Source organism: Monodelphis domestica, chromosome 3, assembly GCF_027887165.1.
Source record: "Monodelphis domestica isolate mMonDom1 chromosome 3, mMonDom1.pri, whole genome shotgun sequence".
Taxonomy (NCBI): Eukaryota; Metazoa; Chordata; class Mammalia; order Didelphimorphia; family Didelphidae; genus Monodelphis; species Monodelphis domestica.
This window is the reverse complement of record NC_077229.1, coordinates 478,747,509-478,808,456: the sequence shown is the minus strand read 5'-3', so window position 1 is coordinate 478,808,456 and position 60,948 is coordinate 478,747,509. Positions and strand designations below refer to the sequence as shown.

General features: G+C 37.8%; 1 protein-coding gene across 2 annotated transcripts; it reads left to right on the top strand.

Moving 5' to 3' along the window:
- Positions 1–2,246: 2,246 nt before the first annotated feature.
- On the top strand, positions 2,247–18,583 carry PHAX (phosphorylated adaptor for RNA export). 2 transcript variants are annotated; one of them, XM_003340584.4, is made up of 5 exons: positions 2,247–2,441; positions 3,613–4,223; positions 6,829–6,949; positions 14,642–14,725; positions 18,090–18,583. In XM_003340584.4, the coding sequence occupies exons 1-5, from the start codon at positions 2,334–2,336 to the stop codon at positions 18,357–18,359; spliced, it is 1,194 nt and encodes a 397-aa protein (XP_003340632.2). In that variant the 5' UTR covers positions 2,247–2,333; the 3' UTR covers positions 18,360–18,583. The 2 variants fall into 2 exon arrangements, with proteins under 2 accessions (XP_003340632.2, XP_056680668.1); XM_056824690.1 differs by having other exon boundaries at positions 2,261–2,402.
- The last annotated feature ends 42,365 nt before the right edge of the window (positions 18,584–60,948 follow it).

Below are 60,948 nucleotides of genomic sequence, written 5' to 3'. Positions count from 1 at the left end.
AAAAATTATTAAGCAAAACCATTTAACAAATTGGCCCTACCTGATAGTACATGCAATAATATTCTGTATCCATATTCCCTCACCTCTTTATTGCTAAGTATAGTGAAAAAAGCAATGACTCTGGAGTCCAGAGATTCACTTTACACTTACTTTAGGGTGACAGAGATGTCATCATTACTTTTAGATGTCATAGTACCCTTATCAATCCATTACTACCTATGTGACATTGGGCAGGTCACTTAACCTCTCTGAGCCTCAGTTTCTTTATCTGTAAAATGAAAGTCTTAGACTAGATGAACACTCAGTCAGAACTCTATCTACTGTCTTATGTGTCTGCCCAATATTGGTATAATAAAAGTCAATTTTTCTTTTTTTCCTTTTTTTGAGCTTCCTTTTTTCTTAAATTTATTTAATTAATTAATTTAAAATATTTTTCCATGGTTACATGATTCATGTTTTTTCCCTCCCCTCCTTCCACCTCCCTCCCATAGTCAAGGAACAATTCCACTGGGTTTTACATGTGTCATTGATCAAGACCTATTTCCATATTATTAATATTTGCACTAGGGTGATTGTTTAGAGTCTACATCCCCAATCATATCCCTATCGAATCATGTGATCAAGCAGTTGTTTTTCTTCTGTGTTTTACTCCCACAGTCCTTGCTCTGGATATGGATAGTGTTCTTTTTCATAAGTCCTTCAGAATTGTCCTGGATCATTGCATTGCTGCTAGTAGAGAAGTACATTACATTGGATTGTGCCACAGTATATCAGTCTCTTTGTATAATGGTTCAGCTCCTTTCCCTCTGCATCAAATCCTGGAGGTTGTTCAAGTTCACATGGAACTCCCATCACCAACAGATACCACAATTTGTTCAGCCATTCCCCAATCGATGAATACTCCCTCATTTTCCAATTTTTTGCCACCACAAAGAGTGCAGCTATAAATATTTTTGTACAAGTCTTTTTCCTTATTATCTCTTTGAGGTATAAACCCAGCAGTGCTATGGCTGGAGTCTTTTAAAACCCTTTGGGTATAGTTCCAAATTGCCTTCCAGAATAGTTGAATGAATTCACAACTCCCCTCCAACATTTATTACTTTCCTTTGCTGTCATATTAGCCAAGGTGTGAAGTGGTACCTCAGAGTTGTTTTGATTTGCATTTCTCTAATTATAAGAGATTTAGAACATTTTTTTATGTGCTTATTGATAGTTTTGATTTCTTTATCTGAAAATTGCCTATTCATGACAATTTTTCTAATAGAAGACTGATAATGTCATTGTTTGTATACCCTGACAAAAAGACTGCTGGTATTCATAGTCTTTATAATAATTGTAGATATAACTTAGAACAAAGGAAGAGATCTAAGCTAAAGCTTTGATGCTTTCAGTGAGGTACATTTGGTACATTTCACATGAAGCACTACAATCCCTCTATGCAAAACCTCTGATTTCTGGGCTAACAGGCACAAAAAATTTCTATTATTATGTATTACATGTTCATCCTAGTCCCCGTATTATTGCCTTGGTCCTTAGGATTCAATAGCAGGACAGAAGGAAAAACACAATAATCCTTAGGATCACACTGCAGGGCAGCCAGTGGTTTCCTTCCTTTAAAAACTGCCTGTTCAAATCCACTTATCTTGAGGAATGGCTTTTTTTATAAATCTGAATCAGTTCTCCACCTACCTTAGAAATTAGATTCTCCCTTTCCCCCCTCCCCCACCCCAAGGTGGCTCAGTGGATAGAAAGCCAGGGCTAGAGACAAGAGAAGCTGAATTCAAATTTGGCTTGGGACACAAGTCATTTAACCCCAAATGCCCTTACAGTTCTGGTATATTGCAATCCATACGCGATTCTAATTCAGAAGGTAAGGGGAAAAAAATAAATGAGAGCCCTATTAGAGAAACTTGCCGCAAAAACTCCTTCCATTTACCTGCTTTCCTTCTAATTTTATCTGAATTGGTTTTGTATGTACAAAAAAGAGGTAGGGTGGATCTTCTGTAAGGGACAATGTACTCTAAAGTCTCCTTTATTCCTTTTTGAGATGCCTAATTTCCCTCAGCAGTAAAATGAGTATGATCGTGAGAAATTATGAGAAGAAACAGTGTTAGCTAAAATGTCCAATGCTCGGAGCTTTGGCTCAGGACAATTAAACTTGCAGCATGCAGGGGAGGAGAGGTGGATGGGGGGGTGGGACGGAGGAAGAATAGGCGCGAAATAGGCCCTTCGCTCCGCCCCAGACGGGCTGGGAGAAGGAAAAGGAACTAGACTTAGCGGAGCCACTTCCTGCCGGAAGTGCCTGCTGCTACGGTTTCTCCGAAGAGCCGAAAATGGCGCTCGATGTTCGGGGGATGGAAGATGGTGAACTCTCCGAGTCGGATTCTGACATGACGGACACGGTAACAAATAGCGACCAGCCCTTGCAGTCCCCGCAGACGGTGAGGAATGCGTCACTGTCATTCGCCTCTCTCCCAGGCCTGGGGAAGGGAAGAACTGGGCCCTTGCAGATAGGTAGCAGAACCTGCACGCCAGTCAATCAACAAGCATTTACCAAACACATTCTAGGAGACAAGCACTGTTATGTAATAATGACTAGAGAGGCAGCCTTTAAGTCAGGAATATATTTTTTTCAAGTTCCAGCATACTTGGCTAGATGGGAATTCACTTAGTATTATAGACAACTCAGGCTTATAGTTTGCAGAAAAGGTACCAAACTGCATGGTAAAGTGTGGCTTTTCCCATTTGGGAGTTACCTACACCGTCGAAATCACATTCACTTTCTAACCTTATATCCTTTCAGGAGCTTGTTGAGCAGGATTGGTTTGGCCACACCACGCATTTTAGCCTTTAATTTGTAATGTTTGATGTCTTAATTCCTGTCCTAAATATTGAAAGGTTCTTGAGAGTGGAGAGTGCTTGCTGTGTACTTCAGCAGCTCAAACAAGTGATTAGAGTGAAGAATATTTTATGTGCTAGCCGTTTCTTATTAAATGATGCATTTAAATACAAAATCCAACTCATGCATCTTTTCAGGCGTTTTACCTATGAGGAGCTAGATAACTTAAAAAATAATAAAGTTTTCATATTTGTTTATTTTTAAGGCTATCCTAGGTAAGTTAAACCTAACCAGTGATTATTTAAAACCGATGCTCTTTCACAGATGCCATAGCATTAAATGTAACATATAAGAGGAAACAACCACTGACCAGTATAAAAAGAACCTTTATAAAAACATAAGAATTTCAAAGGGAAAGATTAGTTCAAATGGTCATTGTTTAGCCTTTCACTTTCAAATAATACCAGCAGTAACTTTTTAAAATCTATAGCCAGAATTCCTTTTTGCTAATGAAGAAATATTAACAAAGCATATTGCTTTAGCAGTACTATTTTATATTTATTAAATTGTCAAATTCCACATGAAATTATTTTTGAAATCTAGGAACTAGTTTGGTTACAGAACTTTCTTTGAAGTCTAGTTTGGTTTAGAGTGGGCCAGGTTTAGTATAAATGTTGAATTGTGTTTTTTTTTTTTTAATGGCAAATGCTAATATGGTGGGTTTTAATTTTTTTAAACCTTTTTGAAGGTGACTGTGTTTTATTCATTTGCAGAAAATACAAGATGGCAACATTTCATTCAGGCCTTTCCAGAGCAGCATTTCAGTCTCCCCAGTATCAAATTATCGAACTATTAAGGGTGTAGAATCAAGTGAGGAAAGCTTTTCTGATTCAGATGATGACAGCTGTCTTTGGAAACGAAAGAGACAAAAATGTTTTAATCCTCTTCCCAAACCAGAGCCTTTTCAATTTGGACAGAACAATCAGAAACAGCATATTATGGGAGGGAAGAAGATCAACAACATATGGGGTGCAGTGCTACAGGAACAGAGTCAGGATGCAGTAGCTAATGAACTTTGTATACTGGGAATGGAGGGCAACATTGACAAAAGCAGACAGTCAGAGACTTATAATTATTTGCTGGCTAAGAAGTTAATGAGAGAATCACAACAACAGACTGGAAAACTAGACAAAGAATTAGATGAATATATGCATGATGACAAAAAACCAAGTACAAAAGAAGAAGAAAATGGACAAAGCCATCTCAAACGTAAACGGCCTATTAAAGACAGAATAGGAAACAGATTAGAAATGAATTATAAAGGTCGATATGAGATTACAGAAGAGGATCCTGAAGAAAAAGTAGCAGATGAAATTTCTTTCAGGTAAGTACTTAACTAGTTATCACTTACTTAGTTGCTCAAATTAGCCTCTAGTTAATTTGTCCCATACCTAAGATAAAGCAAAATGTACTCAATGTAAGTGTATTTATTTTTAAGTCCTTTGAGTTGTGTCTAACTCTTCATGACCTCATTTAGGAGATGACTGCCAAAGATACTAGAGTGGTTTGCCTTTCCTTCTCCAGCTCGTTTTACAGATGAGATAACAGGCAAACCGGGTTAAGTGATTTGCCCAGGATCATGGCTAGTATTTAAATATATGAGGCTGGATTGGACTTGAATTCAGCTCTCCCAAGACCAGCCTTCTATCCACAATGCTACCTAGCTGCCCAAGTATGTAACATTTTAGTCTAGAATTTTAAGTGACTTAGCATTTAGTAAGTTACCTCTGATTATACTTCCCTATAAGAACATGATTATGGTTTTTTTTTTTAACTTGGCGTTTAAGAAGGGCATGGCAGGAACTTAGTAGGACTCTAAAGAATAATTTGTCTGACTTTTTTTAATTCAGTAAGTTTATATGTTTGCTTATCAGTATACAAAAAAAAAAAGGTTGCAAAAATTTTAGATTCAGTGTTCTGGAGCCCCTAATTTCTTGAGCACCAATTTCCTATAACCACCTTTACATCTTGAACTGGATATCATATAGGCATTTCCTACTCAGCATGACCAAAATGGAACTTTTTATCCCATGCTCCCTTCTTTCTAATTTTCTTATTACTGTTGATAATGCCATCATTCTCCTATTCACTCAAACTCTCAGCTTCAGTGTTTTCCTTAACACTTCACTCACATTTCACATATCCAATATATTGCTATATCTTTAAATTTCTACCTCTACCACATGTTTACCATCCCCTACTTCCTCTTTACAGTCACTGCCCTAACTCAGGCCCACCTGGACTACTGCAGTAGCTTACTAAGTGGTCTCCTTGTTTCCGCTATTTAGCTGCCAGAATTATTTTCCTAATGTACAGTTTTGTGTATGTCACTTTCTAGTTACCAAATTCCAGGTTGTTCCACCTGCAGAATCACCTATAAATCCAGTCTGTTATGTAAGGTTTTTCACAACCTAGCCCCTCTCTACTTTCACAATATAGGATCCTACACTTTCCGTGTGCTTTATATTGGTCTACTTGCTATTTCTCACACATGATACTATCTCTCTGGATCTTTGTATTTGTTGTCCACCATGCCTAAAATGTACATTTTCCTCACCTTTCCCTCCTAGTTTTCCTGGCTTCCTTCTTCACTCTGCTCAACTACTATCTTCTGTAGGAGGCCTTTTCTGGTCCCAAGCTGCTAATACTCTGAGATTATCTTGTATCTTCTCTGTATATCTTATATTTATATGATATCTCCCCCCCCTGCCCCCCCCATTAGAACTTCTTACGGTCAGGGAGTGTTTTTGCCTTTATATCTCCATCTTGACCTGGATATCTTGTAGGTTTTTCAAATTCAACATGTCCAAAACAGAATTTATTCCTCAAACTCTTTCCCTCTTTATTATTTCACAGTGTCCAATACATCATAAGTATTTAACAAGTTGATTAACTAGTTTTTATATAAAAACTTTTTTTGGTTGAGCTAGCTATTAAATTTAGATGAGAAGATTTTCATTGGTTGTAAGCTGCAAAGCAAGTATGTTGGTGACACATTTTGGTATAGTAGAGTACTGAATTTGCTTTTAGAACACATGGATTCAATTCCTAGCTCTGATGCTTACTACCTGTTTGGCTTTGAGTAAGTCACTTAACCTCTTTAGGCCACAGTTTCCTCATCTGTTAAAATGTTGTTTTTACCACAATTGGTTGTGGTACAGTTTGGCATAAGAGGAGCTGGTTTTGAGGCAAAGTTTGGTCATTTATTAATTGTGGCCTTATGCAAGGCATTTGACCTCTCTGGCCCTTGGTCCCTCAAATGCAAAATGAGGAATGAAACAGGATAGCTTCAAAAGCCTCTTCCAGTTCTAAATCCTAGGATTCTAAATTTGATGGAGGATAAGAAAAAAAAATGTTGAATATGATTGCTCTATAGAAATACTTTCCTTCTGCTCAGGAGATCATCTGTCAGTTTTTCAGTGGTAGTATTAGATTAAAAAATTAGGATATTGGGAAGAAATTGTTAGTAATCCCAATATAGGGATAATAAAATTTTAGAGCTAAAGCTCATGTGATTAAACTTCATCATTTTATAACAGCTCCAGAGGTTATATTGTTTGAGAATTTTAGAAATATTTTAAATTTTTTGCATATTTGGTTTAAAAAAGAAGCTAATATTTGTGTATACTTTTAAGATAATACTCAAGATGATTCCAAAAAACTGCTGATGAAGAGTGATAGACTATAGAATGGAACATACATTGTTAGACATAGCCAACATGGGAATTTGTTTTGTTTGTTACAAGTTGGGATTGGGGGGGGGGGGGTGAAATGGGGAAGAAAGAAAAAAATAAATGCTCAATAATTGAAAAAAATTAATTGAAAAAAGATAATATGCAAAATATTTTCTGTAAATTTACATGTAGTAGAATCTTTTCAACTATTATAAAACAAACAGGTTGATATTACTTCATTTGTTCCTTTTGTAGACTTCAGGAACCAAAAAAAGATCTGATAGCACGTATAGTAAGAATAATTGGAAACAAAAAAGCAATTGAACTGCTGATGGAAACTGCGGAAGTGGAACAAAATGGTGGACTTTTAATAATGGTAAGACAAACAACCTACTTTATTTCTTTGTCTTTGTATTGCTTGGAAAAGCTTTGCCCCCAATTAATTTTTTGCCATAAACAGAGAATTCATTTTAGAATTAGCAGTAGGTAACTAGTTAGATTGTTGATCATCAACTAATTAGACCAAAAGGTAAAATTAAACTTGGTCAGTGTCTGATGTTGCAGAAGGTCAAGACAGATGCAGATTGAAAAAGATTGGATTTGCCGGGAGAGGACAGCTTCAGTTAAGTGATGAGGTCAAAAACAAGATTATAAAGGATTAAAAAAGCAGATGAAAGGAAGCAGAGACAATGAGCATTGATGGCTTTTTTTCTAGAAGTTTGGTGGTAAAAGGGAGGAAAGAAAGAACTATTTCTACCAGGCATGGCAGGGTTCAATAAAGTTTGGGTTTGGGTTTTTTTGGTAATGCCATTATAGAAGTAAAGTTATACTTAAAATATGTGTCCTCAATCTGTTTTCTAGGTCATTTATTTTTACCATGAGGCAGCTGGAATTTTCTACTGTTTTTTTAGTATTTTGACTTTCTTTAAACATTTCTTATTGTCACATAATTACTGTCTTCTTTCTGTTCCATTCTCATTTTCAGGGAGTTTTTTCCTTGAATAAAGTTTTGTGCTGCTTGTTCCAATGTATAAATTCTCTTTCCAAATCTTTCTTCCATAATCCCATTTTTCCTATTCTTTCCTTAAGAGTTCCTATTTGTTTTTATTTTTTTATATTTTTTATTCTTTTTTTTCTTTTCTTTTAAACTCTTGCTCCATCTCTTCCAGGAGTTTTATTTGGACTTGTGCCTCAGTTGTATTTTTCTTTGAGGCTTTGCTAGTAGATATTTGGAGTCATTTTCTTTGGGGGGGGGGGGGTATGTAAGTTCCTACTTATTAAGTGCCTCCTCTATGCTGAGTATTATGCTAAGTGCTTCTATAAATATTATCTCATTTAATCTTTACAACCACCCTGTGGGGTAGATGATATTATCATCCCCTTTTTACAGTTGAGGAAAACTGATACAGATTAAGTGATTTGCCCAGGGTCACATAGCTAGTAAGTGACTGAAGTCATATTTGAACTTGGGTCTTCCTAACTTTGATCTCCCTGACTATGGCAGGATTCTTTCCCTCTTTCTTCTAACACATTTCTTCATTTTGAACTTTTATGTTGAGACTTTGCCCATTTCTAGTGGGACTACATAGGTTGAACTTTTGTCTTCTTGGACTAAGCCGGGAAGCTCAGTAGATTCAGAGCAACAGAAGTCTAGGTTTTCTTTTAGTCTGGGATTCCTGCCATGGTTATTCCATTATAGGCTTCAAACTGGGCTGAAGGTTGGAACTAAGACTCTACTTTGTTCCTGGGGTCAGAGCCGCTCAGTTACTAATTGTTTCTGAACGTATTCTTCATTAAATGCATTGTTCAATATTCGAAATCACTCCTTATCCTAGAGCAATGATGGCAAACTTTTAGGGACCAAGTGCCAAACTACAAAGTTCATGCCACATGTGATTCACTCACCTCCCCCACCCCACCCCTTCCAAAACAGGGGATGGAGGAAGTGCTCCTATTTGGCTGCTGGGCAGAGGGGCAGGTGAAGTGAAAAAATGACCTCAACCTAATGTGGAGAGGGGAAAGGGAGCAGCCCACTTTGGCATGCCATAAGTTCACCAACATGACCCTAAAACACATCAACTTTAGGCACAGGTGCTCTCCTTATTCGGCCCTGAATCAATGCTACAGAACTAGACATTAAATGAAAGAGCTGTTAGTCAGCACCTATTTCCACACCTGTAGTATAATGCCCTAAGATAACTATTTCAAGAATGTTTTACTTCTGGCCAGACTCTGTGTCCAGTTTCCTCAAGATTTCCTTTCCCTAAGCCAATAGAGGCTGCAAAGAATAAGTCACACTGATTTTTTTCCTTGGATTTCTGGATCGGTATTAGGTCTGGTGTTTTTTCTAGATATTTATGGAGGGATTGTGCTGCAGGAGGTAGCTATCATACTATCTACTATCTTGACTCCCTTCTCTTTTTTTCCTTTTTTTTTCCCCCTTAAACAAAATGAGGCCCAAAATCCAAATAGTTACAGTATGAATATACAAGTTGACATCATATCAAGAATGCCCCAAGAAAAACAAAATCCATAGCACAGACACTGTGCAGGGTCAAAAAGGAAAGGGGCTGAGCTTCAAAGCTACAGGCTTAATTTTCTAGCATTAAAGGGAATTTGGGGAAGAACAATAATAGAAATGAGATGCAAGTTAAGTCCTTTGAACAAAAGAACTTGGACATGGCAGTTTCAGGTAGCCAAAGTCAAAGGGTAATAAAAGATGATGAGAAGGGGATTATTGGTGAATATCCCCTTTCATACTTTGGGACCTGGGGGGCAAGGGTCAGAGTCTTTTATGATAGGAGTCTTCCCTCCCTTACCTGACCATCTTCTCCTCCTGTCCCAGTTAAGTCTCCTGGAAGGGTGGTTTTTTTATTTGTTTATTTTTAAAATCATATTTTAGTTCTCATGGGAGAAAACATGACCATCATGCCCAAAAGCACTGTTTATAGGCTAAAGGAATTAGTGACAACTAAGGAGAGGAAGCTGGTAATTAATAACTTGGTGGGAAAAGGCAGAGGATAACAGAGGAATATGTAGTAGCACATAGGGTGGGGGGAAGCCACAGGGATTCTCATTTCTAATGTTTTCTTCTAGTGTACTAATTTGAGTTATAAAATCATTTTTAATTTTTTTCAAACATTTGCTTCATCTGTTATAGGAATTTTAATTTATCTTGTGCCCAAATTGTGTTTTTCGTTCAGGCTTTGCTTATAGGAGTTATTTTCTTCTTTGGGGTTTACGTCTTGAACATCTTTGTCACCTTTATTACTCTTTATGGTAGGATTCTTTTTTTTTCTTGGTTTGCTCATTCTTCTAGCCTACTTCTTGATAATACTGTGGGTATAAGGATCAAGTAAGGATTTTTTGAGTATGGAAGAAAAGAAAGAGCAACAAGGACAGGCATGTTATAGGACTACCTTGCCCAGGGATGGCCCATTTGAGATTATGTATCATAAAATTATATGATTTTCTCCAGTTTCACTCAGCAGTATGTGAATAGGAACAAAGGCACTAAAATGTGGGAGTAATCCAAGGCTGGGCTTTGGTAGGGCAAGAAGGTAGGGACTCGAGAAGAGGACACTGAAGAGTTGACCTGACTCATCAAAGGGTCAAAATGTAGAAAGGAAAAAAGTAATTTCAGTGCAAAACAGATGGTTAAGGAAAGATTGAGGGGCTGACGGTTGCCCTGCATACAAAGAGCAGAGTTTAAAGTTGCAGGACAGTTAGAGGTAGAGTAACTACACACTGAAATCAGATAAGGGAATTTCACAATTCATAAAATGGTGCATTTGTCAGTGGTATGACCATCTTTTTGTGTGGCTGAGGTGGAGTAAATCAGTAGGTAATTGGAAAAGAACATATTAAGTAGTTGGGAGGTAAATTTTGTAAGCCTCTAGTAACAGGGCAGGAGAAAGAAAGGAAGGCAGAGCCAAGCATTGATCTCACTGAGGAAGGAAAGATGTTATGGATGTCTAGACAATGGATTATAAGTGACTGAAAACCAGTTCTAGAAAGAATGCCCAATTATATGACAATCTAGATAAAATGGATGAATATTTGCAAAAATATAAATTGCTTAGATTAACAAAAGAGGAAATAGATACCTTAAATAATCCCATATCAGAAAAAGAAATTGAGCAAACCATCAAGGAACTCCCTAAGAAAAAATCCCCAGGGCCAAATGGATTCCCAAGTGAATTATAGCAAACATTTAAATATCCCAGTATTATACAAACTATTTGACAATAAGTAAAGAAAGAGTTCTACCAAATTCTTTTTATGATACAAATATGGTACTGATTCCCAAGCCAGGAAGACCAAAAACAGAGAAAGAAAACTATAGACCAATCTCTTTAATGAATATATAGATGCAAAAATCTTAAATAAAATACTAACAGAGAAATCACAAGAATTATTCACTATGACCAGGTGGGATTTATACCAAGAATGCAAGACTGGTTTAATATTAGGAAAACCATCCACATAATTGGCCATATCAACAACCAAATTAACAGAAATCTCAATAGATGCAGAAAAGGCCTTTAATAAAATAAAATACCCATTGCTACTGAAAACACTAGAAAATATAAAAAGGGCCTTTCCTCAAAATAATAAGCAGTATTTATTTAAAACCAGGAGTGGAACGAGGGAGCCCATTATCGCCACTACTATTTAATATTGTATTAGAAATGCTAGCAGTAGCAATTAGAGAAGAAAAATAAATAAAGGGATTAAAGTATGCAATGAAGAAACCTAAACTATCTCTCTTTGCAGATGATATGATGGTCTGCTTAAAGAATCCTAGACAATCAACTAAAAAGGTAGTGGAAATAATAACTTTAGCAAAGTTGCCGGATACAAAATAAACCCACATAAATCATCAGCATTTCTGTATATTTCCAACAGAACTCAGTAGCAGGAATTAGACAAGAGAAACTCCATTTAAAATAACTCAAGACAATATAAAATATTTGGTCATCTATCTACCAAGACAAACAGGAATTTTTTAACCCAACTAGAAAACACTTTTCACATAATTAAAGCTAGATCTAAAAAATTGAAAAAAACATTAATTGCTCATGGGTAGGACAAGCTAATGTAATAAAAATTACAACCCTACCAAAAGTAATTTACTTATTCAGTGCCATACCTATCAGACTACCATAGAACTTTTTTATAGAATTAGAAAAAATATAACAAAGTTCCTCTGGAAAAATAAAAGGTCAAGAATATCAAGAGAACTAATGGGAAAAAATGGGAAGGCCTAGCAGCATCAGATCTTAAACTGTACCATAAAGCAGTGGTAATCAAAACAGTTTGGTACTAGCTAAGAGATAGAAGGGTAGATCAGTGGAATAGACCTAGGGGTAAATTACCTCAGCAAGCTAGTGTTTGATAAATCCAAAGATCCTAGCTTTCGGGACAATAACTCTTATGACAAAAACTGCTATGAAAATTAGAAAACAGTATGGGGGGAAATGAGGTTTAGATCAACATCTCACCCCTATATCAAGATAAATTCAAAACGGGTAAATGTCCTAAATATAAAGAGTGAAATTATAAGTAAATTAGGTGAAATAGTATACCTGTCAGATCTATGGAAAAGGAAGAAATTTAAGACCAAGCTAAAGAGAGAGAACATTACAATATGTAAAAACTTAATAGTTTTTGTGCGAACAAAACCAAGGCAACCAAAATTAGAAGGGAAGCATCCAATTGGGGGAAATTTTTTATGACAAAATTTTCTGACAAAGGTCTAATTGCTCAATTTATAAGGAACTAAGTCAAATGTACAAGAAATCAAGCCATTTCCCAATTGACAAATGGTCAAGGGATATGAATAGGCAGTTTCAGGTAAAGAAATCAAAATTATCAATAAGTACATGAAAAAAAATATTCTAAATCCCTCCTGATTAGAGGAATGCAAATCAAAACAACTCTAAGGTACCAGTATGACAGTAAAGGAAAATAATAAATGTTGGACAGGATGTTGCAAAATTGGGGCATTAATACATTGCTGGTAGAATTATGAATTAATACAACCATTCAGGAAGACAATTTGGAATTATGCCCAAAGGGCTTTAAAAGAATTCATGCACTTTGATCCAGCAATACCACTACTAGGTTTGTACCCCAAAGTGATTTTTAAAAATGTTTGTATAAAAATATTCATAGCTGTGCTTTTTGTGATGGCAAAAAGTTGAAAAATGAGGGGATGCCCTTTGATTGGGGAATGGCTGAACAACTTGTGATACATGTTGGTGATGGAATACTGTTATGCTCAAAAGGAATAATGAATTGCTTGATTTCTATAAAAACTGGAAAGACCTCCATGAGATGAGCAGAACCAGGGGAACATTGTACACAGTAATTGAAACATTATGGGACAATCAAATATAATAGACTCTGCTATTAACAGCAATACAGTAATCCAGGACAATCTGGAGGGATTTCTGAGAAAGAGCTAACAACATCTAGAGAAAGAACTGTGGGAGTAGAAACACAAAAGAAAAGCATATGACTTATCACTTGTTTATATGGGCATATGATTTGGGGTTTTGGTTTTAAAACACTACTCTGTTATAAAAATGAATAACATGAAAATGGGTTTTGAGGGGGCAGCTGGGTGGCTCAGTGGATTGAGAGCCAGGCCTAGAGAAGGGAGTTCCTAGATTCAAATCTGACCTCAGACACTTCCTAACTGTGTGACCCTGGGCAGACTTGCCCCAGACTTAACCCCCATTGCTTAGCCCTTGCCTTTCTTCTGCCTTAGAACTAATACAACGTATTTATTCTAAGATGGAAGGTGAGGGTTTAAAAAAAAAGAAAATAGGTATTGAGTGATATTGGAAGGTAAAAGAAGGAAATGAGTTTGCAAAGATAGCAAAGGAAGAGTTTGTAAACAGGGACTTTGCCGCATGCCATGGAACTTTATAGACTATTCTAGAGCCTGGGGAGGAGATAAGAATGGACACAGTGAGACAATTGAGAGCCATTAGTTCCTGTCCTTGGAGAGGCAACTTCCTTTACTGGTTTTGACTGAGCCAAATGGGAATTTGCTGACCTGTTCCCCTTGGAGCCAAACCAACTGTCCTATGACCTTGATATCCTGGTGTGAGATCCTATCAACTGTCTCCTAATTTCATCATTTACTTGAGCCCTGATACTTGAGTTTCCTGAAGTCTGTGGAGAGAAAGGCCTGCAGCCCTCTTGGCCTAGGCCTAAGAAGGTTCAACTTGCCAAGAGTAAAATCCTTCTACGTTGACGAACTGTAGCTTATCCAAACATTATTTGGGAGGATTTGTTAGTTCAGAGAGATCTATACTTGGGGTCCTAGACAGAGAAAATAGAAATAGGGAGCCAGAACAGCAGAACTCATAGAACGGTTGGGGGGGGGGGGGATAGGTTGTATTCTTAGTAGTAGGGATACCTTTGTTTCAAATCCTCCCATTCTCCTTTAGATAATAATAAAACCTATTGTGATATTTTTTAACCATGGTCACAGAGACAGCATTCTTCTGGGCCTACCCAGGCCCTGTCAGGCCTACTCTCTCAGAGGTATGCCAAACCTTGAATATAACAAATCTACAAACCGTATCATCAATAATAGTCACTTATTTCAGTGATAACATATATAATCCGGTGGAATTGTTTGTCAGCTCTGGGAGGGGGAAGGGAAGAAGGGAGGGAGAGAACATGAATCATGAAAAAATACTTTTAAAATTAATTTTTAAAAAGAAATCATTATGGAGCAATTAAATACTAAACTAAACTAGAATCCTGTCAGCAATAGGGAATAAATATATAATGCCTAGTATATGACAGACTCTAGGATAAGCACTTAATGAATATCATCTCACTTTTCCCTCACAACTACCCTACAAGGTAGATGGTGTAATTATTCCCGTTTTACAGTTAAGGAAACAGAGGTTAGGTAGGTAGGGTCATATACCCAGGAAGATCAGGTCTGAACTCAAGTCTTCCTAACTTCAGACCCAATGCTATATTCTACCTGCCTTAAAATACAATATAATACAATACGGTATTCTCATATTCCTTTTTGTAGAATGGGAGCAGAAGAAGAACACCAGGTGGAGTTTATCTAAATCTATTGAAAAACACACCAAGCATCAATGAAGGACAAATTAAGGTAAAAGTTCATATTCTCTACGTGGATTTGAAGTGAATTTGTTCAATCCTTTCTAATCAACTTTATTTCCCACTATCCTCTCAAACCTTTTACCTCTCTGTTCCTATTCTCTCCATTGCCTCTAGAAAACCTAGCAGTCCTCTATATCTGACTGTAATAAAACCTTCTTCAACATTTTATCTGATGCTGAATTCTTCTCTGAATTCCTTTGTGCTTTTTTATAGACCTTTGTAGTTTATAGCAAATGAGTTGTTTCTTCAGTGTTAGTTTTGTTTCTGCATTTTGATTCTTGATGTTAGGGAGGGTGTGTCCCTTTTTTCATATACTTCAAAACATAGCGCTCTTCATATATTAAGCAAATATTTGTTGTAAGGATGATTTATGGTAAAAAACTGCTTTTAAGACCAGGCAGGATGGTCTAATGAAAACAACCTTAAATTGGGAATCAAATGACCTGAATTTTAATCTTAGCTCTACCACTTCCTAGCTCTGTCCTTGTGGTTAAGATACTTAGGCCTCCTCTGAAAAATAGTCATACTAATAATTTGTGATAACGTTATTGTAATAATAAGTTAATTTTTATACAATGCCTTAAGATTTGTACTTCATGCACATCCTTATCTATAAATGCCTCTGTAAAATAGGTTATCATCACCATTTTATAAGGAAATAGAAGTCTAGACTTGCCAATGGTCATGGCAGGCATACTATATATTTATCCATTGGGTAATACTATCTCTTTATCCTTAGAAATTCAGTTCTCCCAACCACTTATACTAGTTGTTTTTGATTGGATACCAGCAAAGCATTTTCTCTTGTAATCAACTAATAAGTAAGATATAAGAATTGTCTTGTTAAAAAATAAAATTTGTTAAAATGTGTGGTATTAGAGGATTTGTGCTCCCTACCTGCAAAAATTGGAGCTATGAGGAGGCATAGCTTTGCTATAGTAAATTAACGACTGAAAAGAAGTCTTGAATTCCAAGAAACTTTTAGGCACTCTTCATCACCCCTATTCTTTCTCCTTTTTCTTGAATAAGAGTGCTTTTGTTGTTGTGGGTGGCTTGAGAATTTAGGTGGATTTATTTAGTAGGCTGGAATGTTTAAAGTGAGTTGAGAGTATTTGAAAATTAATCATCTATAGTAAGAGTTCAACCCTCTCAAAATTTCCCATTCTTCTACCCTAGCCCTTCCAGCTTCTATATTTTTAGGCACATTATCAGAACCTCAAAACTGAAAATCCCTCAGAAAACATGTAATCCAACCTTTCTTTAACTGAATAATAAGCAATACTAATTTCCCATACAGCATCCCTGATACTTGACTTTGTTTGTAAAACCTTCACTGAACCCACCACCTCCTTGGGGGATCCTGTTTTGGATCATTCTAAATGTTAGGAAATTTTTCTTAATGTCAAGCCAAAATTTGTATCCTTGCATCTTTTCACACAGTTCCTGATCTCCTATTAAAATTAGACACCCCAAGTCCTGTCACTGATCTTTACATAGCATGGTGTCGTCCCACCACCCTTATCACTCTCCTCTGTATATTCTCCCTAAAAGGTAATACCCAGAACTATGGCTACTACCTCAGATATGATCTGACCATACAGTAAGTAGAGAAAGAAGACCAATATGGGCAGAGGAAAGAAAGCTAAATGCTGAAATATTTGTAATCATGGCCAGGAAGGCAACTATTGCCTAATTCATTGTAAAAACTGTCTTCCTTATTGGAAGCTCAGATCACATTAACTTTATTTGACTGCCATGTCGCATCGTTAACTCGTTGAGTGCAAAGTATGGTAAACGCCCTTATTTTTCTTGTAAACTCTTGTCTAGCTGTATCTCCTCTATTTCATACTGCTTACGTCTTTTTTTGGACATTGATGCAGGGAACTCTGAATGGGGAAACTCCTACTAATGTAAATCAACACCTGTTCTGGAACTATAATTTCAAGAAGTTGAATAGGGCACTGAGAGGTCAAGTGACTTACTTAGATACACACAGCCATCATTGCCTTTTTTTAACTCACATTTAGGACTTGGTATTTATGCCTTAGTGTGAGATTTTTTTGGATCCTGAATTTATCTCATGGTAATTATTTCTTCCTACTTTCATATCATTTCCAAATTTGATAAGTATATTTTCTATACCTCTGTCCAAGTCATTAATAAAGTGTTTAAAAGGATGGATCCTTGGGACATTTCACTAGAAACCTTAGTCCAAGTTTTTAATAACTGCTCTTTGGATCTGGTCATTCACATGGTTCCAAGTATGCCAAAATATTTTATTGCCTTGCCTAGATGTCTGTCTTCTCCACAGGGATATGAGAGATTCCAGATATTTGGCTGAAACCTAGGCAGGTTAAGTCTAAATGTCTTTCCTGATCTACCTGTCCAATAGTCCTATCAAAATAGAAAAAGAAATGAATTTGTTCTTGATGAAACCATTTGGCTCTTCTTCCCTTTTTCTTTTTTGAACATCTAAAATCTTGCAGTATGTCTCTCATATTAAATGTCTTTCCATAAATCTCTTAACAGTGGCTCTCATTCATCCAGTTCTTTTAGTACTGTAGGATAGTTCTGAGCCTGGCGACTTGAACTAATTGCTCTCTTACTATCGTCTTCATTTATAATGGATTTTAACTTCCAGATGAGCTATTTTGCTATGGAGCTATTTGCTTCCCAGTTTCAAAAATAGGCTTTTTAGTGGAAGCAAAATAAAAGTAATGAAGCTCTTAGTTCTGTCTTCATTAATCTTAAAAAAGTTTTTGGAATGATGTTGGTTTTGTGCCCTTTTTTCCCTCTTAAGCATACTTCAGTTCATTCTCAAATAGTTTTTAATGCTTTTGTAATACCTCCAAATATTGATTTTTTTTTTTGCAATTAATTACCTTATTGGAGCATCTATTTCCCACTTCTTATACTTCCCACTTCAATACACAATACTGTGTATTGGCTCCAAGGCAGAAGAGTGGTAAGGGCTAGGCAATGGGGGTCAAGTGACTTGCCCAGGGTCACACAACTGGGAAGTTATGAGATCAGATTTGAACCTAGGACCTCCCGTCTCTAGACCTAGCTCTCAACACATTGAGCTACCCAGCTGCCCCCTCCCACTTCTTTATACAGGTATATTCTTGTGATTTCTAAATGATCAAACCTGTACATTACCCCTAGACTCTCATTTCATTTGATTGATAATATTAAAAAGATACTTTTTTCCTTCTTCTGACTGATTCTTTAAAATGTGAATCAATGGCACTTCCCCCTTTTTATTTTTTTCTAATTAGAAATCTATTGCTGCTAGAGAAATAGTTTTAACAAAATTGTTAAGTTTTAACAAAATTGATGTGTCTTTTTTAAAGGAAATCTTCTATCTTGAAAACCAAAAGGAATATGAAAATAAAAAAGCTGCTAAAAAAAGGAGAGTACAAGTCTTGGGGAAAAAGATGAAGCAGGCTATTAAAGGTCTTAATCTTCAAGAATACGATGATGCATCTCGAGAAACTTTTGCAAGTGATACAAATGAGGCTTTGGCTTCTTTGGATGATTCACAGGAAGCACATGAAGAAATAAGGTTAGATTCAGAAGAAACCTTTGAGATTGATCATTCTGTTGATTTGGAGGTCTTTTAATAACATCTTTAATAACTAGGGGAATAATTTTTTCTAAAAAACAGTGAAGTTAACCTTTTTATTACACTTTTGACTACTTAATTTGTTTGCCTTTGCACATGTTACCTAATTAAAAGACATTTATTTTCTATTTTGAAGAATACTGTACTTGAGGGATGAAACTAATAAGAAATGTTACCTGTTGTTTTTAAGTCTTGTCTGGCTAAATAAAAAGCTGAAGTGTGTTGAAGTCTTTTTTTTTTTTAGCAATCTATTGCGTGTGATAAACTGTAGGCAAAAGTAGTAATAACTTAAGCATGACTGATAATAGGAAATCTGTTTGAATTTTCTCTCTTAAAAACTCAGTAAGCTACTTTTAGAACTTCTTTAAACATTCCACCTCTTTTTTCTGACCTCTCAGCAACTTAGAGAAGCTAGAAGCTCTAAATTATAACTTATAGCTCTCAATTCATTTGTTTTATTTTACCAACTTGATTGGATGAAAAGTAAAAACTTTTCAGGAAGTCTTGGTTTATCTTGTTTTTTTAGCTGTATCCCAGACCTGTAGTACACATTCAGAAAATTTTTAGATCTGAATTTCAACTCGTGCTAATCAACTTTAGCAAAGTATCAAATTTCCCATTTCTTCATAAAGATTCAAAAGAAACCCTTGAGACAGTGAAGAGAACAAAGTTTACTGGAATTGTGATTTTAGTTGAATATAAAGCTAGCAGAAATGTGTAAGAGGGTGTGTCGGCTACGGGAGAGGTGGGGGGGGGAGAACATGACTTGTAACCAAGGGAAAATATTCTAAATTGACAAAATAAAATTTAAAAAAATGTGCAAGAGAAAATTATATATATATATATATATGTGTGTGTGTGTATATATATATATATATATATATATATATATCATTGTTTTACAAGAAATTCTTGAAATACTTTAGTGTTTTCAATTTGGAGCTAAGTGGGAAAAGGAGAGATTCTCACAGATACCTTTTGATTTGTAAAGACTGCAAAAATAAAATTTGATTTCTGATGACTGAGCTTGAAATTTTTTTCTTTTTATTTACTTATTGGCATCCACAAATATGAACATTTCATACAAAGAGACACTTCTTTTTTGGTAATACCAGTTTCATTACAGAACCCGTTAACTCCCATTCCCCACAGATTTGTAACAAATAAATAGAGCTAAAAAAAGATAAAACCAAATGTATATAAAAATTTACTTCATTCTGCACTTCTAGTTAGTCCATGCCTCATCTTCAGTCTTCTAGAGTCATAACTGGTACATTAAAGTTATTTATAATATTAGTTTGTTAGAATTAAAATTATTTGGACACTGACTTATGGGTAAGAGAATTAGTAGGGTAGCCTTATGACCCCATGCAAATGCAAATGGTAAGTAGCTAATTGTCTCCATTGCTAGGAAAGAATCCTAAAACATTCCTGCTAAGCCAGGATTTGTGAAAGGAGCACATTCCAGAGGACAAAGAAAATTTTAAAATCCCTTGCCTAGTTGGTGCCTGAGATCTAAGATGAATGATTCTAATCTACTGAAGGGCCCTAATAAAAGTATAATCAATGAAAAATAAATTCCTACAAATTGTATAAACTTTTCCTCTATTCTCCCTTTAATCTACCTTATATTTTATAAGCCTTCCTAGGTTTCTTTGTCCATCCCTTTAGTTATTTCTTACCTTGCAAAAACATTTCATTATAATATGCCATAATTTGTCTACCCATTCCCTATATGAGTGGCGCCATTTCTTTGCTAAAAAATAGATTTAATACATTTTTATACATATGAATATTTTTCCTCTTTCTTTGATATATTTTAAGGCCTATTTCTATTAGCATGAAAAACAACTGAACAAGTCCAAGGTCTCATGAGGCTTTCCTTTTTAAAGCAGAATCACTATAATGGGAGAATGGGTTGAGAATTTCCTTCATAAAGCCTTTTCTTCAACCTTCCCAGCAATCTGTCCATTTTGGCATAGTTGATTATGGAAATACTGTAGCAGAAGATAAGTTGGGTTTGAGTTAAAATTACAGCTCTAAGACTTTCATTTCACTCACTCCATACACAGCAAATTTCACCATTTGCCTTTTGGGATGTGATATAGTTATTGTTTGGGGTTTTTTTTAAACAATAATGTAAGATCAGTTGTTTTATGGCTATAAACACATGGTATAACATTGAAAGTATGTCTTGTACCTAAGGTTTCATAAGAAAGTTTAAGCACTTTTAATTCTTTATTTGTTGCTACTTGTTATAGGAAAAGTTAAGGTGTGTGAATTTGCAGATTGTACAGCAGAGTGCAAAGTTCTGGAATTCTGGGGTAGAACTGTTGCTGTTGGAGACAGACAGTTGAGCCTGGGGGCTGTGGCTTTTCTCTCTCTGAGTGGAACTGATATTAGCTTTTTCACGGTGGCATTTGCCTGCCTGATCTTAACATCCTACCTGTTGTTTGGATTATCCTGTTACCCTGTTGGCTATTTGATATCTGCTGAGTTCCTGTGCTGCTCTTGTGACAACTGACAGCTGATCATGAGACCATCATTGAGCACAGACCCTTTTCCTTAGATCATCAAAAAGGGGGTTTAGTGTTTAGCTGAGTACATTAATTTGGGGCAATATAGAGTAGAGGAGTAAAGAAACCACTCAGAAGAAATCTCTGTGAAGAGATTTGTAGATCTGGGGAGGTATAGGTAATTATTATTAGAGTAAGTTATATCCAAATCCCTTCTAACCTGTCTCTATTTTATTAAACCACTTATTTTATAACAGGGTTCTTTGTGTGTCTCATCTTAAGGTCTGGCTCTGTCTGCACTGAGCTTGGGTAGCCTTTCCAAAACCAGATTACTCTTCTGATACTGGCCTAAATTATATCCAATCCCATCCCCAAATCCCTACCATTTATTTCATACTCTAATAACTAAGCATAAGGGAATTGAGGGGATTGGGGAAGCAAGTGGTGGTAGGAACTAGATGAACCAACATGACTCCTTTTTGTGACTCAGTCCTGGAGATAGCTCAGTCCCCTTTCTATCAATTATGGTTTAGTCCAATTTCTGTCTTGTGAGAAAACTATAGGATTTGGGAGAAAACATTATTGCATTAGTTGGACCTAGTTTGTGTGGCAGGGAATCTGGACCTATTTACCTGCTATTTAGAGACCCTTAACGAAGAACCTAGATTATGCTGACCAGAAACTCAGTCAAATCCAAAGATTGATGCAAGGAATTTTGTCACCTGACCCTGGATTACAGAAACTGAAAGAAATTAGTAGGGTCATTGTGAATTTTAGATTTGCTCCACCCTACTTTAGAATTTTAAATTTTAAAATTCTTTAGAATTTTAGCAACCAGGAATGTATATACCCCCACTTAAGGATTAAGTGTGGGGGAGGAAGGTCTATGACCTGCGTGTGCTAGCAAGTAACAAATCAGAAACAACTGACTAATCCCCTAGGCTGTCCAAAGCCAAGTTTTAAGCCACCCTTGGTACATGTGAGACACAGGAAGTGATGTAAAGAACTGCCTTTATATTTCACATCACTTCCTGTGAGACTTGGCAGTGGAACTTGACTGTGGAAGAGCTTGTGAGATTTGGCTGAGTTCAGACCAGGCCGGGGCAGCTATCCTTACATTTTTCCTCTCTCTCATTCTTAATTTCTTCCTTCTATTGTAAATTAACCACCATAAAATTCCATTCTGACTTGAGTATTTCATTGGGATTTAGAACTTAAATCTCTGGCGACCAACTAAAAATATATATTCAGTCCAACCATAAATTTACCCCTAACATCCTGGAAATAAAAAATACAAAAAATCCTGAAACAAGGCATCACTCGTAACAGTTAAAATTTAGGGAAGACTATGGGGAGACTGAAATTAGTTTCTCTCTGCAAGGAGTATTATATTTTTTAGAGGTTTATTAAGGATAAAGGATTAAAGAATATACAAGTAAGAAACATGTGCCTAGGCCAGAGGCCTAGACAAAATAACCTCACATTATGGAAGAGATGCCTCTGCTCCAAAACGGAAGTCCAAAAAGAGACCCAAAAATCTTTGCCACCAGCTTAAATCCTTCCTCAATCTCGGCCCACCTCAGAATTCCCGTGAGATTACAAAGCATTTTGGGGAAGTGGAGCAAAGGCTTGTGGGGATTGTAGTCCTGTATTCGAGTCTATTTTTTACACTCTCCACCCCCTAGGAACCTGACCCAAACCCTACTTGTTTAGCTACTATATATATATATATATATATATATATTTTTTTTTTTTTTTTTTTAAGAACCCAACTATAGAAAGCTATTATGGAGAGAGAGAAGACCTAGGTTCAAATTCAGAAGGCACCAAAGTTAAGACCCATCCTTCTAAAGCAGTAAAGAAAAACACCAACTGGTCGCAAGCCCAAAAAGAGTTTTTAGCAGGAATTAAAAAATATTTCAAAAACCAAATGAGAGAGTTTGAGGAAAAACTAGGAAAAGAAAAACCAATGCAAGAAAATTACAAAAAAAAAAAAAGGTCACCCAATTGGAAAAAGAGATCCAAAAACTCAGAAAAGAAAATAATTCATTAAATAATAGAATTGGACAAGGGGTGTTTGACTCTGGAAACAACTATGTGGGGCTGTTAAGGGTTATGTTCTGTCATGGGGTAATATACTAGGGCCTGGTATGTAGCTTTTCCTAATCAAATCTGCAATAAGTGTTTGGTGTAAGATATTTGTGCTAAGTCTTGCTAAGTGTGGATAAGTGCTGTGCTATCTTCTTATATAACAAAGGTGAGCTAATACAAGGAGAAATACACTTTGAAAACTTACATGTGAGGGGCAGCTGGGTAGCTCAGTGGATTGAGAGCCAGGCCTAGAGATGAGAGGTCCTCAGTTCAAGTCTGGCCTCAGACACTTCCCAGCTGTGTGACCCTGGGCAAGTAACTTAACCCTCATTGCCTAGCCCTTACCACTCTTCTACCTTGGAACCAGTACACAGTATTGATGCCAAGATGGAAGGTAAAAAACAAACAAACAAAAAACGCTTACATTTGATACAGAAATAATTATACCTAATATCAGAATACAAAGTTGTACATCATTAGAAATTACATTTTTCAAGGTAGCTGAACCACAATAATATTAATAATTGGACTTTGGTTAAAAGTTAAGCTTGATCAGTCTTAGGGAGGCTTGCCACCTCCAGGGATTATTCGGCCATGTGAACTGTTCTTTTGACTTGTCTCCAAATCATGGGCTTCAGTTGGGTTGTTTCATATTTGGCTGTTCTTGAAAAGGTTCTCTGCTGCAGGTGTTCATTTCTGTGTAAATAAAAACAAAACCTTGACTCCCGTATTATATTTCTGGGTTTTTTAAAAAATGTAAATAGGTTAATACATGTTCAATGATTATACAATTAAATTAATTTACAAGAATTTCATTGTAACTCCAATTGAAACAAAAACTTGGGGTGGGGTACAGAGTAGGGAAACATCTGATTGCTCTCTACTTTCAAATTTCTGGGGCTTCAATTATTATTTGACTTTGTTTAGATTATAACAATTTGTTTTGAAAGGAAAAGCAGGGAAAGGATTAAATTCTGTTTGATTTAAGGTAAGAGCCAAGGTTATTAATCAGTCATGTCTTTCTTTTTGAATGGTGGATATAGTTCAATGATCTATCAGACAACTATACCTGAATTCAAAACTCAAAATTAATATTAGTTGCAATTCCAATGGCTTTTACTCTAAACAACAAATCTCACCAGTTGCATCTTGGAGTTGAGAAGTTTCCAAGATTTATATATACAATGAAAAATTTTGATTTTACAAGTCATGATAACCAATTTTTCTTTCCAAAAATTTTACGTTTTTTCTAAGTTTCAATACACACTAGCAAGGTTTAAGCTATCCAGCAATTCTTTCCAATTAATACAGGAAAAGGGTCAACAATTTTGATAGGAGTTGTCTCCATTAACATTATCTTGATTAATGATGGCTGGTACATTGTCATAGCCAATTTACCTTAAACTTTTGGTTTACAATACAAATTACATATTGCAAAATTGCTTTTATACATAGTTTACATTTAAACATATATTTTCAGTTCTTTTCAGAATCATATTTGCACAAAGTGCATGTTTTGGTAGCACTCACCATATAGTAATTTTGTCAAAAATCCAATATTTGTAACTGCTTAGGTTGCAGTATTATTTTCCATACCATATCAAAAATCAATGAGACTGCTAATTAACACCTTAGGTTTTAAATTTACTGTGAGGAAGGGGTAAATAAATTTGTCATTTAATTATTTATAATCAACAATCTTTATTGCAATTCCTATATGATTTCTGGGCCAGTCAAATTTTTCTAGTCATATGTATTATTCTTTTATACTGTTTGCATATCACATTTGTCCTTATCCAGTTCAGGTAAAAAATAAATTTTCTTTACAGTATAATCTGCATACATACTTTATACATAATTGCTCTTCAGTGGCATTTCACAATAACAGATGAACAATATTTGAACTTCTTTTTTTCCTTAGTATCTTTAATTTTTTACATTTTGATCTCAATTCCAGTTTACACAAATAACCTTTTAGGGATGTTCAGACAATCAACACAGTAGGCATTATTTGACTAAGACTTAAGTATCTTAAAATTTAGTTTCAAGTTGCCACAACAGATGTTATTTTTTGCTTTTTGAAATATTTTTTGGAATAAAGATAACCACTTGAATTGAACCAAATTTTTGTATAGGGTGTATCATCATTTTTTAACTTTAAAATTTAATAAAATGGTAGTTATGGAAATTTTTGAAAATTTAGATTACTTTAGGAAATTTCTAAATAATTTTTTCTTTTTATTAACTGTCTCTTCTCCATGTTTCTTTATTTTCATAAATAAAACCAAAATGTTTAAACCAATTCTTTTTTGATGTTTTAAAATTTTCCCCATTTATTAGTAATATTTGCAGTTTCCCCCTTTTTTCTTTTAAATTTGCATTCTAATTGTGAATTAGGGAAATCTGCATTTTTAACAATATCATAGATATAAAGTTGATATTAAATTTTATTCATTTTTACACTTTATAGAACTTGAGTTGGCATTAGTTTCTTAAGCATTTACATGCTTCAGTGGTCACTGTACCTCTCTGAGTCAGAGTTGTGAATCTTGAAATTTCTCAGACTTGTGAATGTTAAAAAATTCCCCATTGGGGAATTCTCCATTGGGACAATTCCCTATTGAGACCATTCCCCATTTGGATAGTGAGAACTCTACTTAGATCAGGAATGGGAAGACCTCTACTCCACCCGTACTTAAGACTGCTTTAGGGGAGAAAACTCCTTGCTGAACAATGAAAAAATACTTACACCCATACTTAAGCCATGCCTATTTTTAGAATTAATACAAAGGGGTGCTAAGTACCTATAAAGGTCAGGCAACTTGTGAACTTACAAGGAGCAAAGAGGAAAAAACTTAGAGATTCTAGCCTACTCAGGTGTGGATTACTAAAAGGATTAGTCTACTCAGGTGTGAATTCAGAATGGGCTGTCCTTTGGAAAACATCTACAGTGATTGGTAGATGGAAGAACTTAGGGGAGGTAACATAGGAGAAAACCCGCTATATAAGAAAAGGACCGGCTGTTGAAAGAGACAGTCTCTTGAGAGACTCTTGAGAGACTCTTGAGAGACTAAGGAGGTTGTTGAGAGAAGGACAATCTCTAAGGCGGTCTCTCAAGGGAGGCTGACTCTGGCTGGAACTCCCTCTGGGGAGACTCTGTCCCCCTGAATCCTCACTTGAACAGATCTTATGGTGAGTGATTAAGGACTGACTGATCTTTTCTTTTAGGGCTTAGGCCTGGGTTGGCCAGGGCTGCCTGGGCCAGCCTATTTTTTCCATTTATTTCCTTTTTTTTCTCTCTTTCTTTGATTCCTCATTGTATTATTAATTAAATTCTCTATAAAACCCAGTTGACTTGGGTATATTCATAATTGGGAATATTTCCCTGGCGACCACCTTATATTTGATTTAAAACAAGACACTAGTGAAAACATATTTTCTGTGGTCACAATTTACTCACCCACTCTTATATCTACTACAATTTATATCTTCCACTATTTTACTCACTACAGTTTACAACCTCAACCATTTTAACTCATACAGTTTATGGCATCCACTCTTTTAAATGCCACAGTGTTTACAGGTTCATGATCACATTTTAACAAATTGCATATTGGTCCTTAGATCATGAATTTCTTCTCATACATTGCACCTACTTTTAAAATAAATTTTTATATCCTAATCAAGAACAATGCTGTTTAAATTCCCAAATTTATAATATACCAAATTCTTAATCATATATCATTTTTGTATTACCAATTTTTGAAATCCTAATGCTAATTATATATTTTTACCTGTTCCTTAATATAATGGTACATGTTTTAAAGTGACAATTCTACATTTTGATATGTCTACACAAATTTTAGATCATACAAAATCTTCTTCATATTACATCACATTTTTAATTGGTTGATATTAAATTCTTATATACTTTATACTCATTTTTTACAATTCTCAAATCAGTTGGACGAACATTTTTGCTAAGTCTAATAATTCAACTATAATCATTATACATTGCAAGTCTGAAATTCTATTTTTAACTGGTAATCAATTATCACAAATGAATGAATTTTACATTATATCATCAGTACCTATTCACATCCTTAGCAAATCTTTAAAGTTTTATATACATGTTGACTGAAAAAAAACAACAACATGGGACTATTAAATAGTCAGAAAAACCACTCTTTATTTAAGGAAAAGGATTCAGTGCAAAATTAGGCCCTATACACACACACACACACACACACACACACACACACACACACACACCCAATTTCATACAGTTCTGATCTGTTCTCCCTCTCTTTCCACTTGAGAAAGGGGCGGGGGGGGGGGGGGAGGGTAATGCTGAACATATATTTTTGCCATTGTTCTCTGTTGGCATCTTGTAATTGTGGGATCAGACTATCTCTTTTCTTGTCTTATCATTTCTACCCTCTCCCCCTCATGGCCAGGGAGGAGGGGAGAGAAGAAATATCTGACAATTTTGTATTTTTGTCCTTTTTGTGTAACCAATTAAATTATCTTAGAGTTTAGGAGATTCAAAAATCCATAAAAGTTGTTTTTTATTTCCCAAACAGCCTCTGCTTGTTTCCTCCATTCCTCTGGAACGAATAGAAAAGGCAGAGAGAGATCCCAAAATGTAACCCTCCCATTATGGGGCACTGACAGACAATATATAGACAACACAGACAATATCATGGAACACAGAACATAGACTGATAACACAGACAACATACCCCAGGTATTTCATGCATGCTCTGACCACATAGAACATAAAATTATGGACTAGATTCTTCTTTTCATCCTAGCATAAAGATCAATTGTTACAAATTATAGCTGCACTACTAAAGAATTCTGTGGGAAAAAGAAGGTTTATTAATAATGAAGGAATTGTCTGGGATAATCTGTGACAGGCTTTTTTACATTTTAAGAGTTAGAAAAGGGGTTAAATTTTTGTAAGTTCGACTGACATTTGATAAATCTTACTTCAAAATTACTTTTCATGCTTCAATAGATTTCTTAAAACAAACATACTTTTCTTCTGCACTTTTCTTTTGAGAAACTGGGGGGGTGGGGGGAGCTATATATATATATATATATATATATATATATATATATATATATATATATATAGATATATAGATATAGTTATATCTCCTAACAAGTTTTTGAAAATCATTAAGACTTTTTATATACTCTTTGTGGTGGCAAAAAATTGGAAAATGAGGGGATGCCCTTCAGTTGGGGAATGGCTAAACAAATTGTGGTATATGTTGGTGATGGAATACTATTGTGCTCAAAGGAATAATAAAGTGGAGGAATTCCATGGGAACTGGAGATGCAGAGTGAGAGGAGCAGAACCAGGAGAACATTGTACACAGAGAATGATACACTGTGGTACAATTGAATGTAATGGACTTCTCCATTAGTGGCAATGCAATGACCCTGAACAACCTGGAGGGATCTAGGAGAAAGAACACTATCCACATTGAGAGGAAGAACTGTGGGAGTAGAAACACAGAAGAAAAACAACTGCTTGAATACACTGGTCAAGGGGATATGACTGGAGATGTAGACTCTAAATGAACATCCTAATGTAAACATCAAGAACATGGAAATAGGTTCTGATCTAGGACACAAGTAATACCCAATGAAATTGTGCATTGGCTGCGGGAAGGGTGGATGGAGGGGAGGGAAATAATGTGATTATTGTAATCAACGAATAATGTTTTAAATTGACTAAATAAATTAATTCAAAAAATAAATTTTAAATTAAAAAAAAGACTTTTTATGAAAGAAAATGTTCTGTGATTATTACTGCATGGAATCTTTCCAAAAAGACTATGGGCAGGACTGGTTTTTCTAGCTGGAGAAAAGGAAAAAAAAATGTAGAGTAGTTAGCCACTTCTGGAAGAGGGGCAGGGGCAAAATTTTTTTTGTTATTTTGAATTTCACTGCTTCTGAGAGACTGCCTTATCTATGAGTAGTTTTAAATTTCCTTTCTGATCTATTAAAGGGACTTGGTCTAGCGGCAGTGTAAATGTTTTTATAGGTCCCATAGTTTTACTCCCGGCTGTAAAATCCTTTTCTTACTCCCTCCATAAAAATGCTTTCTGCCTAACAGAAAGAGAAAAGTGCTTCCTACCTGGTCAAACTCTGCGTCTCCTGGCTAGAAACTTATGGCATGTTGGAGGCCATTATGACAGAGTCTGACAGGAAACAGCTTCATGAGTCGTCTTATGATAGAACCTGACTCTGGAAACAGCTTCATGGGTCGGCAAGCCAGGGTAAGAAGTATGGGTGGTGGGCTTGCAGAAGGGCCTGTTCCAACTAAGAACTATGCAGATGGTTTCTTAGAGTGGTAGCAAAGTTTATTAGGTTGGGGTCTATAATTTACAGGGTAAACGACATAGGTAAAAGATTAATCTTCATACAGAAACAATGAGAGGTGATGATTCAGAAGATAAGAATAATGACCATAAGTTACTTCAGTGATTGCAGACAGGAGTTTTCTATACATAATAGATCAGTATATCAATGGGTGACACCCTTGTTTGGTTTCTTATGGACTTCTTGGGCTAGTAGTTTCTTGGCAGGATATCTGGTAACTTGGAGAGGAGAATGGATTGGTTTCATGCGAAGGGGAAAGGCTAAGTGTCTAGCTGCTTCTAAGTTAATGGCTACCCAGAGGTAGCCATTTTGGGGTGCACTCTCACAATTGGGGGCTACTGAGGGAATAATGACTTCCTAAAGAAATAAAACCAAATCAAAAGAATGAAATAATAGAAGAGCATCTGAAACATTTTATTACAAAAAAAAAAAAAAAACCTGACCTAGAAAAGAATCCAGGAAAAATGATATAAAATTTCATTGACAAGGCCAAGTATATAATGATGCCTCAATTCTTCATTGTAATGAACAAAAGACAAGCTCCCCTTGGCGATTTTTCGATGACTATTATATGCTAGTATACTTCTGCTATAATTAGGAAATATTTTAAATAATCATTCTTAACTTTGATAGCAATAGAAAAGACACTTTTCTAACTTTAATTGATAAGATATTTGGTTTCTAGATCAATACTACAATCCTTTCATTATTCAAAATTGGATCAAGAATTTTATATTTAAATTACATTGGTAATTGTGCAAAAAGTTAAATGATTTTGCTATTTGAAACCTATATCTGACAATTTTGATGGAGTTTCAAAAAGCTCACTCTAATTTAAGCCCTTATTATAAAACAAGTAAAATTCTCTAATTTATGTGTTTTTAATTTACTGCTCCTAAGCTTTTATCTCTTGTAGCTCAGAAGCAGACCATGGGGGGTAGGGGGGGAATTACTCCAGAATTTGGACATGTTGATTATTGATCTGAAGTCAAAACAGACCTAATGATGTTCTATCTTGTCATGCATTTGTTGAGTCATTCTAGGCCCATAGGCCGAGAGGCCCAGTATTGATGCTGCTGTAATGATGTCTCTATTTCTTTCTCTTATAGTAAAGCTTTTCAAACCAGGGCAAGTTATACTGTGATATTTGCAATAAATCCATTTGTTGCAGTGCCTTATCCTTAACTTAAATGTGTATAAAATGAGTTCCTTAGTAATTGGGAGACCAAGCTGTTACTCTATCACTTTTTAAAATTAAAGCAGAAATCTCAGAAACGTCTTCAGTTTTTAATTTAAGTAACCTTGATGGGAAAATCCAATTTTACTCATTTGATATTAAAAAATAACACTTGCTAAGATTGGAACACATCTAAGCTACCATGTTGCAATCCCTAAGTATTTAGAAAAGGAAATTTAGAAAGCCTATATTAAATTATTTTAAGATCTATTTTGCAAGAAATTTTAGCAGAAGGTATCCACCTGAACCAGGGGAGCATATTTCGTAGAAAAATTGCTCTGGGGAGCCAGCATATCCCAGACAGGTATAAGAAAGACATTTCCAAAAGGACCAGACGACAGCGCTAGAGATGCCTTTAAATCAGACACCTGCATGAAATTCTAATTCCTGGGACAATGATAGAGCTTTTGGTTACTCATCCCCCTCCTTCCTTTCCTATGCACTATTATTTTGCCTCACTTGCCAGAGAGAATTGCTCCAGTGCCTTTGTCAATACACTGACCATAGAGCCCCAGAATCATAGATCTCTTCTACTTCCCTAGATAAATCAACCACTTTGCTTTGGTATGTTATATATAATACATGTGCTGCTGCCTTAGATCAGGTGCCTTATATTTTGCCTTTGTAATGCATCATCTATGAGATTTCCCCTTAGAAACTAGGTCTAAACATAATCAGAATTTTTTAGGTTGTGCTCTATTTTTCTTCTCCAATTGTTGTCCCTGTGCTTCAGTAAGAGACTGCCCCTTCTGGTTTTTGTGCCACCCATAGAGAAGTGCTCTCTATGCATCTCAATTGTGATAAGTCACAGACAATTTCTTAAATCAAAGGAGGAACTATGAAAAATAATTTGACTCCCTACCCCATTTTAGTAGATCCTTGCCAATCCTAGATGAATGATTTTATCAGTATTATCTAGTTTAATATAATTCCACTGGGGTAGTGATTAATTCCTAGATGTTTCTTGTAAGGATAGCCAACTAATCCTAAAACATAATATAATTAGGAGTAATTAGATGTAGCTTATAGTTGAATAGTTTCTTTTATCTCAAATTAAAATTATGTTAAACTTTATAATTTATCAACATGACTTGCAAGATTAGAGAAAGAAGCCCTCACGCTAGGTCTGAAAATTAGGCACTGTATGATAGAGATGTCACAAGGTTCAGTGAAAAGCCCAGGGATATATTAAGAACCTCTCCACAGTTAGTAATCATAATTGTGAATGTGAACAGGATGAACTCATCCATAAAACAGAAGAGGGTAGCAGAATAGATTAAAATACAGAATCCAACAATAGGCTGTCTACAAGAAACATAATTAAAATAAGGAAACACACACAGAGTAAAGGTAAAAGACTAAAGCAGAATCTATTATTCTTCAGCTAAAAGTAAGAAAGCAGTGATAGTAATTATGGTTTTGACAAAGCAAAAGTGAAAATTTATCTAATTAAAAGAGGTAAAGAGGGAAATTATATCTTGTTAAAGGTACCACAGAATTGTACTAGAAACACTAGTAGTAGCAATTAGAGAAGGAAAAGAAATTGAAGGTATTAAAATTGGCAATGAGACCAAGCTATCACTCTTTGCGGATGATATTATGGTATACTTAAAGAATCCTAGAGAATCAACCAAAAAGCTAGTTGAAATAATCAATAACTTTAGCAAAGTTGCAGGATACAAAATAAACCCACATAAGTTATCAGCATTTCTATATATCTCCAATCCACCTCAGCAGCAAGAATTAGAAAGAGAAATTCCATTTAAAATCACCCTAGACAATATAAAATACTTAGGAATCTGCCGAGACAAACACAGGGACTATATGAACACAACTACAAAACACTCTCCATACAATTAAAAGTAGATCTAAACAATTGGAAAAACATTGATTGCTCATGGGTGGGATGAACTAAGATAATAAAAATGACAAATCCTACCCAAATTAATTTACTTATTTAGTGCCATACCCATTGAACTACCAAAAAATTTCTTTATGGAATTAGAAAAAACCATAACAAAGTTCATTTAGAAGAACAAAAGATCAAAGATATCCAGGGAAATCATGAAAAAAAAAATGCAAAAGAAGGAGGATTTGCAGTCCCAGATTTCAAACTATACTATAAAGCAGTGGTTATCAAAACAATTTGGTACTGGCTAAGAGACAGAAAGGAGGATCAGTGGAATAGACTTGGGGTACATGATCTCAGCAGGACAGTCTATAATAAGCCCAAAGATCCCAGTTTTGGGGACCAAAACCCACTATTTGATAAAACTGCTGGGAAAATTGGAAGACAATATGGGAGAGATTAGGTTTGGATCAACATCTCAAACCCTACACCAAGATAAACTCAGAATGGGTGAATGACCTGAATATAAAAAGAAGGAAACTATAAGCAAATTAGGTGAACACAGAATAGTATATTTGTCAGGTCTTTGGGAGAGGAAAGACTTTGAAACCAAGCAAGAGCTAGAAAAAATCACAAAATGTAAAATCAATAATTTTGATTACATCAAATTAAAAAGTTTTGTACAACTAAAACTAATGCATCCAAAAATTAGAAGGGAAGCAACAAATTGGGAAACAATCTTCATAACAAAAACCTCTGACAAAGGTCTAGTTACTCAAATTTATAAAGAGCTAAACCAGTTGTACAAAAAATCAAGCCATTCTCCAATTGAAAAATGGGCAAGGGAAACTTCCGGTCAAGATGGCGGTGTAGAAGCAGCGAAAGTTCAGACCTCCGAAACCCTTCCCTACCGATCGCAAACAAAGTGCTCCTAGGCCACCGAAATTCAAGCTGAACAACAGGATAGACCTGGGGAAATCTCCTCCTGGACCTGGATCAAAAGGTACCACACCCCAAAAGCCAGAACCCTAGATCACTCAGATCTAAGGGGTAGACAGAAAGAAGGTCCCAGGACCCATCCCCCCCAACCCAGAGTGCTGAGCCCAAGGCAGCAGCGGGAACCTCAGGGCTCTGAGGACTCACCTTGAAAGCAACCCGAGCCAGTCTCCGGAGTGCCCAACACAGACGGCAGGGAAGCATAGAAAGAAGGGGGAAGCCTGTGGCCTCCTGGCTGGGTTCTTCCCTCTGGGTCTCGGGGGAGGTCCCAGCTTCGGGGCACCAGCTGAGCCCAATCCCATCGGGAGCCCTCAGAGCTACTGAAAGGACAGAGGGCTCAGGGCTGGCAAAGGGGTGGCTCTGAAGAGCCTACCTTGAAAGTAACCCGGGCCAGTTTCTGGGCACTCAACACAGACTGAGGAAGAGGAGGTTGCTGCTTTTCTCTTTCTTCTTTTTTGGCTCCGGGATCATTCGGCCCACACTACCTGAACCTAATCCCATCAGGAGCCATCAGAGTCCAGGCAAGCCACTACCCCTCCCCCCTTATAGAGCAGGGTCTTCTGAAAGAACCAGTTGAACCTAATCCCATCAGGAGCCCTTAGAGCTGCTGAGAGGACGGAGAACTCAGGGCTGGCAAGGGGGGTGCTCCGGGGAGCTTGCCTTGAAAGTAACCCGGGCCAGTTTCCGGGCATTCAACACAGACTGTGGAAGAGGAGGTTGCTGCTTTTCTCTTTCTTCTTTTTTGGCTCCGGGATCATTCAGCCCACACTACCTGAACCTAATCCCATCAGGAGCCATCAGAGTCCAGGCAAGCCACGACCCCTCCCCCCTTAGAGAGCAGGGTCTTCTGAAAGAACCAGCTGAACCTAATCCCATCAGGAGCCCTCAGAGCTACTGAAAGGACAGAAAACTCAGGGCTGGCAAAGGGGTTGCTCCAAAGAGCTTTCCTTGAAAGTAACTCGGCCAGTCTCTGGGCACTCAACACAGGCTGTGGAAGAGGAGGTGGCTGCTTTTTTTTTTCCCTTCCCTTTTTTGGCTCTGGGATCTTTCGGCCCACACCACCTGAACCTAATCTCATCAGGAGCCCTCAGAGTCCAGGCAAGCCACAACCCCTCCCCCCTTAGAGAGCTGGGTCTTCTGAAAAAACAGAAACCTAGAGGCGAAGTCAAGATGGCAGCCTAGAAGGAGCATAGACCTGGCAGCCTGGCTAGAGCTTTAGAGATCCTCCATATCTGCTCCAGCCGTCCAGGAAGTTTAAAACGCAGAATAAACCCATCCCAAATAAGCTGAACTCAATCCCATCAAAAGTCTCCAGAACACAGGGAAGCCCAGGCTCCCCATCCATCCTCACTGACTGCTGAACTTTAAGCCAATCAAAAGCCTCCAGAGGACAGGAAAACTCAAACCCCCAACAACCCTCCCTCAGAGATTACACCAAGAGATCCTCTGTTAAAGCCCCAAGAGGGGAGACTGATAGAAGTCCCTAAAAAACAAAAAAAATGAGAGGAACAAGAGCACAGACAAATACAGGGAGGAAAGAAGGGGTGAATTTGAACAAACAACAGAAACAGAAGAAAGAAACTACAATAGACAGCTACTACTCACCAAATGGAACAGAGGGGGAGAGATCAGCAAACGATAAACCAGAAATCCCAGCGAATTGGATACAGGCTGTGGAAGAACTCAAAACACAGCTAAGAGAGGCTGAAGACAATTGGGAAAAGAACTTAAAAATTAAGGTAAGTCATCTGGAAACAGAGGCACTTGAACTAAAACAAGAAAATAGTGTCCTGAAAGCCAAAATCATCCAGCTGGAAAATGAGGCAAAGGAGATGAAAGATGAAGCAAAGGAGATGAAAGACGAGATAAAGAGGATGAAAGACAATCTTCAAAGAAACTCAGACCAGAAGGAAAAAGACGACCAAAAAGCCAAAGATGAAATCCAATCTTTAAGAACCCGAGTAAAACAACTAGAATCAAGTGACCTCACAAGGCAGCAGGACACTATAAGACAAAACAAAAAGAATGAAAAAATTGAGGAAAATGTGAAGCATCTCATTCACAAAACAGACGATTTAGAAAATCGTTCAAGAAGAGACAATTTAAGAATAATTGGACTACCAGAAGACCACGACAAAAGAAAAAGCCTGGACATAATACTAGAGGAAATTATCCAGGAAAACTGTCCCGAAATCCTAGAACAAGAGGGGAAAGTGGAGATTGAAAGAATCCACAGATCACCCCCTGTTTTTAATCCCCAACTGACAACACCAAGAAATGTCATAGCCAAATTCAAAAACAATCAGATAAAAGAACAGGTATTACAAGCTGCCAAAAAGAAACCATTCAGATACCATGGAAACATGGTGAGGATAACACAGGATCTTTCTGCATCCACACTGAAGGACCAAAAGGCATGGAATATGATATTCCGGAAAGCAAGGGAACTAGGCCTACAGCCAAGAATAAAATACCCATCAAAACTGACTATATTCTTACAGGGGAAAGTATGGTCATTTAACACAACAGAGGAATTCCAAGCATTCATAAATAAAAGACCAGACCTGAACAGAAAATTTGAAGTCCAACCACAGAATTCAAGAGAATCATCAAAAGGTAATTAAAAAAGAGGGGAAAAACAACAACAACAACAACAACGGTTTTTTTTAAGAGACTCAATAAGTTAAAATGATATGTATCCCTATAAGAAAAGAGGTCATTGGCAACTCTTAAAAACTGTTGCTATCACCTAAGCAGCTAGAAGAACTACACTCAGAGGGAAGGGACAAACTGTATAGGATGAAAGGACAAGACATAAATAGGTATATAGAGATATGCATGCATAAATACATATACATGTGTATGTATATATATATATACATGACTAAAGCTAAAAAAGAAAAGAGGTTATGACTAAAAGAAATGGGAAAAGAAACAAATGGGGGTAAATTTATATGTCACAAAGAAGCTCATGGCGGGAGGGGGGAGAACATCGATACACTGGAAGGGTAAAGAGGTCGGAGATAGGAAATATTCAACTCTTACGTACTTTGAAACTGACCCAAAGAGGGAAGAACAATCCAATCCATTGGGGAAGAGAATAGATTTGCACCCTATAGAGGAGTAGAAGGGTAAAAAACAGACTGGTGGGGAGGGAAGCAGTACAAGGGAGGGAGAGGGTGGGGGGGGGAATTTTTAAAAAGACTACAGGGGAAAATAAGGGAGGGAACTAGAAGGGAGGGGGGTAGAAAGGGAAATACAAGGGGGACTGATTTAAAGTAAATCACTGGACTAAAAGGTAGAGCTAAAGAAGAAAGGTTAGAATTAGGGAAGGATATCAAAATGCCAGGGAGTCCACAAGTGACACTCATAACATTGAACGTGAATGGGATGAACTCACCCATAAAACGTAAACAAATAGAAGAATGGATTAGAATCCAAAACCCTACCATATGTTGTCTCCAAGAAACACACATGAGGCGGGTAGACACCCACAAGGTCAGAATTAAAGGATGGAGTAAGACCTTCTGGGCCTCAAGTGACAGAAAGAAGGCAGGAGTGGCAATCATGATATCTGATAAAGCCAAAGCAAAAATAGACCTGATCAAAAGGGATAGGGAAGGTTATTATATTTTGTTAAAAGGGACTTTAGATAATGAGGAAATATCACTAATCAACATATATGCACCAAATAATATAGCACCCAAATTTCTAATGGAGAAACTAGGAGAATTGAAGGAAGAAATAGACAGTAAAACCATATTAGTGGGAGACTTAAACCAACCATTATCAAATTTAGATAAATCAAATCAAAAAATAAATAAGAAAGAGGTAAAAGAAGTGAATGAAATCTTAGAAAAATTAGAATTAATAGACATATGGAGAAAAATAAATAGGGATAAAAAGGAATACACCTTCTTCTCAGCACCACATGGCACATTCACAAAGATAGACCATACATTAGGTCACAGAAACATGGCACACAAATGCAGAAAAGCAGAAATAATAAATGCAGCCTTTTCAGACCACAAGGCAATAAAAATAACGATCAGTAATGGTACATGGAAAACCAAATCAAAAACTAATTGGAAACTAAACAATATGATACTCCAAAATCGTTTAGTTAGAGAAGAAATCATAGAAACAATTAATAATTTCATCGAGGAAAATGACAATGGCGAGACATCCTTTCAAACCTTTTGGGATGCAGCCAAAGCAGTAATCAGAGGTAAATTCATATCCCTGAGTGCATATATTAACAAACTAGGGAGAGCAGAGATCAATCAATTGGAAATGCAAATAAAAAAACTCGAAAGTGACCAAATTAAAAACCCCCAGCAGAAAACTAAACTAGAAATCCTAAAAATTAAGGGAGAAATTAATAAAATTGAAAGTGATAGAACTATTGATTTAATAAATAAGACAAGAAGCTGGTACTTTGAAAAAACAAACAAAATAGACAAAGTACTAGTCAATCTAATTAAAAAAAGGAAGGAAGAAAAGCAAATTAACAGCATCAAAGATGAAAAGGGGGACATCACCTCTGAGGAAGAGGAAATTAAGGCAATCATTAGAAATTACTTTGCCCAATTATATGGCAATAAATATACCAATTTAAGTGATATGGATGAATATATACAAAAATACAAACTGCCTAGACTAACAGAAGAGGAAATAGAATTCTTAAATAATCCCATATCAGAAAATGAAATCCACCAAGCCATCAAAGAACTTCCTAAGAAAAAATCCCCAGGGCCTGATGGATTCACCAGTGAATTCTATCAAACATTCAGAGAACAGTTAATCCCAATACTATACAAACTATTTGACATAATAAGCAAAGAGGGAGTTCTACCAAACTCCTTTTATGACACAAACATGGTACTGATTCCAAAACCAGGCAGGTCAAAAACAGAGAAAGAAAACTATAGACCAATCTCCCTAATGAATATAGATGCAAAAATCTTAAATAGGATACTAGCAAAAAGACTTCAGCAAGTGATCAGAAGGGTCATCCACCATGATCAAGTAGGATTTATACCAGGGATGCAGGGCTGGTTCAATATTAGGAAAACCATCCACATAATTGACCACATTAACAAGCAAACCAACAAGAACCACATGATTATCTCAATAGATGCAGAAAAAGTCTTTGATAAAATACAACACCCATTCCTATTAAAAACACTAGAAAGCATAGGAATAGAAGGATCATTCCTAAAAATAATAAACAGTATATATCTAAAACCATCAGCTAATATCATTTGCAATGGGGATAAACTAGATGCATTCCCAATAAGATCAGGAGTGAAACAAGGATGCCCATTATCACCTCTATTATTTGACATCGTACTAGAAACACTAGCAGTAGCAATTAGAGAAGAAAAAGAAATTGAAGGCATCAAAATAGGCAAGGAGGAGACCAAGTTATCACTTTTTGCAGATGACATGATGGTCTACTTAAAGAATCCTAGAGATTCAACCAAAAAGCTAATTGAAATAATCAACAACTTTAGCAAAGTTGCAGGATACAAAATAAACCCACATAAGTCATCACCTTTTCTATATATCTCCAACACAGCTCAGCAGCAAAAACTAGAAAGAGAAATCCCATTCAAAATAACCTTAGACAAAATAAAATACCTAGGAATCTACCTCCCAAGACAAACACAGGAACTATATGAACACAACTACAAAACACTCGCCACACAACTAAAACTAGACTTGAGCAATTGGAAAAATATTAACTCCTCATGGGTAGGACGAGCCAACATAATAAAAATGACTATCCTGCCCAAACTTATTTATCTATTTAGTGCCATACCCATGGAACTCCCAAAAAATTTCTTTACTGATTTGGAAAAAAGCATAACAAAGTTCATTTGGAATAACAAAAGATCAAGGATATCCAGGGAAATAATGAAAAAAAACACTAATGAGGGGGGCCTAGCAGTCCCAGACCTCAAACTATATTACAAAGCAGCAGTCATCAAAACAATTTGGTACTGGCTAAGAGACAGAAAGGAGGATCAGTGGAATAGACTGGGGGAAAGCGACCTCAGCCAGATAGTATACGATAAACCCAAAGATCCCAGGTCTTGGGACAAAAATTCACTATTTGATAAGAACTGCTGGGAAAATTGGAAGACAGTGTGGGAGAGATTAGGAATTGATCAACACCTCACACCCTACACCAAGATAAATTCAAAATGGGTGAAAGACTTAAACATAAAGAAGGAAACCATAAGTAAATTGTGTAAACACAGAATAGTATACATGTCAGACCTTTGGGAAGGGAAAGACTTTAAAACCAAGCAAGACATAGAGAGAATCACAAAATGTAAAATAAATAATTTCGACTACATCAAATTAAAAGGCTTTTGTACAAACAAAAGCAATGTAACTAAAATCAGAAGGAAAACAACAAGTTGGGAAAAAATCTTCATAAAAACCTCTGACAAAGGTTTAATTACTCAAATTTATAAAGAGCTAAATCAATTGTACAAAAAATCAAGCCATTCCCCAATTGATAAATGGGCAAGGGACATGGATAGACAGTTTTCAGATAAAGAAATCAAAATTATTAATAAGCACATGAAGAAGTGCTCCACATCTCTTATAATCAGAGAGATGCAAATCAAAACAACTCTGAGGTATCACCTCACACCTAGCAGATTGGCTAACATGACAGTTATGGAAAGTAATGAATGCTGGAGGGGATGTGGCAAAGCGGGGACATTAATTCATTGCTGGTGGAGTTGTGAACTGATCCAGCCATTCTGGAGGGCAATTTGGAACTATGCACAAAGGGCGATAAAAGAATGTCTACCCTTTGATCCAGCCATAGCACTGCTGGGTTTGTACCCCAAAGAGATAATGGACAAAAAGACTTGTACAAAAATATTCATAGCTGCGCTCTTTGTGGTGGCCAAAAATTGGAAAATGAGGGGATGCCCATCAATTGGGGAATGGCTGAACAAATTGTGGTATATGTTGGTGATGGAGTACTATTGTGCTCAAAGGAATAATAAAGTGGAGGATTTCCATGTGAACTGGAACAACCTCCAGGAAGTGATGCAGAGCGAGAGGAGCAGAACCAGGAGAACATTGTACACAGAGACAAACACACTGTGGTATCATCGAACGTAATGGACTTCTCCATTAGTGGTGGTGTAATGTCCCTGCACAATCTGCAGGGATCAAGGAGAAAAAAACACTATCCAAAAGCAGAGGACAAACTGAGGGAATAGAAACACCAAGGAAAAGCAACTGCCTGACTACAATGGCTGAGGGGACATGACAGAGGAAAGACTCGGAGCGAACACTCTGATGCAAATACTAACAACATGGCAATGGGTTCAAGTCAAGAACACATATGATACCAGTGGAATCACACGTTGGCCACGGGGGGTGGGAGGGAGGAAAAGAAAATTATCTTTGTCTTTAATGAAAAATGCATGGAAATGATCAAATAAAATACTATAAAATAAAAAAAAAAAAGAAAAATGGGCAAGGAACTTGAATAGGCAATTTTCAGTTAATGAAATAAAAACTATTAATAAGCACATGAAAAAGTGTTCTAAATCCCTTATAATCAGAGAAATGCAAATCAAAACAACTCTGAGGTATCACCTCACACCTAGCAGATTGTTCAACATGACAGCAAAGGAAAGTAATGAATGTTGGAGGGAATGTGGCAAAGTTGGGACATTAATTCATTGCTGGTGGAGTTGTGAATTGATCCAACCATTCTGGAGGACAATTTGGAACTATGCCCAAAGGGCGCTAAAAGACTGTCTACCCTTTGATCCAGCCATAGCACTGATGGGTTTGTACCCCAAAGAGATAATAAGGAAAAAGACATTTACAAGAATATTCATAGCTGAGCTCTTTGTGGTGGCAAAATAACTGGAAAATGAGGGGATGCCCTTCAATTGGGGAATGGCTGAATAAATTGTAGTATATGTTGGTGATGGAATACTATTGTGCTAAAAGGAATAATAAAGTGTAGGAATTCCATGGAGACTGGAACAACCTCCAGTATTGATGCTGAGTGAAAGGAGCAGAGCCAGGAGAACATTGTACACAGAAACTGATACACTGTGGTACAATCGAATGTAATGGACTTCTCCATTAGTGGAAATGCAGTGATCCTGAACAACTAGGAGGAATCTATGAGAAAGAGCACTATCCACATCCAGAGGAAACACTGTGGGAGTAAAAACACCAAAGAAAAACAACTGCTTGAATACATGGGTTGAAGGCATATTGTTGGGGATGTAGACTCTAAATCAGTGGTTCTCAACCTGTGGGTGGCGACCCCAGCAGGGGTCAAATGACCAAAACACAGGGATCGCCTAAAGCCATCGGAAAATGCATATTTCCTATGGCTTTTGCCACTGAGAAATCATGCTACTTTACAGCAAGATCTCGGAAAGAACAGGAACCCTGCTGCCCGCACATTGTACTAATATTAGTTACCTATCAGCAGCCCTCCCCCTATGAGGTGTGATGGATTTACCCTGTTGCCTGGAGACCGGACTCAAACAGAGACCCAGAGAGAGCACCCTGGCGCTGGTTCCGGAGGCGTTAAGAACGAGTCCTGGAGCAGATAACTCCTGGAGTGGATAACGGAGCCGAGTAACCCCAGCAAAGTGAAGCCTCAGCTCAAGCTGGAGGGAGACGACAGGAAGAATAAGGCAGCATCTGGGGACCCCCTCCCCAGGCAGGACTTGCCTCCCGCCCCAGTGCTCAGGCTGCCTCCTGCTGGATTAATATTTCTCAACATATAATTAAATATTTTCTTTGTGATTAATCACTATGTTTAAATTATGTTTGATTTGTAGCAATGAGAATACATAATGCATATCAGGTATTTACATTCTGATTCTGAATCATAACTGTAGCAAAATTACAGTTTTGAAGTAGCCACCAAAATAATTTTTTGGTTTGGGATCACTGCAACATGAGGAACTGTATTGTGGGGTCACGGCTTTAGAAAGGTTGAGAACCACTGCTCTAAATGAACATCCTAGTGTAAACAACAACATGGAAATGGGTTCTGATCAAGGACGCATGTAATACCCAATGAAATTGCATGTTGGCTGCGGGAAGAGTGGGTGGAGGGGAGGGAGGGAAATAATGTGATTATTGTAACCAAGGAATAATGTTCTAAATTGACTAAATAAACTTATTCACATGGGGAAAAAAATAAAAATAAATGAATGTCAAAAAAAAAAGATCACATGGGGAGAATGAGAGTCAAGGTTTAGCTCAGTTCTCTGATCCCTCCTGATATTTGCTTTGAACCCTTAACCTCTGGAAAGATGAGTTTCAATCTAGTCTGTCTTTTTGTTAAAACTAATCATGATGAGCTAACCTGTGGCACATGTCACATTGTGTTACAATAAAGAAACAGAATCCTTCAAAAAAAATAAAGGTACCATAGATAAAGTCATATCGATATTAAACATACATGCATCAAATGGCATAGTATCCAAATTCCTAAAAGAGAAGTTGCATGAGTTCCAAAAGGACATAGGTAATAAAACTATATTTCTAGCTGACACTAACTTTCCTATCTCAAAATTAGATAAATCAAACAAAAAAATAAACAAGAAAGAAATTAAAGAGGTGAGTAAAATTTTAGAAAAGTTAGATTTGATAGGCCTCTGGAGAAGACTGAATGAGAATGGAAAGGAATATATGTTTGTTCTCAGTAGTACAAAAAATTGACTATATAATAAGACATAAAAGTCTCACAACCATATGTGTAGAAGAGCAGAAATATTAAATGCATTCATTTAAGATCATAATGCTATCAAAATTATATTCAACAAAGAGCTACAGAAAAAAAGAATAAAAGTTAATTGGAAACTCAATAACCTTAACCTAAACAATGAGTAGGTCAAAGAACAATCATAGAAGCACAATCAACAGTTTCAAAAAGAATAACAAGTAGACAACATACCAAAATTTGGGGGATGCAGCCAAAGGAGTACTTGGGAGAAATTTTATATCTCTAAATGCTTATGTCAGTAAATTAGAGAAAGAGCAGATCAATGAATTGGGCATAGAACTAAAGAAGCTAAAAAAAAAATTTTAAAACCTCAAATAAAAACCAATTAAAACCCTAATTAAAAAAAAATCAAAGGAGTGATTTAAAAAACTTAAAGTGAAAAAAAAAACCATTGAACTAATAAATAAGACAAGGAACTGGTTTTATTTGAAAAAAATAAAATAAAATAAAATATTGGTTAATATCTTTGGGAGCCATCCAGCGGTCTCCCTGAGGGCGAGGGTTAGTTCTGTCTAGATGTGACGATCCAGTCAAGTAATGGAAATGAGAAGCACTGTGACCTTGTCAGCCAGTATGATGGCCTCCAGAATAATAGGATAAAAAGAAAACCAAATTACCAATATCAAAAATGAAAAGAGTGAATTCACAACCAATGAAGAACAAATTAAAGCAACTTGAGGAGTTGTCTAATTATATGCCAAGAAATCTGACATTAAGTGAAATAGATGAACATTTAAAAAATATATACAAATTGCCCAGATTAATTGAAGAAATAGAATACTTAAACAACCCCATCTCAGATAAGGAAAGTGAATGAGGCAATAACTATAAGAATTTTACACCAATTTATACCCCTTTTGCTACACAACCTAAGATCAATCTTGGAGTTTTAAAAGGAAAGTTTTATATTGAATTTGAAAACCTATTCTCTACTGAATTGGGTTTGATTCAGCCTCTTTCCCTCAGCCCTACTAGATTAAGAACAAAAGCTTATCTATATAAGGGGGGTGGTACATACACACTCTGGAAGGATGCCAGAAACCTGGTGGTTCCCTGGCACCCAGAAGAGACTTACCTCTTGTCCTGGCATCTGGAAGACCAGTCTCTGACCTGGACTGAGGTCAGGACCAGCCAGTCAGAGAGACTCAGAAAATCGACCTCATACAGGATATACGTTTTGAATCAAGGAAGCTTTCTCATTATTTTTGGATGAGGAATCACTGGGAGCAGAGGGGCATCTAGAAGGAGATCTAAGGGAGTTTGGGGAAGGAAAAAACTAGCCTCTGTGGTTCATGCCTTTTCTTTCTATGACTAGCTTTTTAAATTTATTAAATAAATAATTATAAATCAAGATACAGTCTTGATATAATTTTAATCTTGAAACAATGAATTCCCTAAGAAAAAAACCCCCAGGGCCAGATAGAAAACTACAATCTCCCTAATGAATATTAAGGCCAAATTTTAAAATAAAATGCTAATAAAGAGTTTACAGCCATTTATCACAGGCTCATACATTATGATCAGGTGGATTTTATATCAGGAATGCAGGGATAGTTCAATATTAGGAAAACTATTAGCATAATTGACCATATAAATAAGAAAATCAATAGAAACTATATGATTATCTCGAGATGCAGAAAAAGCTTTTGACAAAACACAATACCTATTCATATTTAAAACAGTAGAGAATATATTTTTTGAAAATTTTATTTAGTCAATTTAGAACATTTTTCCTTGGTTACAAGAATCATATTCTTCCCCCTCACCCCCGCACCCCTTCCCTTAGCCGATGCACAATTCCACTGGTAAAAACAATAGAGAATATTGAAATAAATGAAACATTCCTCAAAATGATAAATAACATCAATCTAAAACTATCAGCAAGCATTATCTGTCATGGGGATAATGTAGAAGCCTTCCCAGTAAGATGGAGTGAAACAAGGATGTCCATTATCACCACTACTATTCAACATTGTACTAGATATGCTGGCTCTAACAGTAAGAGGAGAAGAAATTGAAGGACTTAAAATAAGCAAATGAGGAAATAAAACTATCACTCTTTGTGGATATGATGACATACCTTAGAAAATCAACCAAAAAACTATTTTAAAAAATTAACAACTTTAGTAAAGTTGCAGGATATGAAATGAATCCACATAAATCATTAGCATTTCTTTATACTGTCAATAAATTCCAATAGCAAGAGATAGAAAGAGAAATCCCATTAAAAATAGTTGTAGGGAGACTTCTAGTACCAAATTGCCAGAGTGAAGAGGAGGAACTTACCTGATTACCCCCAAATTTGCCTCCAGAGCACAAAATATTTCTTACCAAATTTTGTCATAATGAAGCAGTTTTCCAACCTTTCTAGAAAAGCTTGGAAAATCAGCAGGAAATAGTTTGTCTTCTTGGAATGGAAGGGAAATGCAGTCTAGAGTAGACAGGCTGAGCAAGGGAAAGCCACACTCCAGAAGGGATGGGGGAGTTCCCACCTCCACAACAGAAAGACCTGGCCGGGTAATGGTCAACAGGGAGATTTCAACTGGGCCTTAGCCTACAGAAGGGACCCTCCTTTAGTGCAAGCAACAAGCAAGGCCTCCCAGTATGAAAGGGAGCAATGAGGCCCCCACTCCGCAAGCAAGCACTGAGCCCCCCTGTAATAGAGGGTGATTTGGGAGTGGGATTAGATAGTTCAGATAGGACCAGTATCAGAAGATTTAACTGATTTGGGAAGGCGGTGTGTCAGTAGGTTGACTGTGGGCTGACAGGCTAACAGACCTAGTCCAGGCAGAGCCTATCCTGAGGTAACAAACACATACCACTATATAACAGGGATGGATGTTGGATTTATTATGACAAGGAAGGGTGAAAAAGGGGATTTGGATAATCCTAAACTAATAATAGCTACCTAAACCTCCCCCCACATCTATATGTCTTATCACCAAGAGTCTTCACAGATTTGAGCTAACCTAATCCTTATCTATCTGTCTAAAGTCCCCAGGCCCTAATATAGAAAAACCTACACTAACACAACCCCACCACACCCCTGCCTCCTTTTTGATGGTAATAGAGGTAGTGAGGTTTGGCAGTTTGTCAGGACAGGGCCCAGAGAGGTCCTGGATCCAGAAGGACCCCAGACCTAATCTTACAGACAGATGGTCCAGATGGTTCAGGATCACACTAGGAAGCTCAGTAGATGACAACAAGCCAGAAGGAAAGCAGGTAAGATGGGAAAAACAAGGTAGAAACAACTAACAAGGGAAAGCAGTCCTTCCAGGTCAAACCAGAGAATAACCCAGCTCCAACCTCAGTTAACTGCCTCACACTTTTCCCCCTACATTCTAGAATCCTTTCCCTGAATCTGCATCTCCAAACCGACCATCTCATATGCTCAAATCCTCTCTTCCTTATAATACCAACCCCAAACTGTGCAAGCAAGCAGGTGGGCCCTAAGGCTCATGTAAACTAAAAGCAAAGCCCTGAGCCCCACAAGGAAAAACTGAGGATAGTGATTTCTCCAAGCCAAAAACAGAGCCCAACTTTAATATACAGTAAAAATTTATATAATAATCTAGAAAAAATGTGCACCCCTCCCCAAAAAAGTAGCTAACTATAGAAAATAATTATGTAACAGGGAGAATCAGAGCACAAACCTAGAAGAGAACAACGTCAAAATGGCTACAAGTGAAACCTAAAAGAAAAATATGAACTGGAGTCAGGCCCAAAAAGAACTTTGGAAAGAGACTTAAAAAACAACTGAGAATAAAAATAATGAAAAGAAATGAGAGTAATGCAAGAAAATCCTGATATAATATGCTTTAATAGCTTGGTAAAGGAAGCACAAATAATTGGGAAAAGATACACAAAAATTCACCAAAGAAAATAATTTTTAAAAAGTAGAATTGGCTAAATAGAAAAGAAGATACAGAGGCTCACAGAAGAAAATAATTCCTTTAAAATTAGAATTGGAAAAAAATAAAAAATAAATAAGAAAAAAAATAAAAAAATTTAAAAAATTAGAATTGGGCAAGTGGAAACTAATGACTCAATGATACATTAAAAAAATCAAGAGAATGAAAAAATAGAAAAAAATGAAAATTCTCATTGGAAATACAACTGACCTGTGGAAACTAGATCCAGGAGGGATAATCTAAGTATTATTGGACTACCCAAAAGTCATAATCAACAAAAGAACCTGGACATTATATTTCAAGAAGTTATCAAGGAAAACTATCTTGACATCCTAAAATCAGAAAGTAAAATAGAAATTGAAAGAATCCACCACCTTCAAAAAAAATCCCCAAATGAAAAATCCCAGAAACATTATAGTCAAATTTCAGAGCTCCTAGTTTAAGGTAAAAATACAATAGATACAACAAGGTAAAAAATACAATAAGAAGTCAGAAAGAAACAATTCAAATATTGTGGAGCCATAGTCAGGATAACACAAGATTTGGAATATAATATTCCAGAGGGCAACTAGGTAGGAATAAAACCAAGAATAACCCAACCCATGAAAAAGATTATAATTCTTTGGGTTATGGATATTTAATGAAATTGAAAACTTTTAAATATTCCTAATGAAAAGACCAGCACTGCACAGAAAATTTGACATTCAGACAGAAGAATAGAAAGAGAAACTAGAAAGAATTCAGTAAGTTTGAACTGTTTATAATCTTACATGGGAATGTTACATTTATAACTCAGAGTTTTATCATTATTAGAGCAATATTAGAGAAGGAATATGCATAATCATTAAGAAAAGTATGTATGGCAAGCCTACTGACTTATTTGCCTACTTGCTTAAGTTAGGAAGTTGAAACAAATAATTACCACAAATTAAGTAAAATTGAAATTAGTAAAAATATTAGTAAAATTAAAAACATTAAGGTCTTTCATACTTGCATCTATTATGGTAACTCAGACATTTATCAATAAAAATCAAAAAAACAACCTTTATAACTCATCTGCCCTGGTTATAAAATTTGCTATGTAAGGAAGGGGGAACATGGTTAGAATAAAATCAAGACTATCCCTTTAAGGGCACATAAGCAAAACAGGATAAAGCTTGCTTTCATTTAATTTCATTTAAGTCATGGTTAAATTTTATTTTGGAAAATCAAATCATACAACAAAGTTCCACATTATTCTGTTTTTAAATATTATGATCACATTCTATAACAGTTTAATTCATAATCTAACAATATCCAAGGGTTGGTTGGTTTGGTTTTTTGGTAGCTATGAGCCTGAATACATGGGTTCAAGGCTAAATGGCCACAGGTGCCCAGGCTATTTGGCTTGCTGTAGGCTTGATTGATTAGTACACTAGCAAAGGCAGCTGATCTGAACCATGTACTTCAGGAGAAGCCTGAGCTTCACAAAGCTTCCTTTGACAAAGGGCACTCCATCAACAAGTGCCTTCTACTTCTGGGACAAGCAGAATGGAGAAGCTGGGGAAATGGGTAATCTGTGCAAGTCCCAGCTGATTGAACCCTTTCTGCTCAGCCTCTCTTCTTTCCCTCGGTGGCCAGAAAAAGCTCAGCTGAAAACAAGCCATAAACCTTCATGAGGAAGCTCTTCAGTGGGTTGATTTCCAAAGGTGCTTCCTGAGGATAGAAGGAAGGACTTCCCCAAAAGGTCCCCAGGGAGGTACCTGAACTAAATAAAGAGTCCATGCTGTGTCCACACCTGCTCTTACCCAGCTCTCTTTGAGGTCCCAGGATGGCTCCCATCTGAATAGAGCTCAACAGGTGGAACTGCATAAGGAGGATACCAGCAGAGACCAGCTTGACAACAGGAAAGAACTTCCTTGGGGAGCAAAATTGGAACTGCCACCTATGGTCATAGAGCCAGACAGGTAGTGGAGAGATTTCTATCATTTCCATTGCCTGAGAGGGATGTCCAATAATAATTCCTTTCCTGGCTCCTATTTTTAATATTAAAGGGATTTCTCAACCCCAGGATGAATACTTTTTTTCTTTTAGATGTTAATTACATTGTTTTAAAATGTTAATTCTATTCATCGATGGCAGTCAAGTTATTTCTTTTTTTTTAAACCCTTATATATATATACAGTGTATTGTATGTGTATATGTATACTGTGTATTGGCTCCAAGGCAGAAGAGTGGTAAGGGCTAGGCAATGGGGGTCAAAAGTGACTTGCCCAGGTTCACACAGCTGGGAAGTGTCTGAAGCCAGATTCGAACCTAGGACCTCCCATCTCTAGGCTTGGCTCTCTATCCACTGAGCTCCCCAGCCGCCCCCCCCCCCGTATGATTCTTTAAAATATCTAATGATAAATTGTTCTCAGGATAAATTTAAGTGTTAATTGAGTAACTTTGTATGGAAATTGAAGTTATGGATCCCGAACCAAAGGAAATAATCTCAAACTACAACTCTGCCATAACTCAGTAAAAGTCGACTTTAGATTTTCCATTTGAAAAGAGCCATAATATAAGTGATGAATGAGACACAGTGACTCCAAAAGCAAATGTTGACAGCAGTAATAGAAACGACAGATTTTTGTTGGCTGCAGTTATGGGAATAGAAATGACATGAGTAACTAACATTTCTCCAAGGCTAAAAGTCCTTTTTTTCTTTCATAGACTGCTAATAAAGTGCCCCTCAAGTGTAACTCTCTTCTAGACTCTGAGAGCTGGTGCTTTCTAGAGTCTATAGACAGCTTTTCTCTCTGGTGTAATGTCTCATACTTCTTAAAATTACTTCTTTCATGGGGTAACTATGTTTCCTTCCTCCCTCCCCTCCCTCCCCTCCCTCCCTTCCTTCCTTTCCATCTCAGTATAAGTTCTAAGTCAGTAGTGTGGTAAGAGCTAGGCAGCTGGGGTTAAGTGACTGGCCCAGGCCATACAACTAGAAAGTATCTACCTAGCTGCCCTGTCCTTTTTTCTGTATTCATATTTGTCCTTAGTTTGTCCTCTACATACACTGTTGTCTAGGTCTCTCTGACGTAATTTCCCCTAAAGTGGAAGGGGAAAGGAGAGGGAGAGAGAGAGGGGGGGGGAAGGGGGAGGGTGAGGGTGAGGGGGAGGGAAAGGAGAGGGGAAAAGAGGGATAGAGGGAAGAGGGAAAGAGGAAGAAGAGGAGAGAATGCTTTCCAAGAGCAATTTTCTCCCATGGGCTTGACTGCAGCAGAAAATGTGGTGTTTTTGAGCTCAAAATTGGACTTGCTAACTCTTTTTGTCTGTAGCCCAAGATGTTTCTCCTATGTGGCATCCTATGCTTTCATGCAATGGCCCAAAGTGTTATGAGTCTTTCAGTTTGATTTAGTTTGTCCACACATTGTGATGAGATTATAGGAAAAGTCCTTAATACCTTAATACTGTATATTGATTCTAAAGCAGAAGAGCTGTAAGGGCTAGGCAATGGGGGTGAAGTACTTACCCAGAGTTACAAAATGAAGAAAAGTCTCGGGTCAGATTTGAACCTAGGACCTCTGGTCTTGAGGCCCAGCTCTCTGTCCACTGAGCCACTCAGCTGCCCTCCAACTTCTTTTTACTGAACTACTCAAGGGTTTTCAACTTTCCCAGGGTTGGTTGGTTTGGTTTTTTGGTAGCTAGGAGCCTGACTACATGGCTTCAATGCTAAATGGCCACAGGTGCCCAGGCTATTTGGCTTGCTGTAGGCTTGATTGATTAGTACACTAACAAAGACTGCTGATCTGAACCATGTACTTCAGGAGAAGCCTGAGCTTCAGAAAGCTTCCTTTGACAAAGGGCACTCCATCAACAAGTGCCTTCTTCTTCTGGGACAAGCACAATGGAGAAGCTGGGGAAATGGCTATTCGGTACAAGTCCCAGCTGATTGAACCCTTTCTGCTGAGCCTCTCTTCCTTCCCTCCATGGCCACAAAAAGCTCAGCTGAAAACAAGCCATAACCCTTCATGAGGAAGCTCTTCAGTGGGTTGATTTCCAAAGCTGCTGCCTGAGGATAGAAGGAAGGACTTCCCCAAAAGGTCCCCAGGGAGGTACCTGAACTAAATCAAGAGTCCATGCTGTATCCACACCTGCTCTTACCCAGCTCTCTTTGTGGTCCCAGGATGGCTCCGATCTGAATAGAGCTCAACAGGTGGAACTGCATAAGGAGGATACCAGCAGAGACCAGCTTGACAATAGGAAAGAACTTCCTTGGGGAGCAAAATTGGAACTGCCACCTATGGTCATAGAGCCAGACAGGTAGTGGAGAGATTTCTATCATTTCCATTGCCTGAGAGGGATGTCCAATAATAATTCCTTTCTTGGCTTCTATTTTTAATATTAAAGGGATTTCTCAACCTCAGGATGAATATTTTTTTCTTTTAGATGTTAATTATATTGTTTTAAAATGTTAATTCTATTCATCGATGGCAGTCAAGTTATTTCTTTTTTTTTAAACCCTTATATATATACTGTATATTATATGTATATGTATATGTATATGTATATATATATACTGTGTATTGGCTCCAAGGCAGAAGAGTGGTAAGGGCTAGGCAATGGGGGTCAAGTGACTTGCCCAGGTTCACACAGCTGGGAAGTGTTTAAAGCCAGATTTGAACCTAGGACCTCCTATCTCTAGGCTTGGCTCTCAATCCACTGAGCTACCCAGCCGCCCCACCCCCCCACCCCCTTATGATTCTTTAGAATATCTAATGATAAATTGTTCTCACGATCAATTTAAGTGTTCATTGAGGAACTTTGTATGGAAATTGAAGTTATGGATCACGAACAAAAGGACATAATCTCAAACTACAACTCTGCTGTGACTCAGTAATAGTCGCCTTTAGATATTCCATTTTCAAAGAGCCATCATGGAAGTGATGAATGAGACACAGTGACTCCAAAAGCAAATGTTGACAGCAGTAATAGAAAGTACAGATTTTTGTTGGCTTGTAGTACTTGCCCAGAGTTAGAAAATGAAGAAAAGTCTGGGGTCAGATTTGAACCTACGACCTCTGGTCTTGAGGCCCAGCTCTCTGTCCACTGAGCCACTCAGCTGCGCTCCAACTTCCTTTTCCTGAACTACTCAAGGGTTTGCAACTTTCCCAGGGTTGGTTGGTTTCCTTGTTTGGTAGCTAGGAGCCTGACTACATGGCTTCAAGGCTAAATGGCCACAGGTGCCCAGGCTATTTGGCTTGCTGGAGGCTTCATTCATTAGGACACTCAAAAAGCCTGCTGATCTGAACCATGGACTTCAGGAGAAGCCTGAGCTTCACAAAGCTTCCTTTGACAAAGGGCACTCCATCAACAAGTGCCTTCTTCTTCTGGGACAAGCACAATGGAGAAGCTGGGGAAATGGCTAATCGGTGCCAGTCCCAGCTGATTCAACCCTTTCTGCTGAGCCTCTCTTCCTTCCCTCCGTGGCCACAAAAAGCTCAGCTGAAAACAAGCCATAACCCTTCATGACGAAGCTCTTCAGTGGGTTGATTTCCAAAGCTGCTGCCTGAGGATAGAAGGAAGGACTTCCCCAAAAGGTCCCCAGGGAGGTACCTGAACTAAAGAAAGAGTCCATGCTGTATCCACACCTGCTCTTACCCAGCTCTCTTTGTGGTCCCAGGATGGCTCCGATCTGAATAGAGCTCAACAGGTGGAACTGCATAAGGAGGATACCAGCAGAGACCAGGTTGACAATAGGAAAGAACTTCCTAGGGGAGCAAAATTGGAACTGCCACCTATGGTCATAGAGCCAGACAGGTAGTGGAGAGATTTCTATCATTTCCATTGCCTGAGAGGGATGTCCAATAATAATTCCTTTCTTGGCTTCTATTTTTAATATTAAAGGGATTTCTCAACCCCAGGATGAATATTTTTTTCTTTTAGATGTTAATTATATTGTTTTAAAATGTTAATTCTATGCATTGATGCCAGTCAAGTTATTTCTTTTTTTAAACCCTTATATATATACTGTATATTATATATATATGTATATGTATATATATGTATACATATGTGTATATATATATATATATATATACTGTGTATTGGCTCCAAGGCAGAAGAGTGGTAAGGGCTAGGCAATGGGGGTCAAGTGACTTGCCCAGGTTCACACAGCTGGGAAGTGGCTGAAGCCGGATTCGAACCTAGGACCTCCCACCTCTAGGCTTGGCTCTCAATCCACTGAGCTACCCAGCCGCCCAATCCACTGAGCTACCCTGCCGCCCACCCACCCCCTTAGGATTCTTTACAATATCGAATGATCAATGGTTCTCACCATCAATTTAAGTGTTCATTGAGGAACTTTGTATGGAAATTGAAGTTATGGATCACGAACAAAAGGACATAATCTCCAACTACAACTCTGCTGTGACTCAGTAATAGTCGCCTTTAGATATTCCATTTTCAAAGAGCCATCATGGAAGTGATGAATGAGACACAGTGACTCCAAAAGCAAATGTTGACAGCAGTAATAGAAAGTACAGATTTTTGTTGGCTTGTAGTACTTGCCCAGAGTTAGAAAATGAAGAAAAGTCTGGGGTCAGATTTGAACCTACGACCTCTGGTCTTGAGGCCCAGCTCTCTGTCCACTGAGCCACTGAGCTGCGCTCCAACTTCCTTTTCCTGAACTACTCAAGGGTTTGCAACTTTCCCAGGGTTGGTTGGTTTCCTTGTTTGGTAGCTAGGAGCCTGACTACATGGCTTCAAGGCTAAATGGCCACAGGTGCCCAGGCTATTTGGCTTGCTGGAGGCTTCATTCATTAGGACACTCAAAAAGCCTGCTGATCTCAACCATGGACTTCAGGAGAAGCCTGAGCTTCACAAAGCTTCCTTTGACAAAGGGCACTCCATCAACAAGTGCCTTCTTCTTCTGGGACAAGCACAATGGAGAAGCTGGGGAAATGGCTAATCGGTGCCAGTCCCAGCTGATTCAACCCTTTCTGCTGAGCCTCTCTTCCTTCCCTCCGTGGCCACAAAAAGCTCAGCTGAAAACAAGCCATAACCCTTCATGACGAAGCTCTTCAGTGGGTTGATTTCCAAAGGTGCTGCCTGAGGATAGAAGGAAGGACTTCCCCAAAAGGTCCCCAGGGAGGTACCTGAACTAAAGAAAGAGTCCATGCTGTATCCACACCTGCTCTTACCCAGCTCACTTTGTGGTCCCAGGATGGCTCCGATCTGAATAGAGCTCAACAGGTGGAACTGCATAAGGAGGATACCAGCAGAGACCAGCTTGACAATAGGAAAGAACTTCCTTGGGGAGCAAAATTGGAACTGCCACCTATGGTCATAGAGCCAGACAGGTAGTGGAGAGATTTCTATCATTTCCATTGCCTGAGAGGGATGTCCAATAATAATTCCTTTCTTGGCTTCTATTTTTAATATTAAAGGGATTTCTCAACCCCAGGATGAATATTTTTTTCTTTTAGATGTTAATTATATTGTTTTAAAATGTTAATTGTATTCATCGATGCCAGTCAAGATATTTCTTTTTTTTAAACTCTTATATATATACTGTATATTATATATATGTATATATATGTATATGTATATATATGTATATATGTATATATATATATACTGTGTATTGTCTCCAAGGCAGAAGAGTGGTAAGGGCTAGGCAATGGGGGTCAAGTGACTTGCCCAGGTTCACACAGCTGGGAAGTGGCTGAAGCCGGATTCGAACCTAGGACCTCCCACCTCTAGGCTTGGCTCTCAATCCACTGAGCTACCCAGACGCCCAATCCACTGAGCTACCCAGCCGACCACCCAACCCCTTAGGATTCTTTACAATATCTAATGATCAATGGTTCTCACGATCAATTTAAGTGTTCATTGAGGAATTTTGTATGGAAATTGAAGTTATGGATTACGAACAAAAGGAGATAATTTCAAACTACAACTCTGCTGTGACTCAGTAATAGTCGCCTTTAGATATTCCATTTTCAAAGAGCCATCATGGAAGTGATGAATGAGACACAGTGACTCCAATAGCAAATGTTGACAGCAGTAATAGAAAGTACAGATTTTTGTTGGCTTATAGTACTTGCCCAGATTTAGAAAATGAAGAAAAGTCTGGGGTCAGATTTGAACCTACGACCTCTGGTCTTGAGGCCCAGCTCTCTGTCCACTGAGCCACTCAGCTGCGCTCCAACTTCCTTTTCCTGAACTACTCAAGGGTTTGCAACTTTCCCAGGGTTGGTTGGTTTCCTTGTTTGGTAGCTAGGAGCCTGACTACATGGCTTCAAGGCTAAATGGCCACAGGTGCCCAGGCTATTTTGCTTGCTGGAGGCTTCATTCATTAGGACACTCAAAAAGCCTGCTGATCTGAACCATGGACTTCAGGAGAAGCCTGAGCTTCACAAAGCTTCCTTTGACAAAGGGCACTCCACCAACAAGTGCCTTCTTCTTCTGGGACAAGCACAATGGAGAAGCTGGGGAAATGGCTAATCGGTGCCAGTCCCAGCTGATTCAACCCTTTCTGCTGAGCCTCTCTTCCTTCCCTCCGTGGCCACAAAAAGCTCAGCTGAAAACAAGCCATAACCCTTCATGACGAAGCTCTTCAGTGGGTTGATTTCCAAAGGTGCTGCCTGAGGATAGAAGGAAGGACTTCCCCATAAGGTCCCCAGGGAGGTACCTGAACTAAAGAAAGAGTCCATGCTGTATCCACACCTGCTCTTACCCAGCTCTCTTTGTGGTCCCAGGATGGCTCTGATCTGAATAGAGCTCAACAGGTGGAACTGCATAAGGAGGATACCAGCAGAGACCAGCTTGACAATAGGAAAGAACTTCCTTGGGGAGTAAAATTGGAACTGCCACCTATGGTCATAGAGCCAGACAGGTAGTGGAGAGATTTCTATCATTTCCATTGCCTGAGAGGGATGTCCAATAATAATTCCTTTCTTGGCTTCTATTTTTAATATTAAAGGGATTTCTCAACCCCAGGATGAATATTTTTTTCTTTTAGATGTTAATTATATTGTTTTAAAATGTTAATTCTATTCATCGATGCCAGTCAAGTTATTTCTTTTTTTAAACCCTTATATATAGACTGTATATTATATATATGTTTATGTATATATATGTATATGTATATGTATATATATGTATATATATATATATATATATATATATATATATATATATATATATATATATATATACTGTGTATTGGCTCCAAGGCAGAAGAGTGGTAAGGGCTAGGCAATGGGGGTCAAGTGACTTGCCCAGGTTCACACAGCTGGGAAGTGGCTGAAGCCGGATTCGAACCTAGGACCTCCCACCTCTAGGCTTGGCTCTCAATCCACTGAGCTACCCAGACGCCCACCCACCCCCTTAGGATTCTTTACAATATCTAATGATCAATGGTTCTCACGATCAATTTAAGTGTTCATTGAGGAACTTTGTATGGAAATTGAAGTTATGGATCACGAACAAAAGGACATAATCTCAAACTACAACTCTGCTGTGACTCAGTAATAGTCGCCTTTAGATATTCCATTTTCAAAGAGCCATCATGGAAGTGATGAATGAGACACAGTGACTCCAAAAGCAAATGTTGACAGCAGTAATAGAAAGTACAGATTTTTGTTGGCTTGTAGTACTTGCCCAGAGTTAGAAAATGAAGAAAAGTCTGGGGTCAGATTTGAACCTACGACCTCTGGTCTTGAGGCCCAGCTCTCTGTCCACTGAGCCACTCAGCTGCGCTCCAACTTCCTTTTCCTGAACTACTCAAGGGTTTGCAACTTTCCCAGGGTTGGTTGGTTTCCTTGTTTGGTAGCTAGGAGCCTGACTACATGGCTTCAAGGCTAAATGGCCACAGGTGCCCAGGCTATTTGGCTTGCTGGGGGCTTCATTCATTAGGACACTCAAAAAGCCTGCTGATCTGAACAATGGACTTCAGGAGAAGCCTGAGCTTCACAAAGCTTCCTTTGACAAAGGGCACTCCATCAACAAGTGCCTTCTTCTTCTGGGACAAGCACAATGGAGAAGCTGGGGAAATGGCTAATCGGTGCCAGTCCCAGCTGATTCAACCCTTTCTGCTGAGCCTCTCTTCCTTCCCTCCGTGGCCACAAAAAGCTCAGCTGAAAACAAGCCATAACCCTTCATGAGGAAGCTCTTCAGTGGGTTGATTTCCAAAGGTGCTGCCTGAGGATAGAAGGAAGGACTTCCCCAAAAGGTCCCCAGGGAGGTACCTGAACTAAAGAAAGAGTCCATGCTGTATCCACACCTGCTCTTACCCAGCTCTCTTTGTGGTCCCAGGATGGCTCCGATCTGAATAGAGCTCAACAGGTGGAACTGCATAAGGAGGATACCAGCAGAGACCAGCTTGACAATAGGAAAGAACTTCCTTGGGGAGCAAAATTGGAACTGCCACCTATGGTCATAGAGCCAGACAGGTAGTGGAGAGATTTCTATCATTTCCATTGCCTGAGAGGGATGTCCAATAATAATTCCTTTCTTGGCTTCTATTTTTAATATTAAAGGGATTTCTCAACCCCAGGATGAATATTTTTTTCTTTTAGATGTTAATTATATTGTTTTAAAATGTTAATTCTATTCATCGATGCCAGTCAAGTTATTTCTTTTTTTTAAACCCTTATATATAGACTGTATATTATATATATGTATATGTATATGTATATGTATATATATGTATATATATATATATGTATATATATATATATATATATATATATATATATATATATATATATATATATATATATATATATATATATATACTGTGTATTGGCTCCAAGGCAGAAGAGTGGTAAGGGCTAGGCAATGGGGGTCAAGTGACTTGCCCAGGTTCACACAGCTGGGAAGTGGCTGAAGCCGGATTCGAACCTAGGACCTCCCACCTCTAGGCTTGGCTCTCAATCCACTGAGCTACCCAGCCGCCCAATCCACTGAGCTACCCTGCCGCCCACTCACCCCCTTAGGATTCTTTACAATATCGAATGATCAATGGTTCTCACCATCAATTTAAGTGTTCATTGAGGAACTTTGTATGGAAATTGAAGTTATGGATCACGAACAAAAGGACATAATCTCCAACTACAACTCTGCTGTGACTCAGTAATAGTCGCCTTTAGATATTCCATTTTCAAAGAGCCATCATGGAAGTGATGAATGAGACACAGTGACTCCAAAAGCAAATGTTGACAGCAGTAATAGAAAGTACAGATTTTTGTTGGCTTGTAGTACTTGCCCAGAGTTAGAAAATGAAGAAAAGTCTGGGGTCAGATTTGAACCTACGACCTCTGGTCTTGAGGCCCAGCTCTCTGTCCACTGAGCCACTCAGCTGCGCTCCAACTTCCTTTTCCTGAACTACTCAAGGGTTTGCAACTTTCCCAGGGTTGGTTGGTTTCCTTGTTTGGTAGCTAGGAGCCTGACTACATGGCTTCAAGGCTAAATGGCCACAGGTGCCCAGGCTATTTGGCTTGCTGGGGGCTTCATTCATTAGGACACTCAAAAAGCCTGCTGATCTGAACAATGGACTTCAGGAGAAGCCTGAGCTTCACAAAGCTTCCTTTGACAAAGGGCACTCCATCAACAAGTGCCTTCTTCTTCTGGGACAAGCACAATGGAGAAGCTGGGGAAATGGCTAATCGGTGCCAGTCCCAGCTGATTCAACCCATTCTGCTGAGCCTCTCTTCCTTCCCTCCGTGGCCACAAAAAGCTCAGCTGAAAACAAGCCATAACCCTTCATGAGGAAGCTCTTCAGTGGGTTGATTTCCAAAGGTGCAGCCTGAGGATAGAAGGAAGGACTTCCCCAAAAGGTCCCCAGGGAGGTACCTGAACTAAAGAAAGAGTCCATGCTGTATCCACACCTGCTCTTACCCAGCTCTCTTTGTGGTCCCAGGATGGCTCCGATCTGAATAGAGCTCAACAGGTGGAACTGCATAAGGAGGATACCAGCAGAGACCAGCTTGACAATAGGAAAGAACTTCCTTGGGGAGCAAAATTGGAACTGCCACCTATGGTCATAGAGCCAGACAGGTAGTGGAGAGATTTCTATCATTTCCATTGCCTGAGAGGGATGTCCAATAATAATTCCTTTCTTGGCTTCTATTTTTAATATTAAAGGGATTTCTCAACCCCAGGATGAATATTTTTTTCTTTTAGATGTTAATTATATTGTTTTAAAATGTTAATTCTATTCATCGATGCCAGTCAAGTTATTTCTTTTTTTTAAACCCTTATATATAGACTGTATATTATATATAAGTATATGTATATGTATATATATGTATATATATATATATATATATATATATATATATATATATATATATATATATATATATATATATATATACTGTGTATTGGCTCCAAGGCAGAAGAGTGGTAAGGGCTAGGCAATGGGGGTCAAGTGACTTGCCCAGGTTCACACAGCTGGGAAGTGGCTGAAGCCGGATTCGAACCTAGGACCTCCCACCTCTAGGCTTGGCTCTCAATCCACTGAGCTACCCTGCCGCCCACCCACCCCCTTAGGATTCTTTACAATATCGAATGATCAATGGTTCTCACCATCAATTTAAGTGTTCATTGAGGAACTTTGTATGGAAATTGAAGTTATGGATCACGAACAAAAGGACATAATCTCAAACTACAACTCTGCTGTGACTCAGTAATAGTCGCCTTTAGATATTCCATTTTCAAAGAGCCATCATGGAAGTGATGAATGAGACACAGTGACTCCAAAAGCAAATGTTGACAGCAGTAATAGAAAGTACAGATTTTTGTTGGCTTGTAGTACTTGCCCAGAGTTAGAAAATGAAGAAAAGTCTGGGGTCAGATTTGAACCTACGACCTCTGGTCTTGAGGCCCAGCTCTCTGTCCACTGAGCCACTCAGCTGTGCTCCAACTTCCTTTTCCTGAACTACTCAAGGGTTTGCAACTTTCCCAGGGTTGGTTGGTTTCCTTGTTTGGTAGCTAGGAGCCTGACTACATGGCTTCAAGGCTAAATGGCCACAGGTGCCCAGGCTAATTGGCTTGCTGGAGGCTTCATTCATTAGGACACTCAAAAAGCCTGCTGATCTGAACCATGGACTTCAGGAGAAGCCTGAGCTTCACAAAGCTTCCTTTGACAAAGGGCACTCCATCAACAAGTGCCTTCTTCTTCTGGGACAAGCACAATGGAGAAGCTGGGGAAATGGCTAATCGGTGCCAGTCCCAGCTGATTCAACCCTTTCTGCTGAGCCTCTCTTCCTTCCCTCCGTGGCCACAAAAAGCTCAGCTGAAAACAAGCCATAACCCTTCATGACGAAGCTCTTCAGTGGGTTGATTTCCAAAGGTGCTGCCTGAGGATAGAAGGAAGGACTTCCCCAAAAGGTCCCCAGGGAGGTACCTGAACTAAAGAAAGAGTCCATGCTGTATCCACACCTGCTCTTACCCAGCTCACTTTGTGGTCCCAGGATGGCTCCGATCTGAATAGAGCTCAACAGGTGGAACTGCATAAGGAGGATACCAGCAGAGACCAGCTTGACAATAGGAAAGAACTTCCTTGGGGAGCAAAATTGGAACTGCCACCTATGGTCATAGAGCCAGACAGGTAGTGGAGAGATTTCTATCATTTCCATTGCCTGAGAGGGATGTCCAATAATAATTCCTTTCTTGGCTTCTATTTTTAATATTAAAGGGATTTCTCAACCCCAGGATGAATATTTTTTTCTTTTAGATGTTAATTATATTGTTTTAAAATGTTAATTCTATTCATCGATGCCAGTCAAGATATTTCTTTTTTTTAAACCCTTATATATATACTGTA

Coding starts and splice junctions, on each gene's coding strand:
- PHAX (XM_003340584.4), top strand. CDS start 2,334: ATGGCGCTCGATGTTCGGGGGATGGAAGATGGTGAACTCTCCGAGTCG. Junction 2,442..3,612: donor CCTTGCAGTCCCCGCAGACG/GTGAGGAATGCG, acceptor ATTCATTTGCAG/AAAATACAAGATGGCAACAT. Junction 4,224..6,828: donor GCAGATGAAATTTCTTTCAG/GTAAGTACTTAA, acceptor TTCCTTTTGTAG/ACTTCAGGAACCAAAAAAAG.